Genomic DNA, 67757 nt, shown 5'->3' with positions numbered 1-67757 from the left:
CCCTCCTATGCATCCCATCCATCACATCCATCCTATCCATCAACCCCCTTCCCATCCCACCCGTCCTATGCATCCCATGCGTTCCATCCATCCCATCCCATCCCATCCATCCTATGCATCCTATGCATTCCATCCATCCCATCCCATCCCATCCCATCCCATCCCATCCCATCCCATCCCATCCATCCTATGCATCCTATGCATTCCATCCATCCCATTCCATCCCATCCCATCCCATCCCATCCATCCCATCCAATTCACCATCCAATTCACCATCCATCCCATCCCATCCCATCCATCCCATCCCACCCATCCCATCCACCATCCACCCCACCCCATCCCATCCCATCCCATCCCATCCCATCCCATTCCATCCACCCTATGCATCTTATGCATCCCACCCATCCCATCCCATCCCATCCCATCCCATCCCATCCATCCTATGCATTCCATGCATTCCATCCATTCCATCCCATCCCACCCCATCCCATCCCATTCCATCCCACTCACTATCCATCCCATCCCATCCATCCTATGCATTCCATGCATTCCATCCATCCCATCCCATCCCATCCCATCCCATCCCATCCCATCCCATCCATCCCACCCCACCACATCCCATCCCATCCCACCCCACCCCACCCCACCCCACCCCATCCCATGCCATCCATCCCATCCCATCTATCCCACCCCACCCCAAGCCCCTCCCCGCCCTGGTCTGACACAGGTCCCTCATTCCCAGCCCAGCCCCAGAGGCACTCGCTGTCTCCCAACCACCAGCCGCCGTCCCGCCGGGACAGCCGCCTTCCACAAACAGCCTTTCAGAGGACGGAAAATGGAGATTAATCAAGCACCTCAATTAGCCACAACGAGCCGCGGCTCGTCACCACGCCAGAGACTCGCAGCAGAAAGCACATTAGCAGCATGGCCACTGAGAGGCTGAGAATTAATTAAAACGGAGCAAAACCCCCTAAAAAACTCCTGAGAAAATGGGGAATAGCTCGGACTGGGGGGATTTCTCCCTGCGAATCTGGGGACGCCGAGTGGAGCCACATCCCAGGTCCTGGAAGAGCATCTCCAGCACCCAGACCGGCCAGCGTGTCCGCCAGTGCTGGCTTGCCCAGGGGACGCAGTGACGCAGGGGACATCCCCCACCGCCCATGGAGACCCCATCGCCCACCCACCCCTTGTCCCGGCCTTGCAGGCACTTGCCGCTCAGTAACGATGGAGCCATCAACACACCGTAAGGGAGGACCGAGCTCCAGCTTGGGGGGAGCTGGGGCTTAAATCTGGGGGAACTTGGGCATAAATTTGGGGGATCTTGGATTTAAATTTGGGAGACCTTGGGCTTAAATCTGGAGGGGTTTGGGCTTAAATTTAAGGGATCCTGGGCTTAGATCTGGGGGATCTCGGGCTTAAGTCTGGGTATCTTTGGCTTAAATCTAAGGGATCTTGAGCTTAAATCTGGAGGGTTTGGGGCTTCAATTTGGGGCTTAAATTTGGTGGATCTTGGGCTTAGATCTGGGAGATCTTGGGCTTAAATTTGGGGGCACACAGGGACAGCAAACAAGATGGGGAACCAGGAGAGATACGGGGAACCTGACCTCCTAAATAACAAATTCTGGGGGTAAGACACAGACAAACTCTGGGGATGGACAAGGATGGGGAGCGAGCAGGAGCCGGCCGCCCCAGGAAAAGCAGTTTGGCGTTTTGGAAAGCAGAGGAGCTGAACAGCTCGGTCTCCAAAAATTTGCAAAACCCCTCCAGGTGCTGGGTGGGATGGGACGGATCCTGGCTGAGATGTTCCCTCCAGCCCGCGGTGGCCGAGCCCATTTGGACAAGGATTAAGCCCCAGGCAATTTCGATGCTAATTCTCCCCGTTAAGTTCTTTAGCTCGACATCTGTGAGAAGCAAGAGGTAATTTCCCCTGGATCTCAAATGGTGCCTCAAAGATGCTGTTAATATAATCCGATCGAGGGGAGGAAAGAAATTTTTTATATATATATATAAAGAAAAAATATCCCATTTACTGACTTATTTAGTGACACCTTTCGTAATCAATTCTCCCAGGAAAGAAATACTGATTAAAGCCAAGCGCATTGCTATGGAAACCGGCAGTCCCTCCTCCCACGACCCGCAGGCTGGGAAGGAGAAAATCGGGTGAGGAAATCTGCCTGGTAACAACCCTGTTAATGAGCCGGGGAGCAAAAATAATCCCTCGGAGCGATGCCGCCGCGAAAGGAGCAGCCGGTGGCAGCCGGTGGGGAGGCGAAACAGCACACGGCTCCCCAAATATTTATTTTTATGGGTGGGTAGAGCTGTTTTGGAGGAGGAGGGGGTGCTCCTGCATCCTGGAGGGATAAAGGGGGCATCTGGAGGTGGTACCCAGGGGTGACTGGGCGTGCACCCACTGAGCTCCGGGTGTTTTTCCAGCACTCATCCAATTTTTTAGCCTTAAAATACAGGATAAAACCACCCTGAGATGCAGGTTTAAGAGATTCAGCCGCCCAGCAGCCCGTGAGGAGGCAGCTGCCAGCACAAAAGGGATTTATACGATAAACCCCGGGGGTTTCCCTCTCCTCAGGGTGATTCCCCAACCCACGGGCAGTCCTGGTGAGGGGCATCGCTGCCCGCTGCAGGCAGGGCTGTCATGCCAGCGCTCATTCCCGGGGGAGCAAAACCCTCATGGGCCGGAGTTTCTTGGAGAATTGGGGATTTATTCTTACTTCTACATTGAATAACGGCCCCAAGCTCCTGGAGGAGATCGGAGGTCTCCTCCTGGCTGGATGCATCCCTCACCCCAGCACCCCGCAAGGACAAGATGCTTGAGGCACCCATGGGTGCTGGCAAGGATAAATCTTCCCGTGGGCTGAATATAAAAGCACCTGGGTGATGGGAAGCAGCCGGGCCAGCAATGAGAGGCCCAGAAGGGTCACCTGGCTGTTTCCCCAAGCACCCGTGACGCTTTTTGGGGTGCAAAGTCCTGCACAAGACATCATTAGTGCCGCTCACTATCTATTGAGGGATTTAGTAACATTCCCATCCGGCGTTTTCCTCAAATTTCCCTCATCACCATCCCCGTCGCCGCAACCAGGGCTGGGAGGGGAGCAATGGGACCAGGGCTGGGACCCCGCAGGCCCAGAGCACCCAACCGCTGCCATCACCCCCTCCACCCGCATCCCAGGGCAACTGGGAGAGGCATCCGACGGGACGCGCCGCCCTAATAAAACCAGAAACCTGAAAACGTCGAGCAACGCCTTTAGCGGAAGGGCTGGTGCCGCGAAACCCGCCGCTGCCGTCCCCGCTCCTCGCCGAGAGGATTTAACAAGGTGCCTTAGCGGAGCGCGCCGTGACCACCGGCGCATTATTAAACGCAGCGATTAGCGGCTGCCGCAGATGGGAGCTCATTAGAGGCTTCTTAAACATCCATAAAAATTGCTTTTATTAATTGGTTCATCCTCTTTTTAGACCCACCATGTTCGGGAGAGCTTTTTTTGGGGTTGCTTTTTACGACCCCCTTTGTGGCACGGTGGTGGATGGGGAGCTCCCGGGGCCGGATCGGGCCCGGCGCCCGCCCTGGGGCCTTCCCGCTCCGCTCGGCCGCGTCCTTTAATGACAAGGCGGGACACTGGGATGTCGCGACGGGTGACAACGCCACGGCTGAGCTGGGGGGACGATGCCACCCCAAGCATCTCAACCCTGCAGCGGGGCCGGCACAGCCGTCGGTCCCCGGCATCCAACAGGGATGTGAGCCCATCCCCCTGCCATCGGGATCAACCCCACACCGGGGAAACCAGGATTTTCCCTAAAACCCTGTTTCTTCCCCCATCACCATGCGGGATGGCTTTGCCAGCTGGGTGATGGGTGCTGCCCCAAGCCATCCTCCCTTTTTGGGTGCACACACAGGAGGGATGAGGGTTTCCACATCAAAATATTTGGGGAAAGCCCAATCCAGCAGCACCCGTGACCTGGACACAGGACATGGGGGGGACTCCTGGGGTCCCCACCTGGGTCTCCCCATGGCCTGGACACAGGACTGATGCTCCCACCACCTCCTGGGGTGCCCCCGTGCGTCCATCCATGTGGGCTCCGGGGCTCTCCCTGTGTCCTCCTGCTCCATCCCCTCCTCTGCTGGGTGGGGGACACCAACCCCACCATCGCCCCTGCTAACGAGGGCGCCGCTAATTGCCAGGCAGGCCGCTAGCCCCCGCCCCATGTATAATTCAAGCCCCTTTGTTAGGGCTGGGTTGGCTTTGTCTGGCCAGTGCTGCCTCCCCACGGGATGCCCCCAGACCCGGCCACCACACAGCTCTTTCTGGGGCGGGGGGGCTTGACTCAAAATAATTAGGGCCTGAGGCTGCTGCGAGGCAGGAGGTGGTGTCATTAGGGGGGGCTGGAGTCGTTAGTGGGGTCAGCATCCCCCCCCCCCCCAGCAGAGAAGATGGAGCAGGGGGACACAGGGAGGACCCCAGAGCCTCATTTCCCATGGGGGCACCCACGGGGGGACCCCAGGAGGTGGTGGGAGCACCAGTCCTGTGCCCAGGCTATGGGTGCTGCTGAGCTGGGTCTGCCCCCCAAATTCTGAGGTGGACACCCACACCCCTCCTTGCGGGTGCACACAAAGCAGGGGGTGGTTTGCAGCAGCAGCACCCTGTGGGTGCCAAAGCTGGGGGCAGCACCCATCTCCTGGGCGCTAGGGTGGGAGTGCTCATGGGATGATGGGGAGGACCTGCACCCGATGGGGCATAAACCAGACCCAAATGGGTGAGGGTGTCCCTAAATTGTGTCCCTGACACCCACAGGAGCCCCAGGCAGACACTCCAGCACCGCTCACCCGCGCGTCCCCAACCAGCCGTCCCCAGCACCCTGCCCCTCGCCGGTCCTGAGCTCAGCCCTGCAGCCCAGGGCCAAATCCAGGCTGGGCTTAAGGGGCAGCAGCCCTGGGAGGAGCTGCCTTAAAATCCGGTGAGACGCAGGTCGAGGAAGGTTGGTGGCCCCAGGCACGGGACAGGGATGTCCTCCCCGCAACGCTGCAAGGGACCATGAGCACCTGCCCCAGCCTCCACTCACCGTCACCCGCACAACTGCTGAGCTTCAGGGGGGAAAAAAAAAATTAAAAATACATAAATAAATCCTTTAATAATCTGTTGGTGTTTGTGGAGTGGGTCATAACAATACCAGCCTGCTGCTGCCAAATTAAATCCTCGTTTAGAGCCACCGAGTCAGAGACATGATGCGAATCCCCAGGAGGGAATGAAACAGGTCTTGGCACTGATCCTGTATGTGCTTCCCTGTCCCTCTGGGCTCTGCCCCGTGTCCCTCCCAGGGGAAAGGGGGGTGATATCCTGGGTGTCCCCCAGGAGCACAGGGTGAGGGGACATGACCCTGGCTGCAGTGGCAGAGCCAGGAGCCCGAGGGGACAGAGGCACAGCCAGGCTGGGCACGGGGACCCGCAGCCCCTGGGAACCAGCCCCACTCCCTGCGAGCTCCACGCCCAGTCCCAACCCCCCCAGCATCATCCCCACGATGTCCCCACCAATGCCTGGCTGTGGTACCCACGGTCACAAGGCTCCCAATGGCCACGCTGCCATGCCAGGGGGATGCCACCACCGATACACACGTGCCACCCTCCAGCAAGCCTCCAAGGCCATCTCCAGCCCAGGCACCCTCAGAACCCCCCCAAACCTCGCTGCGCTCTGACCACGCCACCACGCCAGTGGTCCCCACACCACCACAGCGCCCCAGTGCCAGCCCTGTGCCACCCCAGTGCCCGCTCCTGCTGTGTCCCCTCCTCCCCGAGCTGAGGGAAAACGGCGCCAGATGCTACAAAAAGGGGCCAGGAAAGGATGGTTTCGCCTGAGAGTCCCGGCAGCTGCCAAGGGGAATTGGCAACTGGCTGGTGACGGGCTGGAAGTGATGGCGGAGGAGGGGACAGCAGCTGGGGGGGGGGTGTCTGGGTGGCACAAATGGGGCTGCCATGCCCCAGGGGCACATCGGGGTTTTGAGGCGGATAAGGGGGACAGGGCTGGTTCCTCAGCCAAAATCGGGGGAATAAAAAGAGCAAATACAAATCGGAGCCTGCAAAGGGTTTGTGCAAAGCTGCCCGCCCCGTGCCTGGGTGCTGCACCCGCAGGGTGGGCGCTGGGTGCCTTCCCGGGGCTGGGGGATGCAGTTCAAGGCAGCGGGGACCCCGGCTGAACCCCACAGCCACAGCTGGCACCGCCACGCTGGCCTCCCACCGCTCCTGGCCAGTTGGTGGAGTGGAGGAGGAGGAGGGGGAGGGTGTGCGGGCGGGAGAGAGCCCAGAGGGGGACGGGACAAGGACTCTCAGCTTGACATTTCCAGGCAATAGCCGAGGACCACCATTAATCTGAGCCATTACTGCACAGAAGGAGAAAGCAGACAGGTTTTCCCGTGGGCCCCCGTTAGCCTCGGCATCCCTCGCTGTGCTGCCTGCACATCCTCCACTCCCACTCTTCAGCATCCTCCGCTCCCACCCCAAGCATCCCCCGTGATCACCTCAAGCACCCTCCACCGTCCAAGCACCCTCTGTGATCAGCCTGAGCATCCTCCACGGTGACCCCAAACATCCTCCACTCCAACCAGAGTGTCCTCCACTCTCACCCCAAGCACTCTCCTCTCCCCCGGGGACATTTCCCAGTTGGGGCTTTGTCCCTGGGTGTCCCTGTGGGATGGCACAAGCGTGCCCAGGGGATGAGGGGCCAAGCAGAGATGAACTACTGCAGTGACCTGCCCATGGCTCCCTGCAACCCTCAAGCCCCAAACTGGGACAGCCTCCAAGGCAGAGCCAGGCGAGCCCCAGCCCTTTGGCTTCCCAAATCCCTCCCACCAAAATTCTTCACGTCTTCCTTCCCTGACATGAGCCCAGGGGAAGCAAAGCTGCTCTGCACCGGCTCCCCAGTGCCCGCAGTTTCCCCAGGACACAGGCTCTGCCCCATGCACGTGTGGTGGGAAAGGGCTTCGCTATTGATCCGGTTATGGGAAGAGACCAGACTGACCCAGAGCACTAATTAGCCTTAATCAAGGTAATTAGCCTGACAGGCAAGCACCGGGCCAGCTCTCAGAGCTTGCTCCCTACCCTGCCTTTGGTTGCGTCCCCTGCATGGCAGCGACCCTGGGCCAGGCAGGGTGGCTGTGTCCCCTGCTTAGATGACACCCAGACTGGGCAGTGAGGATGAGGAGGGTACCGGGACACAGCCAGGCTGGGAGGCCAACAGCTCAGCCACCACCGGTGGCTTTGCAGCGCCACTGTTGTCACCGCCAGCCCCCAGGGTACCCAAGGGATGCTCAGGGTGATCACCTCCCACAATGTCCCCCCCAAGGGGACAGGTCCCCACTGCCGGGTCGGAGCCCGGATGCGGCACCGCTCGTGCGCGGTGACCAACTGGCACACGTGCGTGTGACCAAGGGCTGCGTGGGAAGTCCCCTGTTTTCGGCCATGTCCCTGCCACAGGCTGCAAACAGCCCCCAGCTCAGCTCGGGGGTCCCGCTGGCCCTGGGGGGAGGCAGCCAGATTCACCGCAGCCCCCCCCCCCCAAAGACTGGTGTACCCCTCCAAACCCACCTCCTGCATCCCTCCCTCGAAGCTCCTGCTTCCTAAAATCGCCCAGCATCGCCGGGACGGGCCGAGCCCCCCAACACCCGTGCTGAGCCCCCCGACTCCCCACAGGCTCCCAGCAACCGATCCTTGACGGGGAAGGAGGAAACATGCAGCACCTCCTGCCCCGGCACAGGGACTGTAAAAATCAGTATTAAACACTGAGGCAAAACAGGGTGTACGACCCCCACCGGGGTGGGTGGGAGGGATGGCTGGGGGGGCCGCATCCTGCCCCACCGCTCCCATCGGGGTGCAGGCGAAGCAGCACTTGGGCGATTGGGTTTTTTCCTCCCCCAAATCTCCTTCTGCCGCAGAGCAAAAACCAGACTGGTGAAATTTCCCAGCCAAGCACATGGGAACCGTTATTAATACTATTAATAAACGACTTGGGGTTTAATGTCCTGTTTAAATACGACCGGGGCTGCTCGCTGCCAACTTTGCCTTTCCAGTTTTCCAGGCCGTTACATACGTATTTTGAAAATTGAAATAAATAGCTGCTTTCGATTGGGGAAAAAAAAAGAGAAAAAAAAAAAAGACACCAAGGGGCCCATCCTGAGCCCCCTCCGAGCATCCCCCAGGATTCAGGCAGAATATTTTCTCCCCTCTCAACCCCCAACGCTCCACAACTTCCAGCCGAAAACTGGCCCCAGCTCCACGCTGCCATGGGGACAAGGACATCCCTGAGCATCCCAGGAGGATGAGGGATGGGGAGACAGCCTGGAGCACCGGGGACGAGAGGGGTCTGAAGCCGCCCACCCGCCCGCAGCTCGGCTCGGCTCGGCCAGGCGCCGCAGCGATCGATACGCAACAACCTGCCTCTCGCCGCCGGGCGCTGGAGGAGCTGTTACGACGTGCGGCCGCCGTGGACGGGAACATTCAGGTTTTGTGGGTCTTTCATCCCTGCCGTGGGCTCCTGGCTATTTTCTCCCCTTTCCATAAGGAGATCCCCAAGCCTCGGTACCCGGCGACGGCTGCAGCACCCCGAGGGGTCCCCAGCCCTGCAGCGGGAGGCGATGTCGGCAGGACCCCGCTCCCCGGGGCGTTGTGCAAGAGCTGCCGGGCTACAAAGCCCTTTTCCAGCCCCAGAGCATCGGCACAAGGGTTGGGAGGACGCCGGTACCCCCGTGCCCGCACCCAGCATCCTCCCAACAGCCGTAACCCACCGCTGTATCCACATTTGTGGGTGAAGCAGGATGAGGGCAGGGCTGGCAGCGCCGCGGGCTCAGCCCCGACTCCGAGTCCCAGGAAGGGATGTGGGTTTCCCAACAGAAATTGAATTGAATTTTGAACCGTTTGAGCCCTGAATCCTTCTCTCTGCTCAATTGTTCAGCCCCTCCAGGTCCTCCCTTGTGCTCTCTCTCCAGAGAAACCAGAGGAAGAGGAGCCGACGGCTCCATTGCAGGGGGAAAAAGGGGTGGGAGCCATCGGTGGCTCCGGGCAGCGGGAGAGCATCCCTCGGGGCTCCCAGTCTGCAAACAACTAAAGCCGCGAGGAGCACGGCCGAGATGTTCATCGATCCACGAGCAGCAAGTTCCCCGGGCAAAAGCCACCGCACCCAGAGGTCATTTCTTGCTGCCGTTAATCACCTAAAAAGATGCTTTTCACCCCCAAACCCACTCTGCCTTATTTCTCCTGCGTTAAGGACCGCCGGCGCTGGGAATCTCCTCCACCTCCCCATCTTCCCTCGGAGCAGCCACAGAAACAGCTTCTCAGGAGGCTGCTTTGTCGCATCTTCCAACCTGGGATCTCTCTTCTTGATCCCCTCTCAATGGCTTGGCGATGTATTTTGGGCTGGGAGACCCGGCTGCCCCACGGGCTGGCAGGGATGCAGTACTGGGGCGCCTGTCCCCGACTCACCCCGCGCCAGGCGATGCTTGCCGCCATCCCATCGGTCTGCACGTTTTCTCCGGTGATGATTTTATTCCTTCTTTCCTTCTATTACCGAAACGAGCATCATTGATTTTTTATAGCACTAATTTTTTCCTAACAGAAAGCCACCTGGGATCAAATCAAATTGCTTATCGGCATCTAAACACTATTACGGCAGCTCAGTCCCTTTCAGCAGCCAAACTTGTGAGCTCAATAAGAAACAAGATCAAGTTTGGCTGGACAAGACTCATTTTCCCAGACATCAATTAGGCCACCGGCTTTTAGGCTTTGCTGATCGCATCGTGCATCAGCCTTTCCTTCCTGCGCTCTCACGGCTTCAGTGTCAGTCCAGGCTGTTTTCTGGCTCATCCTCTTTATTTTCTCTACCACCCAACCCTCTGAGACACTTATTTTCCAGTCCCCGTCGCTCCCAGCTCTGTTGCGAACTGGCATGAATGATTTAGAGAGTTCTTCAACCAGTCTCGTTAATACTCTTGGGTGCACATTAGCCGCTCCTGCAAATTTAGACGTACTGCACTTTAATCGTGGTTTTAATTGCGAGCTGTAACGCTCTGCCTCCCCAAACGCGTGCCAATAAACCTTTACAGCAGCCTGTCAAGCAAAGCTCTGCCTGTGAATCATGCGGATGTGCCAGAGGACGCGCGGCCACGCGGAGACCTCGCCAGGCTGGGCTGCTGCCACCACGGCCACCCGCGCCCGCGGTCCCTCCTGCGGCTCTCGGGGTGATCCCCCGGGGCGGCGACAAGGTGGGCGACGAGGCGGGTTGGGGGTTTTTCGCGCCTCTAACATACACGATTCCCACCGTGGGGCTGGCTCGGGATCCTCAGCGCTGCCCATCCCTGGAGCATCCCCATCCCTCCGCGCCAGCACCCACCACCCCGCAGCATCCCCAGGCACGGAGGCATCACCGCACCCGCCGTGTCCCATCCTGCGCGGGGGAACGAGGGGCTCGCCAGCCCCGGTGCCTCCGTCAGCCCCCCATTTCCATGGCAACCATGCAAATGTGAAAGCTTTCCATAATCATTAGGGAGCGGAGCTGAGCAGTATAAACAGTGACTGCAGTAGATTACATGCCTATTATGAACAGTCGCACCTTCTGAGCACTGGTAATTACACCTAATTGTGCATTTAATTGTGTAATTGAAAACCCCCATCCAGAGTTCAGCCCGGGCTCCTTTCCCCCTTCCCCAGGCGGGTGGGAAGGCGGCCGGGGGCAGCTCCGGCCCCGCCGTCCTCGTGCCACCCCTACGCCAGGGATCGGGCACGACGGGAACCACGCGAGGACAAAAGATGCGTCCGAGGCGGCCGACTCTCACCGGTGCCAGAGCTGGAGGGTTGGTGGCCAAAACTGGGCAAACGAGGGCAGGAGGGGTCATGGGGCTGGCAGGGGACAGCAGGGCCACGAAGCCCCTCGAGGGTGCAGCGGGGTCCCGCTGGGGAAGGGGGTGTCACACGGGGCTGGTGGGTGGTGGAGGGTGCAGGGGATGGGACCATCCTCTCCCTCGGCCCAGCCGTCGTGAAGCCGACCCCGTCAGCTCCTTGGCTCGGTGGGGGGAGGTCACAGCTCGGAGGGTCTCGGTGCCCCGGGAGACCCCCATGGCTCGGGCAGGCAGGATGGGCTGGACCCGCAGCAGCCCCTCTCCCTGCACCCCGACCCTGGGAGGGAGGATGCCAGTGCCGGCACGACATGGCACGGCACGGCACCGCACGGCGTGGCACTGCACGGCGTGGCACCGCATGGCGTGGCACCGCGCGGCGTGGCACCGCGCGGCGTGGCACGGCACCGCACGCCGCCAGCCCGGCAGGCTCCGGCAGGCTCCGGCGGGCGGGAGGTGCCAACGGAGCTTTGCTTTTCCAGCCAATTAAAGGAGAAGGAGAGAAACAAAGAAGGAAACGAAACCCCCGTTTGGAGCGACGCCGAGCTCTGCCAGGCGGAGGTGGGAGCGCTGAGCATCTCTGTCCCCACCCAGCTCCAGGGCCGGAGCTGCATCCCACCCCCCCGATGAGCCCCTCGCTGCAGCAGGAGGCAACGGGGTCGCCAGTTTGGGGTGGAGAAGGAGCCCCCTCGAGCAAGGCCACCCTGCAGCAGCGCCTGAGCACGGCCCCAGGGCACAGAGCGGAGTGGCCAAGGGGGGCACGGCAGCAGCCGGCCGGATCCAGCCAGACCTCAGCTTCCAGCAGTCCACATCCCGATAGCCCGTATCCCTGCCTCCGAGGCTGGGTACACCCCTGACCCCGCAGCAGCGTGGCTGTCCTGATCTGCAACTGACACCACTAGGCTTCAGAGTTAACAAGAGTCATGGCTTGCGGCTCTCACACCCCCGTGCCCGCGCTGGCAGTGGCGAGCAGGGCGGTATCGCCTCCGGGTTCATTTTCCATCCAACCACCTCAGCAGCTCTCATCTTCGCACAAAGAAGAGACAAATCCTCCTGACAAAAACAGGCACTCCAGAGAAAGGTTCACTAAGCCACCACAACCCCCCCAGCCAGTTATTCGGTCTCCCAGATGATGGGGACGACCAGCAAAAACCCAAGAATTTTGATTTCATCCCGCCTTATCAGCATAAATACCTCCCAGCTGCCCCTCTCGAGGTGGGGCAGGGCCAGGAGGTGTCTGGCAAGTGGATCCCTGGGGCTTTTCCAGTGAAAAAAACATAAATGGAGGCAAAATCTAGCAGGTGCTGCTTGTCCCCCGGGAACAGAGACACCCAGCGCTTGCAGTGGTGGAGAAGGAGCATGCAGGGTATTGGGATGCTCCGAAGCAGCTGCCCAGGCTCCCCACTGTGCCACAGCCTGAAAACCAGTTTCTGAAACTGGTTCAGGCGTGACCACTGCCCCGAGGTCTGGGCTGCTCGGGGTGGAGCAGGCAGGGCTCTGCCTGCACCGGGCAGGGCGTGTTGCCTGTCCTTCTCCCACCCCAGCATGGGGATCCTTGTGCCCAGTGGGTGCCAGCAGCACCCCAGCACCCTGCGGCCGTGGAGCATCCTCTGCCACCATGAGCATCCTTGTCCAGGGGGGACAAGGGACCAGGGGCGCATCCCCTGGCGACCAGGCTGTTGGAGAAACAACAGGGACGGGAGAAGGTGCCCGCGGGGTCACGGTGGCGCCCGGGGAGCCGTGGGGAGGTGCCTGCGGGACGGTGGCCTGGCAGCCAGGGCTAGCTGGGGGTGGCAGCAGGCTGCACGTCCCCCATGCTGCTTCGTTTAAGGGAAACTGAGGCACAGGCTAGCCGGTGAGGTTTAGCAAGCCAGTGTGCCTGCCGGGTAGCCCCACTGTTGGCACAAGCTGACCCCGCAGCAATGGGGCACAGCTTCCTGGGCAGCCCCAGCACACACCAGTTCAACCCCAGCCCCAGCGGCTGGGGGCACTGGGAGCACGGCTGCCTCTCTGCCATAGTACAGAGGGCCCAGGACAGGCGTCAGGGCTACCTAGATGGGGGGACACGAGCCTCACGGTGCTGTCCCCATGGTGGGGGGTGGCCCAGAGCAGCTGAAGCAGAGGAGAGGAGCAGAGCCGTCATCAGGTGTCATCCCTGCTCCCCGTCATCCCCTCCCAAACCTCGGCACCGTCTGGTCCACACGCCCCAGAGATGAATATTGGCCTTGGTCACCCGTGGGGACACCCTGATGGCACCCATCACCTCCGCCACCCCGGGGCTGGCTCAGCCCAGGGCTGTGGGTGGGCACCCAGATGCCCCCACCCTGGGCAGGGCACCCAGCAGCACCTTTTCCCCGTGGGGCGGGTGGGTGTCACCGCTGCAGGATGGGGTGCTGGGGGCAGGGAGCGTGTCCCCACGGCCGGTGGGATGCAAGGTGATGTCTCCAGAGCCAGAAGGAGCTTGGGAGAGCATCCCGCAGGCTGGGAGGGGATGAGCTGGGGTCTGGGGTGAGCCTGGGGTGGAAAGGTCACCGGCAAGGGACAAATTCAGAGCCAAGCCTTTGGGGCCGCCAGCGGCACCAGGGCACACAGGGCGAGCGGTGGAGAGGAAAGCCTGACCCCAATCTGCAGCACAAAGTTTCTCCGGGTGCGAGGAGGAGCTGCTCTCCCAGCCCGGGAGCTCAAGCGGATTCAGTTCTTCCCCTAAAATAAGACTAAAATCTCTCAGATCTGGGATATCTCAGGGAATAAACGCCAACAAACCTGTTTGGGAGCTGAACGGTAAAAAAAGTGACCGAAAGCCAGGAAACTCCTGCACAGCCAGAAGACACCCGTGGAATTAATCCTGACTAAGGGGGAAGGTGAGCAAAGCACAAAGCAAGACTTTACGGACCAAACCAGGGGGACAGTTGGGGACACGAGAGGCCGTTCCCACTGGGAATGGCGAGACTTCAGCCTGGGGATGAGCCCACCGCGGCTCCACTCCCCAGGGTCCAGAACTGGCTTCAGAGCTTCCCATGTCCCCCCTCAGGGAAGCCGGGTATCCCCCCACTATTCCAAAGTGGGGACCCCTCCCCGCTCGCTGCCTGCCAGAGAACGAACAAGAGCAATGCCGGGAAGAAAGCGCCCGTCAGCAGGATGCCACCATCGTCTCCAGAGCGGATCCGGAGCTCATTTCCACCGCTGCCTCCATCCACGCCATCATCCCCCTCCGATCCCCGGGGACATCACGAGCTGACCGCCACGCGTTTCGGCAATCCCCCCCCCCCCCCCCATTTTCCTTGCCACGACGAGCTCCAGCATAGCCACGGGGGCAAGTTGTAGGATGGTGATTCTCTATTAACGAGCCACACGGCTGGGATAATTAATTGCAACCTCGTCGGTGCTGGTTTTAGCAGAAAACCCCCTGAATACCCCACGCACTCCCTTCGCCTGCCTGATGAAGATTGATTCGCGGGCGGCGGCAAGCACGGCACCTAATTATTACGAAGACCGACAATCCTATTAAAATTAAACCTCTCCCTTCTCTCTGCCCCAAACATCCCGGCGTCCCCCGGCCACAGGCAGACGGGTCCCACTCGAAAGCAGGAGAGTTTACAAAGTGCTGGCAGCGGCTCCAAGTTTCCCTCTTGCCCTGACTCGGGGGACCAGCACCCCGAGAAACATCCTTGGAGTCGCCAGGATGGGAAACCGCCGGCGGGAGCAAACTCGGAGGGAAGAGATTGCAGTTGGGAACAAAGCTCACACCTGCTGGAGACGCATCCCCAGGCGCCGGCGGCACAGGGAACTGGTTCGCATCCATCTCCCCAGCCGCAACTCCAGCCAGCGCTGGGCTGAGGCAGGGGACGAGGGTGGCGTTTCATTCCTCCTTGATTATGAACATGTTTTTCTATTTTGGGTTTTTTTTTTTTTTTTTTGGGTGGCAGTGAAGCATCCCCGAGCTGGTCCCACAGCAAGGTCACCGCCGAGACGGAGCGGGCAGCGGTGACAGCCAACATTTCGCACAAAGCACAACCCGGCATGCTGATGAGCGCAGACGGCCCCTCGCCTTACCAGCTGCAGGCAGCAGAATCCGACCAGCGTACATCTCCCATTGCATCTCCCCATGGTTTCCCAGCCGGAGCCTCGGATTTCCCCCACCGTGGCCTCGCGTCGCCGTCCTCCAGCTCCTCACCAGCCTCCCCTTCGCCACCCGGGGAGCATCAGGGGGCCACCAGCAACATGTCCCGCTCTCCAGCCTCCGGCCAGCCCCGGTACTTTCTTCACAGCAGCCCTGCCGCCTCCCGCATCCTGCCAGGTTAGCACAGAGGCGGGCTGGGCTCAGAAAGGGGCATCGCCTCCCTTCTCCGCCTTTCCCCCCCCCCGCCTCCCCCCCCCCCCCCCCCCAAGCCCCGCTCCCCCCCGAGCCCGCTACAGCCCCATCCCCCGGTGCAGGGACCCCGCGGCCGCGCACACCTCGCCATCCATCCCCGGGGCGCGCAGGTTTGCGCGGAGCCCGCCCGGCCCCTCTATTGTCTCTCCCGCACAGCCGCGCTCCGCGCCCCGGGGGCGGGCGGGGAGGAGGCGGCGGGTGGGGTCGGGGGCGCGCCGGGCAAGGGCGGGCCGCGGCCGCCGGAACAAGGCGAGACCGCGCTGCCGGCGGGGCCCGGCGGGCGGCGCGGCCGGGCGGGGGGGAGGCGAGGCCGGGCACGCTGCGCCGCGCCGAGCCCTTGGCGGCTTCCGGGGGCGCCGGGCAGCGCGGCCCCTTCGCCGCAGCCGGCGGCAGGCGCGGCTGCTGGTCGCGCCCGCCCTTCCTTATCGCCAGTGTTTGTCTTTTTAATCGCAGATTTTAATTTTTTTAATTTTTTTTTTTTTTTTTTTTTTTTTTTTTCCCCCTCCGGAGCCAGGTGCGTCTGGGTTAAATCCCGGCGATCTGCGAATGCAAAGGGCTGGTGAGTTCCCGCCCTCCCCCTTCCCTCGGCCCTGCAGCCCTTGGGTGGTGCCCGAACCCGCAGCACAGGGGACCCCCCGCAGCCACCTCCCCTGGGAGCCTCCCTGGGGTGGCCCTGCCAGGGCAGCAGCAGCAGCTGGGCTTGCAGGGAGGACAGATGGCCCAGCCCTGGGAGGCAAGTCCCCAAGGTCCTCCTGCAGGGCCACAGCCCAGCCACCGCGGCTCCAGCCAGCCGGCTTCGGGGCTCCGCTCCCGGAGGGCTCGCAGGCTCAAATCCAGCAGGTTTGGGCAAGGAGGGGGGGGGGGGGGGGTGGCAGACAGAGCTTGCGGGGTACGGCCCCCTAACCGCCACCCACCTGGCTTGCCTTTGTTCTTTTTTCCACAGCACACCTTCCGGGGGATCGGAGAGTGCACATCTGCCAAGGAATAACTGGGATGCTGCTTTTCCAGTGCTTCGGAAACCTTCTGAAGCGCCACTCGGCAGAAGGACTTGGGAACGGTTCACTGCTTTTCCGTCCCACGATTTCGTAATCCTCAACCCTGATTTTTATAAGGAAGCATCGCCTAAACCAGCCCCACGCACTCTTGCATGTCAGAGGAGCTCTGCACGGGATCCGAGGGGCTGCAGCCTTACAGATGCATTCGTGTGCGAGTGTCAGTCTGGCCATGGACTGACCTGGCCCATCCAAACCATGCCAGACCCACATCCCCATGCACTGCTGGGACCAGCCTACAGCACTTAAAACACCTGGACCTTTTCCTTCATCCTCCATGGTGGGAATTTCTCTCCCTCCCAGTTGTTCTGAGCTCCCAGGAGTGTTCTGGGAGGCCCACGCGTGGCTGAAGGACGGGGCCTTGCAGGAAACACTTGGCTTCCATGTATGCAAAAACCATGCTGCAAAAATGCAGCGGGTTCACCAAGCGGTGCTCTTAACCAGGGGTCCTGGGAGAGGTGCTTGAACCCAGGCTGAGCCAGGGGGTGTTTGGAACACAGAGACATTTATTCCACGCCGTCTCAGGCTGGTTAAGTGAGCGCACGGTGAGCTGCAGTCTCCACCAGCCCCGAGTACACCCACGCCTCGCCGTGCAGGCTGCTGAGGAGCCCACCCACGGACCTGGCCCCCCTGTGACACCCCCACTGCAGGCCTGACTCCATCACCCCCCAGCATTCCTGGTTCCATCATCTGCAGGTCCTCACCAAGAGCCTGAGAGAGGTCCCATCACCCCCAGCCCATGGGGAGAGGCGTCCCAGGCTCCTAGGGGTTCTCTGGGTGCATAAGGCGGGGGAGGCAGACCCCTCTCCAGAATCGAGCTTGTAATCTGGGATGTAAGCACAACAGAAACCTCGAGCAGAGGGACCAGTTTCACCCCATGGGTCAAAAAAAGATGAGGACCCAACCACCCCATAGCATCTCCTTGGCGATGGCCGGGCAAACCCGCTCAGCTCAACCCTCCCCGTCAGCTCCAGAAAATACCAGAGAAAGGCAAAACTCCCTGATGTAAAACCGTGAAAACCGATGCAATGGCGCCGAGATCCTGCCTGGCTCTCGACCAGGTGCAGTTCTGCGAGGAATCAATTTTAGATTAAAAAAGGTCAATATAGCATGTCAAGGCGCTTCCCTAGAAGGCGAGGAGATGACTTCATTTGCGAGTGGGTGGGAAATAAGCCCAACATTTTGTCTTTTGCTCCACTCTTAACCCACCAGAACCTTCCAGAAACCCCCGACCTTTGGCTTTTCATTTTTCTTTTGCAAGAAAAAAAAACCCCAATGACCAAAATGACGGGGGAAATATTAGGAGGAAATTAAATCAAGGTCATGTTATTCATTCATGGGGGTGGGAGGGAGCCGTGAAAGTACGTGCTTCAATGGGCACCCAGAGCTGCTGCCAAGCCCTGGTGGGCCTCAGTTTCCCCAACACCTGTTGCGATGGCGATGCCAGCGCCTCATCCCGAATTCTGCACCCCTGCCCTCCAGAAACTTGGGAATGGCTTCAGCCCCCCCCATCCCAACGCTTTGGGATGGAGAAGGGAGAGGAGCCGTCTCCCTCCAGGGCTGAGCCTCCGCTTCGCTGCCACCCCACATCCCATGGAGGGGGCGACAGGAGTTGTCCCCCGTGGCCACCGTGGAGGTCACCAGCCACGGGGACATCCTCACGCCCGGCTTCTGCCTGGTGGCAGATGAACCTCTCAGCTCACCCAGGGGCTCTGGCAGCCCCCCGGGACCAGCAGTGGGGCTGAATGTGGCCTGGCCAAGCCCCGCACCCCCAGGGCAGGAGCAGCCAGGTGGGATCGCTTCGCCGGCTGCACAAAACCACCTCCTTCCACCAAAAAAGGAGTGTTTTGAGTAAAAAACCACCTGGATCCATATGCCAGAGAGAGATGTCTCCGCTAGGTGTATAAACAGAACACACAGAAATAGGGTGTTTTCACTAAACTGATATTTTTACCCAAAAATGGCTATTTTGGGTTCAAGAAAACCAACACGGGGATTGGGGTTTTTAGTTGCTTTTTTTCCCCCTTTTGTTCCCTTTAAAAACTTCTGGAGCAGAAAGAAATCACACCACCAGCAGCTCTTGCTCCCTTTCCTCAGCTGAAGGCAGGGATGTGCCACGGAAAGCTGGGCCCCTGCCAGGACACCAGGACTTGGGGCACTTGTATCCATCACCAGAATCATTCAATATTTCCAAACGAAGCCAAAAAATAAAATAGAACTCCCCAGGGTGAGCATCGGCAACGCTCCCAATGCAGCCAGCAAACGCTTACTTGGGGGGAGAAGGAGGCGCAAAGCTGCTGCAGGGCATGCCAGGCTGGGGATGCTGTTTGCTGCCTTAAAAAAGGCAAAACTGGGGAAAAAAAGGGGGGTTTAGGTTAACAGACAACTCCCAGGGGATATCACAGTTTTGCAGCCCCTGGCCCTGGCGTTGGAGTTGGCTTTTTTTTCCTCCTTCTTTTCCTCGTGGGCTTTTGGGGTTGATTCTTTTTTTTTTTTCCTTCTTTTGGGCTGAAACCCTTATCCAAGCTTGGTGATGATTCCCAATGTGAATTTTGGGGGCAAATTTACATGATCTGGGGGCAAATTTACACTGAATCTCTGCTCAGGGATGTCCCTGGGAGAGGCCGTCGGGGATGTGCCAGCCCACGGGAGCTGCTGCGGAGACAAAGCCAAGGGGGCTGGTGAGCATCTTTCACCCGCTCAGGCAGTAATTAACGGTACTACGTCATCAGAACGAGACAAAACGATGATTTTTTGGCACGTTTATTGGCAAAGAAACCTTCGAAGGGGCCCCATCGATCTGGGTTATGGTGACAGGGAAAAGATCTTTATTCCGATGCGTTATGTAAATCAGTGCGGGGTAAACACATGCAAATCACCGGCACAGGTCGTGTGTAATTAAGCCAGTTGGGGGGTAATTCCCCTTAATGGGGAGTGGGGATGGGGTTTGTGCTTAGCTCAGGTTCAATCCCTCCAGAGGCTGACGGGTGGCTGGATTTGGCTGACGAGCCGTGCTACGCACACCTTGGCTACTCAAGGGATGAAGGTCTCTGGGATTCATGCTAATAAGCCCCTAATTAACGAGCAGCCGGAGGGGCAGAGCTGTGGCGGTGCGAGCGAGAAGGTGCTGAGGTGCAGCCCAGCACCTTGCGATGGGGCAGCCGGGCTGGAGGAGGTGGTGGGGATGGACACGGCTCCTCTGGGCTGGGCTGGAGCAGAGCAGCCTGGGGACAGGGACATCCCTGTCCCAGGGTCAGGGATGCTCCAGCCCTGGGGGTCAGGGATATCCCAGCCCTGGGGTCAAGAATACTCTGCCCAGGGATGCTCCAGCCCTGGGGTCAGGGATATCCCAGCCCTGGGGTCAAGAATACTCTGCCCAGGGATGCTCCAGCCCTGGGGTCAGGGATATCCCAGCCCTGGGGTCAAGGATATCCCAGCCCTGGGGTCAAGGATATGCTGCCCAGGGATGCCCTAGCCCTGGGATCAGGGATGCTCCAGCCCTGGGGTCAAGGATATGCTGCCCAGGGGTGCTCTAGTCCTGGGGTCAAGGATATCCCAGTCCCGGGATCAGGGATGCTCCAGCCCTGGGGTCAGGGATATCCTGGCCCTGGGGTCAAGGATATGCTGCCCAGGGGTGCTCTAGTCCTGGGGTCAGGGATATCCCAGTCCTGGGATCAGGGATATCCCAGCCCTGGGGTCAGGGATGCTCCAGCCCTGGGGTCAAAGATACGCTGCCCAGGGGTGCTCTAGCTCTGGGGTCAGGGATTCTCCAGCCCTGGGGTCAGGGATATCCCAGCCCTGAGGTCAAGGATACTCTGCCCAGGGATGCCCTGGCCCTGGGTCAGGGATGCTCCAGCCCTGGGGTCAGGGACACCCCAGCTGGGGGTCAGGAGTGCCCTAGTCCTGGGATCAGGGATGCTCCAGCCCTGGGGTCGAGGATGCTTCATCCCCAGCGTCAGGGACACCCCGGCCCTGGATTCAGGGATGCTCCAGCCCTGGGATGAGGGATCCTCTCCGTGATGGGGAACCCAAATCCGGGCATCAGGCTCGTGCCAGGGGTGCCGGACACCAGCCCGCACCCAGCCCCTTTGCTGCTGGCCTTGACCCTGAGCCCACCCCTCCTCACTTCACCCGAGAGCAGCCCCAAACCCCAGCGACTCAGAGCCCCGAGGGACACCTCGTGTCACCCCACGCAGGGCATCCTCCAGCCACCCAGCCCCGCAGGGACCACGGGAGGGGCCACGACGGAGCAAACCAAACCAAGGCGACTTCCCCAACCGCCTCCAGCAATAAACACACATCAATTTAACCAACCTTTCCCTGATTTTAACATAATTAGCCCTCAGCCTGCCAATCAACGTCAGCTCCCGCGGATCACCGTTAATGGATCGCTGTTCAGCCGGCTGTTATTGAATCGATATAGAAATTAAAATGAATTCACGCCATTCTTCCTCAGCTGTCATCTTATCTCGGCGTCTAGCAAAAAAGCGCGGCAGATTACAGAATCCATCATCATTTAGCCTTTGTAGCTTGCAAAATTCATAATTAACAACAAATTTCTATTCACTTGCTCATGTAATTTAATTAGTTTTCCATTAAATAGAGACTAAATATCATCTAATCCCCCAACAGAGCAAATAATTGTTTTCCATTCTTTTAGAAATTATCACTTGCTTATTGTAACTATCAAAATTCATTAGAAGCTGCCGAGCAGCGGTGGGAAAAAGCAGGAGAAGCGCTGGAGGAAGGACAGGGAGGTAATTAGAGGGGGCAGGAGGGCCAGGGCTGCCCTCGCCTGAGCAGGGACCTCCATGATGCCCCCATTGTGCCCAGCATGGGGATCACCAGCACCCGGCACAGGGTCTGGCCCGCCGGGGTGCTCTGGGTACCGCATCCGCCGCCGGCCGGGATCGCTTGCTGATGCCGCCGTCGCCGAAGGGTCAAGGATTGGGATGGGGACGAGGATGGGGACAGGGATGGGGACAGCCACACGTGGCCACGCCAGGGGGTCGCTGCCAGCCCCCCGCCAGTCCCCACCAAAAGGCTGGGAAGCAGCCAGCAGCCCCCCCACCAGAGCAGCTCCATTGCACAGAGGCTGTTTATCTGGATCCCGGGAAAGATTTAATTTATAGCGGAAATCTCTCAAGCAAATACCTCCCTTGGAGGAATAAACCTGTTTAAGAAAACAATTTTCTCTGCGCTCGGATTATGCCTCCAACGGTTTGCCGCCACGATACCCGGGAGCTGGCACGGCTCCGCCATGGGACGGGAGCCAAGAGGGGCCCGTGCTTGCCCGGGCGCAGCCGGCAGCAGCCGGGACCCGGGGGGCAAATGGGCCTCTGGGGCTGCCGGCCCCCAATCCCCCCCGGGCTGCTCTGCTGCCCTGTCCCCGAGGTCTGGTGGCGGTGCTGGCCCCGGCGGCGTCCGTGGGGACCTGTGGGCGCGTGTGTGCCTGTGCACATGCATGTGAGCGTGCGTGTGTGCGTGTGTGCATGCAGCTGCGTGCAGGTGCACGGGCTTGTGTGTGCACACGCGTGTCCACGTATGTACATGCACGCAGCCTTGCACAGCAAGGGTTTGCCACGGCCCCGTGCCAGCCAGCCCTGCCGTGGGTGCCAGCCCTGCCGTGGGTGCCAGCCCCTCGCAGTGGGTGCCAGCCCCTCCACGGTGGGTTCCCGGCTCTCCCGGCAGCCCCCACGGCCCAGGGGAAGGCTGAGCCCAGGGGAAGGCGGCGCGGGGCCGGCTGTGCTCCCCGACGCCCAGCGGATCCCTGCAGAGCACCAAAGCCGCTGAGCTCCAAGTCCCACTCCCGGAGCAAACAGCATTAAATCCACAAATGGTCCCGACGACGCCGCAGTTACGATCCCCCGAGCACGTGTCCCGCTAGGAGCAGGTAGGGGCTTCTCCTAAATCAACTTCCAGCTCTCCCCAGGGGCTGGGGCATCGCTGGGTGGTCCCTGGGGCATCGCCACGTGGTCCCATCCCTCACCAACGCAGGCGGGCGGGCATCGATCCAGCCCTGACTGCCAAACCGGCAGCGGTAGCTCAGAGCTGCCCCCATCCCCGTCTCCCTCCTTCACCCTCCGTTGGTATCGAACCCTTATCTGCTCCCCAAGTTCCCCGGTGCTGGGGAGCTGAGATTCCTCTCGCAGCGCTGGGCCGGGCACAAGGACCCGCCTGGGGAGCTGGGCTGGGTGCCCACTGCTGCGGTGAGCTGGCTGGTGCTCGGGTGGCAGCAGGGTGATGCCCTCAAAGCAAACCGGCCGCCTGCCCCAGCGCCTGGCTCGATCTGCCCGGCTGCTCCCTCAGGGCCCGGGGATTGAGCGTTAATCCGGATCATTTCCCCGATCTGGGTCACGGCTCCATGGACGTCCACGCTGACGCGCTGGAGGGGTGTCCGGGGGCAGAGGGGGTGACACCAAGCGCTTGCCCCTGGGTGGGATGCGGATCCATCCGGCCCCCCCTGCCCCGATGCTGGGAGCTGCTGGCTGCCGAGCATCCCGCATGGGACCCCCAGGCTCTGCGGGACCCCCGGGCGCAGCAACCGCTGCCCAACAAAACCCTCCAGGACTCAGGGCAGGGTGGAGAGGGACGCTGCTCCCTCGCTTCCCTGCAGGTTCCTGGGTTGGGAATCGGGGAAAAAAACACCCTTTTTTTCTTCTTTTAAGCAAGCAAGATTCAGTAAACCGTGGGTTATCCTCCTGGCACTGCTGGCTCAGCCCCAAGAGTCTCTCTTCCCTCTCACACTTGGGCGTGCATTCAAATAAAACCACAAACTCTCGAGGATTATAACAGGGTCTAACTAAGCACTAAACCCCCGGGCAGGCACCTTCCTTGCCCCACAGCCCTCCGAGAGGGGACAGAGGCGTGCTGTGGGTCCCCGGGCACAGGGCTCCTGCTCCGGTGGGGCCGGGGAGGTGGGTCCTGAATCGCGGCGCTCCTGGCTGGGCTCCCAGCTCTCGTCTACAGCGTTTCAGGGCACGCTATTTAATACTCTGCACGGTTAAAAATCAACCTTCCCCCTGCCTCCAGCTCTCTCCACCCGCCTCTTCAGCTGAAGGGGGGATTGTTTGCGTTCAGGTACGTTCATTCACCGCGACCTGGCGATGGGTCAGCCCGTGGCTGCACCGTTGTCACCTCCCCGACGCCCGGCTCCGGCCGTGCACGCTTCCCCACCGAGGGCAGCGGCACAGGGACACCCGCAGGGTCCCGGGGCTGCAGCAGCCGTGCCTGCGGGCTCCAGCCGGCCGTTCCTGCTGGGAGAATGACGGGAGGTGGATGTCGGCAGCCGACAGGGACCCGACCTGCTGATTTTCCCTGGATTTGAACCCGGAGCTGTGCTGAGACTCGACATTCAGACCATCCATCAGCCCACGGATGAAGGGGGTCAGTGAAGGAGGTGCCGTTGGGGTCGATGGTTTCCCGATATTTAGACCCATCCCCAGCCCACCCCTGCCTGCGCCCAACCTCACTCGGCCTGCGATGATTTAGGAACCAGGCGCAGAGACCAGCTCTGCTCCAGCCCGAAGAGCTTCCAGAGAAACACCGCGGCGCGTGAGGTCCCGTGTCCCCGAGGGATGAGGCAGCCTGCAGCCCTCTGCTGACAGAAGGACATGGCTCTGGGACAGGAACCGTCCCAGGGGACAGGAACTGGGGACAGTGCCACACACCCCACGCCCAGGAGACATCATCTCGCCTCCCGGGGGGACAATGCAGCCGCATTTCCCTGCCTCCTTTAAAGCTGATGGATCTGTTTTGGCCCCAAGCTTGCCATCCTCCAGCTTTTCTCTTCTGCCCACAGCGGGGAAAGCAGGGACGAGAAACCCCCTCAAGGGGACCCTGCGCTTCTTCCCTTTCCACTGCACAAACTGCACCAGTTTCCCAGCTCTTCAAGGCCTGGCGGCGGCAGGAGATTCGTCCCGGTCAACCGCTGGCCAAGACGGCGCGAAGGCACGGCCTGTCCACGCTCCGTCGTCCCAGCTGAACTGCAGCCCCTCGAGAAGTCCCCACTGGGATGGGGCAGAAAGGCAGAAACGCCCCACCTGAGCCAAGGCAGCGAACGGGGAGAAAAAAATGGGGGGGGAGGGGGGTAAGGGATGAAAGCTGAGGTGGGGACACTCAGAAGATAAATGCAGCGTGTACCCTTCACGGCAAGTTAATTAACGGCAGACAACGACCCACCAGCATGGGGGAACCCTGCCCTGAGTCTTCTCACAAAGACCAGCTGAGGCACAGCCCCCAGTCAAGGGCTGGGTGCTAGTTGGCCAAAAAAAGCCCGTGGAGACCATCCCCTTTTGGCCCAAACGCCGGGGCTGGGGTGCAGCAGAATCAGCCAGGCAGGGGGTCTGCGGCCGTAGGGTGAGATCTGGCAGGAGCTGAGGTCGCCACGCCGAAGCTGAGGCAGGGCCCAGGCACCCTTGTGTAGTCAGCCACAGGTGTATGACGGGTCCAACCTGCTCCAGGACCTGCCACCACCTCGTACCACCCTCCTGCCAGTCAGGGCTGGGAGAGGGGACATGCAGCCAGTCCCGTCCCCCCGCTGCTGCGCACCGAGTGCAGTGCCTGCTGCAGAAAACTCACTCTTTCTACATTTATTTATAGCAGAAGGCTGGGTTTTGCTCAAAACATGAAAACAGGATTCAGCAGCAGCCCAGTAATTATTTCAAGTGTGGTAATTTTTATTGCCATGAATAAAAAATAAAGCTGCTCTTCTGAAGACGAGTGGGGCTCCTCAGGGGTCGGGATTGGGACTGGTGTTGTTTAACATCTTTGTTGGCGACACGGACAGTGGGATTGAGCAAGTTGGCTGAGGACAGCCGGCAGGGTGGGGTGGTTGTTCAGCCTGGAGGAGAGAAGGCTCCGGGGGGACCTTAGAGCGGCTTCCAGTGCTGAAAGGGGCTGCAGGAGAGGTGGGGAGGGACTCTTGATCAGGGAGGGTAGCGACAGGGCGAGGGGTGACGGTTTCAGACTGAAAGAGGGGAGATTGAGATGAGACATTAGGAAGAAATTCTTCCCTGTGAGGGCGGTGAGACCCTGGCACAGGCTGCCCAGAGGAGCTGTGGCTGCCCCCTCCCTGGCAGGGCTCAAGGCCAGGCTGGATGGGGCTGGGAGCGACCTGCTCTGGTGGGAGGTGTCCCTGCCCAGGGCAGGGGTTGGGACTGGATGGTCTTTAAGGTCCTTTCCAGCCCAAACCGTTCTGTGATTCTCTGAAGTCCCCGCCTACGGTTTCCCCGGGTTATACACGAGCGAGGGCCTTGACTTAGTATCGTACAGTACAAAAGCAAAACAGAACAATAAATCCCATCCACGCATTTCTTGTAAAAAGCCATCTATTTCGGTTTTGACCATATAAAAAAAGACAAGGGAAACCGGACAGGGAACATACCAGCCACCTACGGACTTTAACCAAACGTTACCAATTTCACGCGCTCTGGGTGCAGGTTTAACAGTCGGCGGTACAGCCAAAACCAAATTCCTTCCAATTCCAATTTTTCCTTCCTCCCCAAAGTAGGCCGGGGGGTGGGTGGGGTGTAGAAAAAAGCTGTACAGCGAGACCACGCAGGCGCTGCAGCCTGCGAGAGGGCGGCTCGTCCCATCAAGCTGCTCCAACGTTTTCCCACTGCCACAAGCGCGAGGGGGGCTGGCACCGGTGAGGAGTGAGTCAATCCAACTCCTGTAAACCCAGGACTGTGAGGGCCCGAATCCCACCATCTCCTCGTCACCTTCACTGGATCTCCCCCATGTACAGCCTTTTGTCGCTGGATGCGGAGAGTACTGAGGGAGAGAGAGGGAGGGTGAGGGGAGGAAGACGAAAATTACACACAGCAGCTTGAGACCCCCGCTAACGACACACCGCTTGACTCGAACTGCTCATCTCGCTGGCTGTGAGCGAGCTAGAAAGCCAAATCCCCTTTGCTGCCCCAAACCACTCCATGCAACGACCGCTCCGACACCTCCTCAGGCGCTGTGCGTCGCGGCCGCCGCTCCCCTGCCCCATGGCAGGCGCTAACGGCGGAGAGAGGCGTGGGAACGCGCCGGTAACGCTCTCGAGCATCCTGAAGAGTTATGTTCATGGCCAGGAGCGTTCAGATCGCCCAGCAGGCGCCGCCGGCGGGACGGCGTGCCGCTAGAGGGCACAGGCTGGCCGGGGAAGCCTCGCCGGGACCTTTTGGTTTCATCGGAACAGGCAAAACGCGACGGCAACGCGCCCCTGAGCCGCCTCAGCTCGGGAAAGGCTCTTCAGATTCAGGCCACCAAGCGCCAAAAGAATGACCCAGAAGCGCTGCTCTTGACACGGACAACGGTTTCGTTCGGGGCCAGGAGAGATTTGGGGGGGTTTCTACGTGAAATTTCTGCTGGGGTCTGTCACCCCGCTGCGCTTCGGCTCCCGTGCAGACGAGTGCCGTGGAGCGGGCGCAGCGGCCGACGGGATGAGCGGTCCCAGCCGTGAACACAAACCCACGGCGTAACTCCCGTGCAGCGCCCCGAGAGGTTTCTCATTTTTATTTTCAGCCGAGTGCTGGACTCGCACAGAGGGGCTCAGCAGAACACCACCGCCACCAACCCGCCCCAAACCGGAGAGAGCGCCCGGCTCGCCCAGCGCAGCCTCCCGCCTGCAGACTGGGCAGCGAATAACCAGGGAACAAAGCCCTCACTCACGGCCCTGCCGCAGGGACCGTCCTCCTCAGCACAACTGAGCTCTCGGGGTGGACTCCTGTCAATTTTCGGCTGGAGCGATGCGGTGACCCCGCCGAGGGTGCCCGGGTTTCCACAGAAACAAGCAGCACCCTGCAGTCCTGCCGGGGCCGCCCGCTCTGCGCCCAGGACCCGATAGGAAATCGGGTCTGGGCTGACGCAGGTGGTTAAAACGGTGCTCGAAAAGCCACCAGGAGCAGTGTGTCACCTCGCACCGATACGCGGTGCCACGGGCCGGACGCCTCTAGAACGGGGACAAACCCCAGGGCACAAAGAGCCGCCTTTGCTTCCTGCAGCTTTTGGGTAAGTGAAGAGACCCCAGGCTGGAGACGTGCTCCCAGTCCTCATGGGATCACCAAACGTGGGGTTATATCCCTGGTGTCCAAAGCCAGGTACCCCAAAACCTTTTTTGCACGGCCCTTGGGAAGTCTGGAGCAGCCCTAGGCAGCGGAAGCCGAGCCACGGCTCACGGCCACCCACAGGTGACCACCAGCCACCCTGCTGCTGTACAGGTGCCCCCACCCAGGTCTCTCTTCGGGCAGGACACAGAAGCAGAGCCCCCACGCTCAGCCAGGACCCCAGGGCACACCCAGAGAGGAGCAAGCAGGAGTCTGCTGCCCCTACATTTGTCTGATACTGGGGGCTCTGGGCCAAGGGCGGTTTTGGGGCCGTTTTCCAGAGGATCAGCCGCTCAGCCAGCCCTGAAACGATTTCCCCAGGTGACTCGAGGCGGGGATGACTTACTGATGGGTTCCTCCGGATGGAAAGCCAGCTCGTTCACCGACCCAGCGTGGCCTGGCAGCTTGTACAAAATCCTCCTGGATGTGGTGTCCCACACGTAGACAAACCTACCAGAGAGTCTTGATGAGCGCAGGCATTTGGAGAAGGGAAACCAGTTGCCCCCCACCCCCCTCCAACCGCATATTCCTGCAGCACTTCACCACCCGGACTGAAACTGATGCAGCTCTTCGTGCGGATAAACAAGGAGCTTCTTGGAAACAAAACGCTGCGCTGCCAAATCCAGAAGAGCCGAGGTCTGAGCAGGGAGGAGCTCGCCGGTCAGCACGGTGTCAAAAGCCACCACAGCACAGCAGCCCCACGTCACCCCTCGGGGCACCGAGACGGATTTGAAAGCGCGAGGCCGTGGAGACCCTCGATATAGCGGCACCGCCGCGGGCTGAGGGGGAAAACCAGCGTTGGGAGCAGGGAGGAGAGGACAGCTGCCTGCGGGCGCGGCGGTCACCCTTGGTTTGGGCTGGCAAGGCGCGAGGAGGAGCCCGGGTGCTCCCCCAGCCCCTGCTCCAGCGTGATCCCTCACAGCCAACAGCTCTACCTATGGCTTTCCCCCCCGCTGTGCCGTTAGAGCCACGACCCCCTCCCCAGCGTTTACCAGGGGGTCGATCAGGTTGGGCCGAGCCCTTTGATGAACCTCCCGCGGGCTCCCAGCGCTGCCGGGTCCTGCCCCAGCCCCGCATCTCGGCCCAAGGGCCCCGCAGGAGCCACCGGTGTCCTTCAGGCAGGAGGTCAGAAAGAAACTGCTGGCCCCAGGCAGGGAGCAGCTTTCAGATTACTCTCAGGAACGGTGTGAGAGAGGCAGGGCGCCTCGCTGCAAATCACACCGCGCCCAAGGTCACCGCTTGTCCCTCGCAGGTGTCCCCCGCTGCCTGCACGGCGCGGCGGCTGCGCACAAGCTCCACCGGGAAGCAGAGCGGTGCTCCCACCCTGGTTACGGGGAGCATCCGCAGGAGGGAGGGGGATGTTTCAACACATCAAAACAAGAAGAGCCCTGAGCAACACCCAGGCAGGGCGATGCTGCCCCCCCGCCCGCACGGGAACGCTGCCTCCCTGCCTTCCACACACAACGCAACGGCGTTTGTCACCGCGTTCACAGCTCTGCAAAAAGAAAAAAAATGGGTGGCCGAGGAAAGCCGCCCGTTCTGGATGACGCTCACTCTGCCTTCTCATTTGGCTCTTTAGGGGAGGCGACTGGCAGCTAAAACAAAATCTGGTGGGGCAGAAAAGGGAAGGGGCAGGGCAGGAACTGGCTGGTTTTGGCGCGAAGGGCAGCTCTGCTGCCTGCACGCCCCAGGGGCATCGCTACGGCTGTTTACAGGGGCCTGCAGAGGGCGAGGGCACAGGCGACAGCCCATAAAACACATACAGCCCATAAAACACATACGTCAGCCCCACGGGCAGCCCCAGCTCTGAGCACCAAGGCCAGACCGTTCCAGGCTCAGGCAATGCTACCAGCAAGGGGTTCCTCTGCTTCACCTGCTCCTTTCCATGTCAGGGCTTTGCAGTCCGGATGAAGAACACGATTCGCTTGTACAATTACCCTGGTTTATAGAACTGAGCTTCTTTTGCCCTCCAAAATGCACCGAATCATTTCTGACACTTGCTGGCTAGAGAGAGAGGACACTGGATACCAGCACAGGGCAGACCTGCTTTGTTGGGAGCACTCATCTTCAGGCTGCTGTTCTCTACTTGTGTTCTTGAAACACAGAAAAGGGAAACATTCAAGCCTGCCACTTAAGCCCTGTATGTCAAGTAAAGCAGCGTTTCTTCTGGCACAACTACCGAGCAGGCAGGAACCGAATGCCTCCTCAAAGCACTCTGCTGCTGTGTGTTTCACTGGGCACTGCAAAGCAGGCAAGTGCTTTACGGGGCTGATTTTACTGTAAGCCTTCTGAAGGGCTCAGCAGCAAAGCAATGGCCAGGTAATTCTCCCTCCCACAGACACACACTCCACATAAAGCAGAATCCCAGAATCGTTTAGGTCGGAAAAGACCTTTAAGACCATCGAGTCCAACCGTTAACCCGGCACGGCCAAGCCCAGCACTGCACCACGTCCCTCAGCACCACATCTATAGTCTTTTAAACACCTCCAGGGACGGTGACTCCGCCACTGCCCTGGGCAGCCTGTTCCAGGGCTTGACAGCCCTTTTGGTGAAGAAATTTTTCCTGGTGCAACTTGAGGCCGTTCCCTCTCGTCCTTGTTACTTGGGAGAAGAGACCGACCCCCACCTTGCTACAACCTCCTTTTGGAAGGAAAGAGTAATCACTGGGGAACTATTTTTGTACTCAGGCAAATGAAATGGTCGTTTAATCTCGCTTTGCTTTCCCAGCAGATACTCCTTCTCAAAAAAAAAAAAAAAAAAGAAAAAGAAATGAACAGCTCAGACAGCAGAAAGACTCGAGCAGCTTTGTCTAACCTGGCCCGGGAGCCGGCTGCGTGCTCGTCCCCACGCCTGTCAGCACAAAGCTGCTGTCAGACCACAGAGCCTCATCAGCCCCTGCAGGGCTGCCCTGCTGGCCCAAGCCTCCCCGCCACGCTTCACCCGAGGGATCAGCCCCGGGCTGGCTCCGCCGGCTCACACGCCGGCGTTGCTCCGCCACGGGCCCCGCCGCTGCTGCCCAGCAGGACGGGGACGGAGAGTCACGTCTCAGGCACTTGCTGTGACAGCTGGCCCCACTCTATCTGGACAGGGAGAGCTAAAGTTCTCCCTATCCTCTATCAGAAACTCATTAATTTGCTGATTACTACTGCCCCATGCCCTGGACTCCGGCCTGCAGGAATTCCTGTCTCGATGTCACCACGAGCGCGTCTGGATTCGCTCCAGCGGAGGCCGGTATCCTTCACAGTGACCTTCAGCGTCTGGCACGGACCCTCTGCTGGCTTCCTCCCTCTACCTGCTTTACTCCTCAGTTGCTCTGGTTTACAGGATATCTCATTTAAAAGTCCAATATGTGCTAATTTAGTCAGATCTTTATTTCTTCTTACTCATGAATTAAAGTAAGGATCATTCTTGATCCTTGGAACACCCTTGGCGCCTCCTGCAAGCCGCCACACGGCAACCTCACTGGTATTTGTGGTCTTACCAGCGTCACCCCCACACTACACACACGTCCCCACACCCCCTGCGTCTCGAGGGCTCCCACAAGCACCTGCCAGTACGACCACAGAGGACCCAGTTCACCGACAACCACGCTCCTGTCATCTGCCGCTCCTCCTGCTGGACCCTGCGGCTGAACACGAGCAGCAGCGCAGATCGCTCGCCAGCTTTTGACAATAATAATGAGATTTTACAACCACACGGTGCTCCTCCGCTGACCCAAAGGCAAGATAAACACAAACCCACGGCCATCAAGGGCAGGCAAAGCTCACAGAAGACCACAGAGGGTTGTTTGGGTCTTCGCGCCTCTACGCACGACTCTGAGCCCTCAGATGACGATCCACCTCACCCCTGGAGCGCCCGCAAAGCCAGTACGGATTCAGGGTAACAGAGGCAGCGCGGTGGCAACTCACCTGTCGGCCGATCCTCCCGCAATTTTACTCCCATCTGGGGACCAGGAGCACCTCAGAAGGTTCTAAAACAAAAGAACGCGCACAGATGTGTTTCCGAAGGAAGATTTGGTTTTCCCCTTCCACTTGAATTAAAACCACCACGAGACTTTAACTATCACGAGCACCGCTCTAATGATCTCCCTTCGGAAGATGAGCTGGTAATTACAGATTTTATTTTATCGCTGGAAACATCCAGTGCCTTGTTATTTTACACAAAGCAGATAGTAAATGTAGAAAATACTTAATTTACAGCTAATTAGAGCTGAACCGAGCAAAGAAATCTTGTTACTGCGGCTTTAATTGGAATCCCACTTTGTGCATCAATCTTTGAGTTCGTATTAAAGCCTTCCTGATTTAAACCTGAATTTAAAAAACACTTTATGGAAAAGTGAACAGCGGCAGCATTTTACAACCAGCCACGTTTCGGTCCGCAGCACACCCACCTTTTCAAAATTATGTACGTTCCCCTGGAATATCTTCACACATCTCTCCTTGGGGGCAAAGGGCCGCACGTCCCAGATGCGAACTGCAACAGAGAGCTCACCGTCATCGCCCGGCGACGGCAGCGGCACGGGGGCAAGGGCAGCTCCTGGAAACATCCCTTTTTCCCCAAGACACGCTGCCAACCAGCCGAGACCTGGTCAGGCTCCTTCACGCCTCGGTCTCCCCAGCAGCAAGAGGCAACCAGCGGCTTTCCCCCGCGGAAAGCTTTGACGGGAAAGGTCAAACGCAGGAATTTATAATGACACCGAGCCCGCTGCCAACAGGAGGGGGAAAACCCAAACCAGCCATCGCACACACGGGCCACCACCTCCTTCCAGCAGCATTCGCTTTGCTCTAACACGCCCCACGGTCACGCTTCTCACCCCACCAGCCCCGCTGAGCGCCCCCACCCCGGAGACGGGCAGTTTGGAACCTGGGCTGGCACCCCCCGCCGCGGGGAAACAGCCAAACCGCCCTGACAGGAGCCAGACGGAGGCCACCTCCAACTGCCTGTCCACCGCGCGCCCTCGCTGCCCTTCGGGAGCGGCGACAAACCCTCCTGGCGCAGAGGACGCGGCCGTCACCGGCGTGCCAAGCGTTCCCGCTCTACCTCAGGAGCCAGCCTCCCCATCCCCGCGCCCGGGCCGCGTTTCCCCGCGCGGAACCACCCGAGCTGCTCCTTCCCCCGCGCCGGCGGCGGAGCGCGGTGCGCGGGCGGGACGTACCCGTGTTGTCCATGGCGTTGGAGAGCAGGTAGGAGCCTTCCGAGCTCAGGCTGAGGCCCGTCACCGAGTCCGCGTGGCCCCTCATGGTGTAGGTGAGCTTGTTCTGGCGCAGGTCCCACACCTTTCAGACACAACACCGCTGCGGTTTAACGAGACAGCCGAGGCCGCTGGAAGCGCCGTGTCCAAACTGGCTCACACGGGTACCGACCGGTCAGCTGATGACATCAGGACATCAGCTCTCGCCTCCACGGCTAAAACATGAGGCTAGAATTTCGTGTGTTGCAGGAAAACCAGAATTTGGCCCTTGGAAGACTTCTAACCAGATACGTTAAGGCACCAAGGACTCAAATGTCAGCATCCCCACGCACGCAGGAATCCCTCTCCGTCTGGCTACAGCTCCCCCAGCCCCCAAATTCCACTGACTGGTGGCACAGAGAGCAGCAGTTGTCCGATCCCCAAAATTTCACGCTGTTCTCTCCCGCGGAGAGGCAGCTGGCACAGATCTCCTGTCAGTGCCACGCTGAGCGATGGCTCTCTGGCAAGCACGTGCTCCCCACGCCCCAGTCAGGCTGGGCCCCGAGGCTAAGAGGACGGCAAGGCAGGCCGAACCGTACAGCTATCGGAGGAATCTCCGTTACCAGCTCAATGAAAACATTCAGCTCGCTCTTAAATAAGAACTTTCCACACCAGCAGGTGACAAAGTGAGCTGCAAACTCGAGCAGAGAGCAGAGAGTGTGGATGTGTCACCACATTCCCTTCAGTTGACCTCACCCACGGCTCTAGAGCCTCTGGGGGGGGGCACAGCCTGCCAGAAGAGCCAGCAGACCGGATCGGCTCCAGCGGGTGACAGCAGCGCTGGGACACCTGGCCAGGAATGCCAGGGCTGCCCAAGCTGTCCCATGGCAAACAGCCCTGGAGCGACTCCCGCAGAGTTGATCGGCCCTGGATCAACAGCGAGGCTGGACACAGCGGGTCTGTGAGGTTCTTGGGACTGTGAAATTAACCCCCGGGCTCCCAGGTTTGTCCTCGACCAACGCAAGATGTGAGGGGGTGGGAAAGGCGCGAGGGGGTGGGGAGGCACACGAGGACAAAGGTGTCCTACCTTAATATCGTTGTCGATGCCTCCGGATATGATCTGGTCGCTGGTGTCGTTGAAAGTGACGGCCAAGACCTGGTACGTGTTCTGGAACGTCTGGACAGCAGCTTTCTTCCGGATGTCCCAGAGCTGAGCAGCCACGGCGGGGGTAAAGGTTGCACAGGGATACGGAATGGTAAAATTAGAGGAGGTTGTGCAGAGATACTTGGCAGAGACTCAGAACGCCCTCCTGAAATCCCCCCTTTTAGATCGCAGATCTCACTACGAAACACAACGAGCACCTGGGGTGGCTGGAGCACAGGAGCGCAGGGGAGGGCAGGAGCGGCGACGTCTCGGTGCCGGTTTGCCTTTCCCATGCTTTGCTAATGCAGTTCGGTGGAAAAAGTACAACTGAGCAGGTGATTCCTCTCCACCCCCACCCCCCAAAGAATTGCAGGAAAAAAGGAACAGTCAAATTTTTACTGCCAATTTTTCACGGCTGAAATCAGAGTTACTGGATAATGAAATTACAACCGTAACGACAGGCTGAATTTAGCCCACTGAAACGGGGCGCCCCCCCAATCCTCCCCAACATCCTATCCTACTTTCATCCCAGACTATCTGCTGTCAATGTACCCACCTTCACGGTCCCATCGTCACTGCCTGTGCAGACCAGCTGGGGTCCTCGCCTCGCTGGGTAACAGGAGTTCACGAAGGAGGTGTGGCCCTTCAGCCTCTTCACTCTCTCTCCAGTCTCGCTGTCCCACACGGCCACGGTCTTGTCCGTGGAGGCCGAGAAGAGCATGCTGCGGGCAAGAGCCGCCGTCAGGCGCTCAAGGGCGGGAACGTTTCTCCCCTCCCACCTTTTTGATCTCAAGTCGTGCGACAGAGCTGGAAATATTCCGTGGGAACAGGCCACGGGCAAGGATCTGCCCCCTGTGCCAAGACCACGGCGGTGTTTCGGAGGAGGCTGCCGGGCAGCAGAGCAGGGGGCAGCCCCATTAGCGCCCGTCTCTAGATGCACAGAGGCTGGTTTTCCATCTCCTCAAACGCTATTTGGGATGAACGCACGAAGCAAAGCCCAGTGGCAACAGTGTAATAAAGAATGGCTGAGCGGCTTTTAGAAAACTGGCTTTTAGAAAACTGGCTTTAAGAAAAGAGCTGCTGCCCAGCCTTTAGAGATAGGGAGGAAGGGTGATTTGTACCGACCTTATGCATATCTCCATTGCTGACTGACTAACACTTTAAAGGTAAGAATGAAGCAGAATCCACCAAGCCAAGGACACCCGGTGGAATCCTCCACTCAGACTGTGGGGCTCAAGGAACACAAAGGACTGAGCAGGAGACACAGGGAGGGCAGCGAGCAAGAGCTGGTTCTGTGAACCGGGAAAGCCCCAGGATGGTGCAGGGCATGAGCCACAGGACGAGTTCAACAGTTCAACCATGAGGAAGGCTCGGACCTTCATCCCCAACGACCACCAAGGACCCCCGATGGGGTTGGAACTTGGGCGGACTGAGGCGGGACTGTGGGAGGAACTTCTGTTAATGAATTCCCGGAAATAATGAGAATAACCCAACCTTTTCTTGGAAATGTAATGAATAACCATGAAAGCTGTAAGTATAAGGCAAGAACCCTAACGCTTGGGCGGCACGTACGGAAGGAGCCATCCCCCGTGCTGCCCGGCGCCGCGATAAGGAATCCCTGCTGGATAACACTGGGTTGTGAGTGAGTTTTCTGGGATTCAATAGCTCACACCTAACAGCCGTTTAAATTAACAAACACCTCGTTTTCTTTCCCTCCCCAGCGCCTCCCAGACCGCCATTACCTCCCCTCTGCTCCTCAAGACCGAAACCACGGCCACTGGTGGGTCACTCCAGCTCCTTTTCCCTCACCTCGGGCACAACCTCACTCCTTCTCTGGGAAAGCCGCACCCACCGTGGGCTGAGCAGGGACAACGAGGCGCCCCGGGGGAAGCGGGAAGCCCCTCCCTGCCGGGCCGAGGCCACTCACCTGCCGTCGGTGTTGTAGTGCAGCTCCATCACCGCCCCGCTGTGGCCCTTCAGGGTGGCGTAGTTGTCGCAGTCCCCGTAGACGTTCCACAGCACTGGGGGAAAGGAAGGGAGAGGGAAATTCTCTGGGAATTCAGGAAAACGCGCTATGTGCTGTCAGCGCGGTCGGCTCCCGTCTCGGGTGACGTGGAGCCGCAGCGTGGGAGCCCCGGGAGGACAGACAGCTGGTGGGAGCTGATTGATGGGTTCAGATCAAGTTGAACTGGTTAACAAGAATCACGTTTGTTATAATCAAGTTTGGGTTTTGAATAGATAATGACTTTTCATTGACAATTGCTTTTAATGAACGACCTAATTCCTTCAAGGAATAACTAACGCTTTGGATTAATGCAATCAGTTCACTTTATAGTAAGAAATATCCAAAACCTCACTGATGCTCAGAGACAGCAGCTGCAGGCCTTGTGAAGAAGGACAAAGCTAAAGCTGCTGCTAATCGTGAAATTGTGCAGAACCCAGAAGAGGGAGGCAGGTGGACAGGGAGTGAAGGTGCCCATTCTTGGCGTGTCTTGTTATCTTATGTGATGAAACCAGAGAAACTAAGGAATGTTAAGGTGAAGACCCTCACATCCTCCCCATCCTAATCTGTATATCAGAGATTTTGATCAGTAAAATAACCAATGATTATATTAGTATAGGAATATTAACGAAATTATTTAATAGGGTGGACCAATCAGGGTAAATGTCAACATTAACAGCAGGCATAACATGCAAGCTTATGATAAAATATGTTAAAGACCACGACTTTGCAAGGAAAGGATACAAAATGCTGAATTTTTTTAATGTCACTTTGAAGCACGTCGGGTGGAGCCACCCCCCGTGCTCCCCAGCGCTGGCACACAGCAGTGCCGGCTGCTCTGCCGCTGCGTAGGTAAGTTTGTCGTGGTGGCGACCTTTCGTCCACACCTTCACCTCAGCAACCCAAAGCATTAAAAATCGCATTTCTGCAGACTGCCGGGTCCAACACGGACCGACAGCAGCCTGCCTGAGCGACCTGTGACCAGCCAGGCAGGCTACCAGCCCCATCTGAGGGGCTGCGGGGCAGTGACCTGCCAGAGGAGCGAGAAGACGTTTCTTGCTCCTTTCCTGGCGAACTGAGGTGGGGGCCGGTCTCTTCTCCCAAGAAACAAGCGACAAGACAAGAGGAAATTGCCTCCAGTCGCACCAGGGGAGGCTCAGATTGGGCACGAAGGAAAAATTTTGTTACCAACAGAGTAGCCAAACCTGGCCACAGGCTGCCCAGGGACGTGGTGGAGTCCCCATCCCTGGAGGTGTTCAAAGAACCTGTTGATGGAACGCTTTGGGACATGCTTGACTGGGCACGGGGGTGTTACATCGACAGCCGGACTCAACGATCTTAGAGATCTCTTCCAACCCAACGATCCTACAACTCCATGAAGCGCTTCACGCTCAGGACCCCGTCACGGCACGACAGCCTGAAACTGTGTGAGCCCGAGCCCCAGCCCCAGCCCCGCGGCGCCCGGTACTCACGGATGAGCCTGTCAAAGCCGGCGGAGGCGAGGGTGTTGCCGTTGGGGTGGAACTTGCAGCAGTACACCTCGCCTTCGTGCCCCGAGAGCAGCATGATGGGGGCCTGCAGGGAGGAGCAGCGCGGCGGGCCCTGCGCGGGGGGGGGGGGTGGGGAAGCCGGGTGAGGGGATGCCGTGGAGGGCAACAAGGCCTCCCCCCGCCATCGCCCCACGGGCCTTCCCCCACCCCCGCCAGCCCCCGTATCCCCTCACGGGCCCTCTCTCCCCCCCGTCATCACCCCACGGGCCTTCCCCCACCCCCGCCAGCCCCCGTATCCCCTCATGGGCTCTCCCTCCCCCCCCGCCATCGCCCCACGGGCCTTCCCCCACCCCCGCCAGCCCCCGTATCCCCTCACGGGCCCTCTCTCCCCCCCGCCATCGCCCCACGGGCCTTCCCCCACCCCCGCCAGCCCCCGTATCCCCTCACGGGCCCTCTCCCCCCTCCGCCATCCCCTCACGGGCCTTCCCCCCTCCCCCAAACCCGCCTTCCCCTCACGGGCTTTCCCCCCCACCGCCGTACCGCCTGCAGCAGGGTCCCGGGGGGGGGCTGCCCGGCGCCGCCGCCGCCGCCGCCACCCCCGCCCGCGCCGCCGCCGCCGCCGCCGCCCGGCGCTGCCGGCAGCTCATGGCGGGGCCGCTTAGCCGCCACAGGCACAAGCGGGAGGTCGGGGCCGGGGGCGGCGCCGGGGGCGGGAGCGGGAGCGGGGCCGGGAGCGGGAGCGGGGCCGGGGCCGGGGCCGGGGCCGGGGCCGCCGCCCGGGACCTTCCGCTTGTGCTGCTCGATCATCGCCGCCGGACGCGCGCTCCCGCCCGCTCCGCCCCGCCCTCCCGCACCCCCATTGGTCGGTCACGCCGCTTCCTGCCGCGCCGACTGGCGGAGCGCGGCCGGATGACCCGCCCACCCCCGTTATACATCCGGCGCGCGGGTGATGGAAGAGAGGCGCCGGCTCCCGGCGGGCGCTCCCGGCGCGGATTGGCGAACGGCGCCGGAGGGCGCGCAAGGCATAACACGCGTAACGCTGATTGGCTAGAGGCTGCCACTCGCCATCGTTGCGCGCGGCGATTGGCGGAGTGAAGAGGCGCCGCGAGGTGAGGCGGGAGCAAAATGGCGGCGGCCGGAGGGGGCGAGTGATGGTGGCGGTTGCGCGGTGCCGCGCCCGGCGCTGACAGGCCCCGCTTTCCCCGCGGCCTCCGGGCAGGGCCCGTCCCGCCTCACCGCGGCCTCCGGCCCGGGCCCAGCCCAGCCGACCCCCCTCCCCGGGCCGCCGAGAGCCGCCGACCCCCCGCGGTGCGAGGGCAGAGCCCGGCGGGGCGCGCTGTGAGGGGCCCCGCGGGGGCCGGTGCCGGCTTGCGGCCGAGGCCCCGATCCACTGGCGGGCGGTGTTGGCCGCGGAGGGGGCTGGCGCAGGCGGGTCGGGCGTTAATTGAGTGTTTCTTGTCTATTAATTATTTCTCTTCAAGTTAATTGAGTGTTTCTTTTCCAGGCGCCTCTCCGGCCGCGGGCGGGGAGCTGAGCCGGCGCTGGCGGGGCGGCTGGAGCGGCTCTCGGCGATGGAGGCGCTGCCCGAGCTCTACGCTATCTTCCAGGGAGAGGTGGGCGGCCGCGGCCCGCTGGGGACGGGGGGGGTCGCTATCGCGACAGACTTCTCTCCACAGCGGCAGAGAAGCCGGCACTGCTGTGTGGCAGCGCGGGGAAGCACGGGGGGTGGCTCCTCCTAACGTGCCTCAAAACTACATTAAAAAATCCAGTTTTATATCCTTTTTCTGCCAACCCGTCATCTTTAACGTATTTTAACATAAGCGTGCATGTTAGGCCTGCTGTTAATGTTGACACTTACACTGATTGGTCCACCCTGTTAAATAACTTAATTAATACTCCTATACTAATATAATCATTGGTTATTTTACTGATCAAAATCTCTGAAATACAAATCAGGGTGGGGAGGATGGGAGAGTTCACAGCAACATTCCTTTGTTTCTATGGTTTCATCCCATAAGAGAACGAGCTGAGAATGTACAATTTCACCCCCTGTACCCATCTCCCTGCCTCCCTGCTCTGTTGTGCCCAGTTTCACCCCCGCAGCAGCTCTGGCTCTGGCCATCTCTGTAAGGCAGCAGCTGCTGTCTCTGAGCATCAGGGAGGGTTTGGGTATTTCTTACCATTATGTAAACTGATCAAATCAGGAAGTTAATGCAAAACGTTAGCCATTCATTAAAGCAATTAAGCTGTTCATTAAAAGCAATTAGTTATCAATGAAAAGTAATTATCTATTCAAAATCCAAACCTGATGATAACACCGTGGGAGCAGTTGGCTGACTGTCCCTGCTCCAGAGTGACCGAGCGTGGCAGTGTCCAACCTGCCCTGAAACCTCAAGCTGCAGGAAGGCAGGAGAGCTACGGAGAGGTTTTGGGCACATTCTGACCTGTGGGTTGAAAGTGGGTGTTTTGGGAAGGGTTTTCCTTGAGGTGTTGTGTTGGTTTTCTCCGCAGGTTGCTACAGTGACAGAATATGGGGCGTTTATAAAAATCCCAGGCTGCAGGAAACAAGGTTTGTTTCTCTTCAGACATAGTGTCGTGTTGGTGCTTTTGAGCCAAGCAGTTGTCCTTGGAATTCAAGGCTTGCTAGCTTTGAGAAAAAGCTCAGGAAAGGGTTTTTTTTTTCCTAAATTAGGAAAAAATTGGGATTCTCAGAAATTATTTAGAATATAATGGTTATGTTTGCATGAATACCAGAAAGACTCAAGGATTTTTGGGAAATTCAGGATATTTTGGTGTGGTGTTTTGGTATCTTCAGGATGTTTTAGGGACTCATTTTAAGGTATTGGACAAACTATAGAAACTTGCTGCAATTAAACAGTTTCCCAACGTATTTTGTGGGCACTATGAATGAGTGAAAGACTGAAATGAGGCTCAAATCAAAAACAAGCTGGAAAAGCTGACTTCAAGCTCTGTCTACATTGGTGGGAAACCCGCCAAGTCAAACAAACTCATTTTACCAAAGCAGCAGCTTATGGTGGGTGCTCTGGCAGGTGCTGGGGAGCCCACAAGTGACCCCTTCTCCGCTCCCCTCCTCAAGTGCCAGTTCTGACAAAAGTTTTTGGGCAGAAGAAGTGTGGTGGCTGCTGGAGGGCAGTGGCTTTGAGACCCAAACGGGCCCTGAAACGGGAGCAGGAGCAGCAGGGTGTGTCTCCCTGTTTGCCCTCCCTTGTGCAGCCCTGCAGCCCACAGGTTCAGTTCAAAGTTGTGCAGGATTTGGCTGTAAATGCTTTTCTTTATTTTTTTTTTGTTTTGAAAGAAGGTGATTAGTCAAACTACGAAACAAGGGCTTAATTTTGTGTGAGATAAGGGAAATGGGTTGAGAAACCTGGTCTTATTTGCATGGTGTAGAAAAACCATGAAAGACTTCACAGACTCTCTTTAGCCGTCTGTGACGTGCTTTTTTATTGTTAGTTTTTGAAGTTTGTTTGTAGAAGTTCCTGCTAATGTCACTCCTGCAGGTTACAAACACAGCTCGGGGGCTGCGTGACCCTGCAGGCGCAGGGGGTCAGGGCAGCCTCGGTGGTTCATGTTTTGGGCTTTGCCAGCAGAGTGTGGTGTGGCTGATGCGTGAAATGGGCTCTTTGGGTGGCCTCAGAGGCCAGGCAGGGAGGATATTCTGAGCACAAAGGCGTTGCTTTGGGGGCCTGCGTCTCCCAGTTCGTTCGGGGCAGATCTCGATGAGCTTTTGCAGGTTTGACTGGTGCAACTGGTTGATTCTCACCTAGTGGTGCTCTGGGAGGAAGGAGGTGGCTCGTTTTGCTTGGGGCAACCACGGAATAGGTGCCCTGGCTCCCAGAGGGGTGGTCTGCCGACGTTTGGGTTGTGCACCGTCAGTTGGGATGAGTTACCCCCATCAGTTAAAAAAATTCTTGAGCACACCCTTCCCAGTATATGTGTATTTATTTATAAATTCTGTGCATGTTGTCAATTCTACTGCTGTTATGTACGTTATAAAACATACTCAGAAAGAGAAATGAACAAAGAATGAGCTAAAGATAAAGTAAGACATACTCAGAAAGAGAAATGAACAAAGAATGAGCTAAAGATAAAGTAAGAACTATTTTTTTTTTTAATTTTATTCATTAATAGTACAAAAAACCTTTCTTCCCACACCCCAAAGGATTGTCTGGCATCCACCCCGTGCTGGAAACCGCTGTCCTAGAGGGCAAAACTGACATTTAGTGTCTAGTGTCCTTATTTTCTCCCTTTCTTCTCTTCCAAACCCACAACCAGGCCTCGTCCACAAGACTCACATGTCCTCCTGCCGCGTGGATAAACCCTCAGAGATAGTGGACGTTGGGGACAAAGTCTGGGTGAAGCTTATTGGCAAAGAGGTAACGTTCATTCTCACTTCTTGAGTGCTGTGGAGATAAAACACCCTGCCAAGCCACCGAGAGCTGCTGTGCACCGAGGCTGTGCCCTCCTGTTGGGGTCTGACGGGCTGTGTTACAGACAGCTGGAGTCTCTTTGCCTCCAGATGTGAGTCTGGGCACGTTGCTTCTGTGTCGTGCACCAGTGCAGCTCAGAAAAGGGGACTTTGGAAAAGCTTTTGGCTTGAAAGGGACAAAACGCTTCCCTTCCTTCCCCTGCGCAGCCCTTGGCAGCTCGTGTCCCCGTGAGGGGGTGATTTGGTGGCTAAACGAGCGATTTCAGAGCATCCCGAGACACGAGCTGACACAGACGCGGCTCACTAACTGCTTTGAGAGATGGGCACGTTCTTGGAAGAAGCTGAGGGTTTTGTTTGCTTGTTTTCAGGAAAGTATCAGTGGCAGTGAACTATGCCCGAGAGAAAGTACAGAGACTTTTTTGCTTGGTGGTTGTTAAGCAAGAGCATTGTACACTCTTTTTTTTCTCCCCTCACAGTCTGCGTTGCTCTGACTTCTGCACAACAGGCATGTTGCTGGTGTTTAAAGATTACTTGGGGGGAAAAAAAACCCTCCAGAGCCTTGCTTTGGTGAGCCATGGCAACAAAGCAAGCTGACTGCATTTTGTGGGGCTGGAGATGGAAGCATTCAGTCCAGAGTTGTGCAGGATTTGGCTGTAAATGCTTTGCTTTATTTTTTTTTTGAAAGAAGGTGATTAGTCAACCTATAAAACAAGGACTTAATTTTGTGTGAGATAAGGGAAATGGGTTGGGAAACCTGATCTTATTTACACGGTGTAGAAAAACTATATGAAAGACTTCACGGGCTCATTTTAGCTGTCTGTGACGTGCTTTTTTTATTGTTATTTTTTGAAATTTGTTTGTGAAAGTCCCTGCTAAGCCACTTTCTTCATCTGGAATGCAGTTGTGGGGCTCCTGGCTTCTCTGCTGTAGAGGCAAGGGGCAGAAGCACTTGGGAGCTGGACAGTGGGAGAGCTCCGTGTTAGATTGCTGCAAATAACTGCGTGGATGGCCTGAACAGCCAAACCAGAAATACCTTCAATAGCAGCGTTGGTGAAAACGCAGGAAGCTGCAAGAAAGACTTAACACCCCCCCCCAAACAGAAAACTTCTGCTTCTAAAGTCATAATGTGGCAATCAAGGACTTGCAGGATTCAGAAAAAGAGCAGGCCCCTGGTAGAGATACTGAACATATTTTTAGTCTCATGAGGGGATGAAAGTAGGAAAAAGGACGTAAGGTTTTGTTTTTGAGGATGCACGTGGGACAAAGTACTGCCCCAGGGGGAGCTGTCTTGGGGGGGGTGGGGTGATTTGGGGGTTACAGCCGAGCTTCCGAACACGCGCTTCCTTCTGCAGCGCCGGGGGTGGGTGGCATCGAGAGCAGGGCCTGAACCTGGACAGAGCTGTGGTTTGAGCCTGTCTGGTGGCCGAGAGCTGCTGGGCAGGAGCTGGGTTGTTACTGAGGCTGCTCGGCAGGGGAGCAGGCCCCCAGCGCGCTCCTGTCCTGCCTTTCTGGCGCTGCTCTCTGCCCCCCCGACCTCTCCCTCCCGCCCCTGCAGGCCTCCGGGCCCGGCGTCCGCGCGAGCGGCCATGTCGGTGCTTCTTCTCCTCCTCCATGTCTTCCCCTTGCAGGTGAAGGACGACAAGCTGAAGCTTTCCCTCTCCATGAAGGTTGTGAACCAAGGCACGGGCAAAGACCTCGACCCCAACAATGTTTCCCTTGAGTAGGTAAATCTCCTGAGCGGGCTAGAACAGAGCAGGCGGGTGGCTGCTGCCTGCTGCTTCTCCTGCCTTGCTTTCCTGCCGGGGTCCCCCCTCCTTTGGGGGCTCAGGCTCTTCCTGACCCCCCCAGCGACGCAGGGCCCGGCTGGGGGGTTGGCTGCAGGGAGCTCCAGCCGTCAAGTTCCTTCCAGGGCTGTTCCTTCCCCTCCGGGGGTTTGTCTCGCTGTCACATCCTGCGAAATCCAACCTGAACTGCTCGGATGTGTGGGAGCTTCCTTTTTTTTTTGGGATGTTTCTTGCAGGTTGAATCAAATTGCCTGGTTTTCATACTGCGCCTGTGTGTGTGTGTATGCACAGACATAACGCAGGTGTTGGTGTCGAGGACGTTCCTGCAGTTTGTCTGTTTTGTGTGGAGAGAGCTCAGTTAATCGCAGAAGTAGATGGTGACAGGTAATATGCTGTTCGCTCTGGTTTAGCCCAGTGAGCAGTTGGTCAGCTCTGTTCTTTGTTCAGCCGATTAAGTGGTGCTTTTAGAGCAACATTCAAAAAAACTTGGGTTTAGATCGTGTCCTTATAAATATAACAGGTTAAAGATGAAAGAGGCTTAAAAATGGAACTGTCCTCCTCCTCTTTCCAGCCAGGATGAGAGGAAAAAACGCACGTTCAGGGACTACACTAGTCAGAAGATCACGCTTGAAGCTGTCTTGAACACCGTGTGCAAGAAATGCGGTTGCAAAGGTACGTTCCTGCAGCGTGGTCTTGTTCAAACCAGGGAGTGACCTGTGGATGGGATTGTGTCGAAAGCTGTCTCGTGGTTGTGTGTAAGGGCTGAGTTTTGCTTCCACGTGCCTCTAAAAGAGGAGAGCTACATTTTTCTGTCACTTTTTACAGAAAGACCTAGATGAATTCCTCTTGTGAAGGTTTGTTTCTTAAAATCGCATCCTTTGAGCTTCCTTGAAAGAACCTTCCCGCTGAGTACAGGTTCAGTACAGGCTCCCCTCACAGCTGAGGCCTTGCTCTGGGTTTGCACTTTAAGAAACACGAGCCTTCCCCGGCTCGCTCCGTGGTGAAGATCCAGCGGTGGAAGCTGCTGCTCGGGCGTCGGGAGCGCGGCGTTAGCTTGTGAGCAGCGCCTTAGAGCGGGAAACGAGCACGTGGGGCTTTGAACCTGGTGAAATTCTTGTGGTTTGCCTCGCTCGGGAATAGGAAGGTGGCTTATACGGTGCCTTTTCAGTGGCTTTTTGCGAGCTGCTGAGGTGTCTTTTTTTTTTTGTACGTGGGGTTTTTGCTGCACCCTGCTTGTCTTACTGTATTTAGCTGTAGAGTGAATAGTTAAGCTGGAGTTAATGCTGTTCTGGAGAGGGTTAATAACAAATAGGTTCTCTGCAGTGAACTATCTTTAAGCACTATTTTAAAGAACCCCCAAAAACTTTAAACTGAGTATTTCAAGTCTGCTTTTTAATGATGGAGTCTACTCTTAACAGGCAGGCACGTGCTCTCTGCCTGCAGTTCCCTCTCCAACTGTTAGTAGGTCAGCTTTGATGTCTCCAGAGTAGAAAGGGTAGAACCAGAATGAGCCGATTTCCTCTCTATTTGTGGCTTTAGTCCCATTTCCCCAGTGCCTATCAAACCCATTTACTCCCTTAAGCCCTTGCACAGGCACGTTTCTACCGGTTGCCCTGTTCAGACAAGAGTGTCTCAGGTTTTGCCTGACTAATCTTTCCCCAGTGACCCGGGTTGTGTTTGCTCCCTGGCTTGTTTAATCAGGGCATGCTAAACTAGCCGAAACGCTGGGACAAAAACCGTGCAGCGTAGATTCTATCAGTGTGACTAATAATAAAAAGATCATTGGCAGCACCTCAGGTGTCTGAAATGTAGTTGTTAAAAAAGAAAAGGGGGGTGGGTTGCTCCTTCAAACACTATTTTACAGGTCACTTTGCCAAGGAGTGTTTCGTGCAGCCTGGAGGTACCAAATATAGCCTCATCCCAGAAGAGGAGGAAGAGGAGGTGGCAGCAGCAGGATATGAGAGAGAGAAAAAGACCAGCACGGCTGATGAGTCCTCAAAAAAGAGAAAAAAGGTACGGGGTGCCCTGCTGCTGGCCTGGAGGAGCGAGCCAGATGGTCTGTTCTGCACAGTTACACTGGGGTTTACGATAGCAACGTGGCTCCGAGTAGCCCGTTCTGGGCTGAGAACGTGGCTCGGGTTTGTGCAGGTTCTGTAGCAAACCAGGAATCTCCTCTGCAGACTTTTTACTCATTCTTACGCTTTCTGCCTTTATTCTGTCTTCAAGATGGTTCTGTGCTGTAATGCACAGTCCTCGAAGCAGACTTCTTACCGTGAGAAAAGGATCTTTATTTCTTGGACTTTCTAGGGCTCTATACAAATCACTTCAGCTTCCTGAATTTCTGTGCTTCTTGCCAATAACCCCGTTTCCCCTCCCTCCCCGCTGCTCTTGCCCCAACGCCTGCCTTTCATCTCCGCTGGCCGCCCTGCTGCAGCGGGCAGCCTGACCCGGGCAGCGCGGCAGGAGCTGGGCTTATCTGCGCTGGCTGGGTTTGCCCCGGGCGCGGATGTCAGAGACCTTTTGTGGCCAGTGTTTGCCTTCTGGCTTCAGAGCGCATTGGTGTGAAACCAAGGGGAGACCTGAACCCAAACCAGGAGCGTTTGGGGGTCGGTCTGGGCGTCCACCACTGAATATTCCCGTTCCAGCCTTCAGCAAATAAACTTTCATCACCCCCTTCACAGCTGGCGTCCAGTTCCCTTGTGCTTCCAAAGCCCTTTTTGCTTTTTCTTTTCTTTTTTTCTTCTTTCTCTTTCCAGCCCTGTGGCCTGCCTATCCCTGGAGAGGGCCAACAGGCAGGAAAGGTGGTAGGTTTCCTTTTTACAGGAGAGGGACAAGGACATTAGCAATTGCCTAGTGAGAATGGATTTCTGAGGGCTTAGTTCTCCCAGGCTCATGCTGAAGTTAAACCAGCACTGGTGCTAGTAGGAGAGAGACTGGAGGTGCTGGTCCCAGGGACCGGAGGAGTCAGTTTTGATGGCAACACTCAGACCACTCCAGTGGTAGCTGAAGTCTCACTTCCAGTCACGTTTTCCACTGGTATTGTGGTTACTGGCGCTTTGGTGCACTCCTGCTGGAGAGAGGAGTGGTTTGGGCTCTTTGTGGGGTTGCAGGTGGTGGCTGCACCAGAGGAGAAGAGGCAGGAGTGGTGACTTTCCTTGTCACCTCAGCCCCTGCCCTGTGGCCTGTCCGTTTCTGCCCTACAGTTGGTACAAAACGAAGGCAGCGTTAATTTGAGGCCTGATTTGCAGTTCTTGGTTGCTCAGTAGTGCCCTGGACAGCCGATCCGGTGGCGGGAACAGCATCTCTCTTGCCTGTGGATCCTGTTGCCTGGTTCCCTCCTGAGATGGGCTTTGCTTTTCCACGACAGGCTCGGTGCACTTCTCCCCGGGGTGGTTTTGCGATGGTCGTTGGGGTTGCATCGGAGCTGTGACCCGGGGCGGCCTCTCGGCAGGCCCTGCTGCCCCTTCCCCGACCTTGGAAAAGATTTCCAGGCAATCTGCTTGGAGATGGTGATGCCTCGTCATGTAAAAACCACACCTTTGTGATTGTTCGGTGTGCAGTGACTTGTACTTCATCAAGCCTTAGTCCCTTCTCGCTTGCAGCTGGTACTTGTTTTACGAGTTCTTGAACTCCTCTGCGGAGCGGTGTTACGCTGCGGTGGAAAACACACAGCGTCTGCGTTCTCGTCTGATGGCGGGACCCCGTGGCTGGAGCGGGTCGTGCCTCGGATCCCCGGGTAGCTGCGGCCCTGACCTCTCTGGGCTCCTGACATGGGGCTCCTCCTGCCTCGGGTTCTCTTCCCTCTAGCAGCGATGGTGGTTTGTCTGGTAAAGGCTCGTGTAGCTGTTCTGGAAATGCTGTGGGGAAAAATTACACCGAGGTGCAAGAAAAATCACATCAATTATCAGTGCCTGCCCACCAGGAGGGGGATTCCCTGTGGAGTCTTGCCCTGCTGGGACGACAGGATATGTGGGTCACTGTCCTGAATTTGTTGCTAATATTTTTGGGGGTCTGTGGATGAACAGCCTTCCTTTAAATCTTGTTCCTTTGATCTTCCTCCCTTCTCAAGGAGAGGAGATCAAAAGTTTTCAGATGTTTCCCAGTGCTGGAAAATAAAAACTTTGAGCTTTTTGGAGGCAGGATGTGGGATCCTCGATGAATAGCTCCCTTGTTATCTCGAGTGCCTGCTGTGATCTTGTCTGGGAGCCACCGTGTGCTTGCCTGGAGCCCCAGGGGGATTTACAAGAAGCGGAACTAGCTCAGTCTACCTCCTAACAACTGCCTTGCTGACCCCGTCCCATCCGATGCTTGTGACAGAAATGTCGAGCTTAGGTTTTTAAACGAGTAGAGAGGGGACTTCTCCCTGCCAAGCTTCCTTTTAGTGTCACAGCAATGGTATTAACGTGTGGTGGTTGCTCGTGATCAAGGTTTTCTGTTCCCTCGATCCGATGTTCCTTGCAGTTTCTGGGTGCTCTTTCCTCTCCTTGCAGAGATGCTCTGGGGTCCTCACCCCCTTTTTTTTTTTTCCCTCACCTTGCCTTCCCAGCGGTTCCTCGCTTTCTCCCACCCGCGCCCCACAGCATTTGCAGGACTTAGACAGCTGTAGGCCTGGGGTCTGGTGTGACCGTGGGCACAAGTCTTCCTGGTGACAGATCCCCCTGTTAGAGCTCTGCCCCGTCACCCCTGAGCAAACCAGCCCTGGGGGGGGGTGGGAAGCAGAGATGCCCCCCGTGCGCTGGGGCGTGGGGTGAGGGAGCTCCTGTGGGAACTGCCTGCGCTCGGCTGGCGTGGGAGGGAGGCGTGCTGAGCAGAGACGAACCCTTCTCAGCCGCCTTCCTCCTCTGCCTTTCCTGGAAAGGTCTGCAGTTTGGACAGCAGGAGTAACCCCTTTGATTTAAACTCTACCAATCCGTCTTCTGCTCGGTGCACTTCTCCCCGGGGTGGTTTTGCGATGGTCGTTGGGGTTGCATCGGAGCTGTGACCCGGGGCGGCCTCTCGGCAGGCCCTGCTGCCCCTTCCCCGACCTTGGAAAAGATTTCCAGGCAATCTGCTTGGAGATGGTGATGTCTCGTCATGTTAAAACCACACCTTTGTGATTGTTCGGTGTGCAGTGACCTGTACTTCATCAAGCCTTAGTCCCTTCTCGCTTGCAGCTGGTACTTGTTTTACGAGTTCTTAAACGGCATTAGCTTAGGGCACAGCTCCTCACACGCTGGGCTGTTCTCTTGCTGTCCCTCTCTGTGCTTTTCTGAACACCACGGTATTTATTTAATGGCCATGGGCTGGATTCTTCTCATCGGGTTAATTCTGACTGGTCCTCAAGGGGCTGCGATAATGCCTTTAGATTTATGTCATAAATCTTGTTCGGAATTAAACTGGGTGCTGGGGTTTAAGTTTTAGTGGGTTGTTTTTTTCTTTTTAAGAAAGCCCCTGGAGGGATTACTGGCACCTCTCTGGAGGTGCAGAAGGACACGTATCTGAAAATCCATTCTAATTTTTCACAAGGACATAAAATCTACAAATGAGACCAGAACTCCGCAAAAGGGTCTGGTGAAACTTCTTGGGAAGTTCTGGACACTCCCCTCTTATCTCAAAATCAAATACTTTTAGAGGGAATGAACTGTTGTAACACTCTTAAAGCATAGCCCGGAGCAACTTTCCTTACAAAGGACGGGGGGAGCCTGAAGTGTTCCCTCCTAGTGCCAGCTTTTTAAAAAGGACTAGAGCAGGAAACCCAGCGCTATCAGGCTCTAGCCCAGCCTGTTGCTCTTCTGCACGCCAGCTCCCAAGGCGGGTTCTGTAGAGGGGAGGTTTTGAAGGAAGTTTTTGTTCTGGTTTTGGTAGAATTGTAATCGTTGCATAAATGGGACAGGACACGCAGTGAGCCGTAGGGTGCAGCTCTGGGTACCTGCTGGCGCGCTCCGCAGCTTCACGCTGCGACTCTGCTTGGGCAAAACCCACTCAAAATGTTGACACGAACGCGGCGTTCGCAGCTCTGGGGGGTGCCTGGGGGTGCCCCAGAGCGGAGCTGGGCTTCGTCCAGCAGTAGCCATCGGTGCTGGAGCCCAGTTTGCAGCTCAGGCGGCAGCAGGGCTTTGCTGGTGTTGCTGGAGGCAGAAGCCTTTGCTTTGGCACTGCCCTCTCCCCGCCCTGTAAACGGGAGAAACGCTCCCGCGAGTCAACTGGTAACCAGCGGGGTGCTCGTCTCCCAGTATTGGGATGCTGGAGTTGAAAGGAATCGGTGGTCTGGTGGGAGGATGGTGCTTGTGCAGGATGGCTGCACAGCAGCACGGCCTCCTGCCACAGCAGGCCTGGAGCTCTTCTCTCGCTGGCCTGCTCCCTGCGGTGGTGGCAGCCCAGCGTGTGCTTCGGTGGTGCTTCCACTGCTGCCCTGGAACTGCCTTTTCTGTGGTGGTGCGAGCGGGTCGTTGTTAGAAGCCCCCCAAAAATGGGACGCTGAGGTTTCTCCTCAGGCAGCCCGATGTTCTCATGTGTGCTTTTCTTTCCCCTGTAATCCTGAAGGAACGTGTGCGACATCCTGTCCTGTCCCCAGCCTTCACGCGCTGAGGAAGTTTCCCAAGCTCTGGAATGAAACTCGGTTCGTCGTTAAGGTCTTGTCAAACTTTCTCACCATGTGCAGAGGCTGGAAAAGCTTGAGAAAATTCTCCTTGCTGCAGCCCTTTCTCTAGAAGATTTAACTCTTTACCATCCTCCTCTTCTAAAGACTGTTACGGTTTGCTTCTGCCCTTCATCTGTGAGCTTTGTAGTGCGTCTGGTAGCGTCCCCCAGAAAAATTCTGGGTGACATCAATGATCGTAGCGCTGCTGTGGAGCTACAAGAAACTGATACCTGCCAAGGGTCTGCTGGGTGTGAACTCCGACCTCTGCTCTCTTCCCTGGAGTCCTGGAGGACTCTGCTCAATGTTCAGCTCCAAGCCATGCGTTGTCTTTGCTCTTCCACCTCCCTACATGAGTTGTTCTGTTGGAGTACGCTACTCGCTGCCTTCCTGGGTGTCCCTAATCGACAGCCTGTACCTGGCACTATGACACAGCCTGTGCTGAACCGGTGTCTGTAGCTGGGCCTCGTGTTTCACCCCTGCTGATGGGAGGATGTGGTGGTGTTCAGTGAAGTGTAGGCCGACTCAGCTTGTCTTCCTGTGAGCCGGTGTGTTAATCCTCATACGGCAACCGCGCTCGTCTGGAAGAAGTGGCTGGAGCTAATGGGAGAAACCCCTTGTGGGGAGGAGAGGGGAGCCCAGCCTTCCCTGTGCTCTCTGCATCAGGACCCCTCTTTCTCCCCAAGCAGTCTGAAAACGAGTTGCCCCTCAGGGGAAGGTTGGAGGGGGGGCACTGGGTGGCTACCAGCGCCCCCCCGCCCTCGCTGTTGGTGCCTGCCTCAATGCAGCACATCAAAGGGCTTGGCTCTAACGGGCTTGCCTGCCTTGCTGAGACACCCGAGCACTTCCCAGCCTGCAGCAGACGATGCAGAGTCGGGAGGTAAAAGCCAGTTACTGCAGGGGACTTGTTTTTCCACCCCCTCTTTTTACCTCGTTCTTCATGCTGTGCTTAGCAGCTGCTTCTGGCTTTTGTTTCGAACAGATGAGGGCTGGTTTTCTCAGCTTGGAGTCCTCTGGGTGGATATGCCCCTGCTGCTGGGTCTCGGGCTTCCTTCTGTGAAGCGAGTTCTCTTTACGTGGCTGCTTTCCAGTCCCTTTCCAGTCAGGGTGGTTCTCTTCCCCTGGGTGGGGTGGGTGCGTAGCAGGCCGAAGGCAGCACCTGCGGGTGCCTGAGGGAGGAGGGAGTTTCTCACGCTGGACCCACAAAACCAGGCTGGACCCACGAAACCAGTGCCAGCGCTGGGTTCAGCCCTTTAGCCCCCGTGGCCAGCCCTGTGCTGTGCCTGGTGGTGCTGGAGCAGGTGGAAATACGTGCCCCCACCAGTCATTCTGATGTGGTACCGGTATCTCCCGTGTGGCTGATGGCTGCTGTTCCCTTCAGCCGCTCCTGTGTCCCTTTTCTCTCCTTGGCCGAGCCCCTAGGGCGGCTGTGGCTGTCTGGGGCAGCTGGCCAAGGAGGGCGACCTCCCCGAGGACTCGTCCTGCCTGTCATCCTGTGACTGGCCTGACTGTGCCCTTGGCCTTGCTGCTGCCTCCCGAAGTGAGCGCGTGGCCCCGAGGGCCCTGCCAGGGCAGGGGTGACTTACAGCCAACCTCTTCGTGAGCCCGAGGGTGGCCTTGAGGTCTTTGGGGACGCTCTTGGCAAAGAAAAGAAGCGGAGTTGTTGGCTTGGGGGCTCCAGGCTTCTCCCGTTACGCTCCCTTCAGTAGTGGAACGTCAAACACGTTTGTGTGTGAGGTTTGGGGCTGTCACTTGACGGCTGTCCGTCTCCCACGGGGCTGCTCCCCAAAGCCTGGGCACAGCCACGCTCTGGACAAGCCGTCATTCACCCTCTTTAAATTAGAGAGGGCAGGAGGGGGGAACACGGCTTTTTAGCTTACCAGGACTCCTCTTCCTGGGCTAGCAACGCCTTGAAGTGGATGCCCAGGGCTTCTCCCACCCGTGGGCATCGGCTCAGCAGACTCCTTACCGCTGCTAAGGGAGAGCTCAGCCCTCCGGAGGTGCTGGTGGGGCATGCAGGAAGGTGCAGCTCATTTTAAGCAAAAATGCTGGTGGTGTGGCTCGGTGGAAGCAGCAGGCTTTGCTTGCTGGGCTGCATTCCTCACTGGAGTGTTGGAAGCCTGTTGCAGGCGCTGGCCTGGGCTGGGGTTGCCTCGCTGGGCCATCTCTGCTTCGTGAAACCCTCCTTTGCGTCTTTCCTTACGTCCTCTTTGTGTCCTTGAATAGAGTGAAAATTCACAGCAGCCATTTTCACAGGAAAGTCTCTCTTTGATGTTGATGTGACCATGGATGAGATCAGTGGATCCTCCTTGGAGGCCAGCGTTGCTGGGTTTGGGTGGAAGGCTGGAGCCCTCACTGATCGTGGCAGGCTTGAAGGGTTTGGGTGGAAGGCTGGAGCCCTCACTGATCATGGCAGGCTTGAAGTGCTTTATATTAACTGGGTGCAAAATACCAAAACTATTTTTTTTATGGGCCCTGTCACTCGTGTCCTTTACTTCCCAGAACCAAGGGACATTAGAGAAAATACCTCATTTTTGCAGGACAATCACTTCTTTTTCAAAGCATCTTCCTAAAAAATAGCTGAAAACCCCGTTCTGTCTTGTTCTGTGAGTCGGCCCACGCCGTGGTTTTGTGGGCATTCAGAGAATTAGGAAGGTGAGTTGGGCTGGGATCAGGGCTGGGGGTTTGTTGATTTAGGTACAAAAGGCGACCACGCCGGCTCTGAGCCACTCGTGCTCCTGGCGCTGGGAAGCGCTGGGGCTGGCGCTGGGAAGCGCTGGGGCTGGCGCTGGGAAGCGCTGGGGCTGGCGCTGGGAAGCGCTGGGGCTGGCGCTGGGAAGCGCTGGGGCTGGCGCTGGGAAGCGCTGGGGCTGGCGCTGGCCGCCCAGCCTGCCGCCACCGCTGGCCGGCGGGAGGGCGGTGCCTTCCTGGGGGCACGGCCGGCTCCCCAGAGCTGTGGTCAGCGTTTCTCCTCCCGCTCCCTGCTGGAAGGGGGTGAAGCAAGGGCAGAGCGGGGCCAGCAGCGGGGCTGTGTGTGCTGCCAGCGCAGGCAGAGCAGACCCTCTCCCCAGGACCGTTTTCGAACTGACCATACACAAATCGCTGCCCCGCGTCACTGAACAGCGTTGAGCTGCTTGAGGATGCTCTGCCTGATGTTACTCCAGTGGAAGGTGTTACCTCGGTGCTGATCTCGGAGTAATCTCTGCTGGGCAGTTAGTCAGGTGCCTCAAAACCCAGGGTTTAGATCCCTTTCAAAGTTCCTTCTGAGCTTGGTTCCAGCACCGGCTGTTCTTGTTCTGTGTCTAAATGTCACGGCTGGAGCTCTGTGTAGCGGTTGCTTCAGGACTTTACAGCAACACGGCCCCGGGGGACTCGGTGCTGTCCCCGGGCTCTGCCTCTGTTGGGGGGGGGGGGGGAGAGGGTGGGAAGCTGGAAGAGCCGGAGGGGGTGGGCTCTGCCTGGCGGCGGTGCCAAGAGGTGCTGCTTGCCAAAGGGCGCTTTCCTCATGCCGGCTCCCCTCCGGGGAGGGCTGCAAGCAACCCTGACCGGCGTTTCTCGGCCCTGGGCTTTGCTGCCAGCAGAAGGGCGGGTTGTCAGCAGCGCGTGGGCGCTCCTTTCCTGGCCCTCTGGGGGCTGGCAGTGGCGTGGGGCAGCGGGAACGGCGCTCACGTCCAGCTGGCTGGTCTAGAAACCTGTTCTGTCGGCAAACGGGCTTCATCCTGCCAACCTCTGTGCGTAAAGCGTACCCTTAAATAACGGCGTAAGCTCTGACCGTGGGGTGGGGGCAAGGGGACCCTTCTTGTGATGGGATGGGTTTCCAGGTCTGGATTTAGGTGTGGAGCTGCTGTATCCTGCCCGGGGATTGGTAGCAGTGGTTAAACCCTGCCGGGCCGGGGCAGAAGCTGGGTGCCCTTCCTATCACTGCTGGTAAGGTACTCAGTGCCCCCGTGAGCCTGAGGGACAGCTTTCCCGCCCGCAAGGCTTTTGATTTGTTTTCCTCCCTTCGCTAGGAGAAAAAGAAGAAGAAGAAGCACAAGACTAAGCAGTCCTCCGAGTCGGACTCGGACAGCTCGGACTCGGACAGCGACGGGGCTCAGCCAGGCAGCAAGAGGACCAAACGTTCGGGGAAGCCCAGCAAGGCTGAGAAGAAGAAGAAGAAAAAGAAGCATAAGAAGAAGCCCCGGGATTGAGCGGGCAGGCAGGTGGGGGTAGGGGCGTTGTGAGTCCCTGGCGCACCCTGGGAGGAGCTGGTGGGGCTGCCTCGGCGGGCCCCTCGCTCCAGGGACAAGGAGTTTCCTAAAGGCAACGCTGGGTGTGTGGTGTTCCGGGTGGTGCCGTTGATGCAAGCTGTCCTCTGCTACCTTAGGGCACTCCTGCCCAAAAAACTGGCCTCACGACACCCCTTTGGCGGCACCTCTCCTCCCATCCTGTAGCCTCGCGTTTCGCTGGGGACAGCGTGGCCGCCGGCTGCTCCGCGCCCCCGTGACATCAGCCCGTTGCCGCCCCGCCGTGCTCTCCCTGCCCTTCCCCGCACCCCGCTGGGGGACACGGGGGGGGTGGCTGTCACTGGGCCCTGCGCTGGGGCCACATCCTCCCGGCCAGTAACGGTGCGGAGCCGCTTGGCTTTGGTCTGCCAACCTTCCCCCCTCCCTGCCTCCCTCATTCTGTCTGCAAACATTGGGGGGTGGAAGAGTAAGGAGCAAACGGGGGAGTGGAGATATTTTAAGTAAACATTAACTGTGGTGTGTTTGCCGCCTTGGTAAGTGATGGAAAATAAATCTCCCCAATCTCCAGTTGCACTTTGTACCGGGTCTTGTCTTTTGAACGCTCCACGCTGCATCTTGGGCAGTGGGGGGAAGAAAAAATAACAAGGCTGGCTGTGTGGGAGGGGATGTGAGCTGCATCCCAGGGGTGTTTTGTGAAGGTGCTAGCTCCCCACCGGGATGGGGAGGGGGTATGGGATGAGGTGAGCCCTGCGCGAAGGCCGGTGCCTTCTGGTAAGGAGCAACTGGAGCATAAATCTTGTAACTGGAGCTGAAGGTCAGGGGGGCAGGGATGGCAGAGGGCTGGGCTGGGCTGCGGTGACCACAGAGGAAGTCTCGGGGGGGGCAGCTTGCCCCCAGATGTGCCAAGCAGGGGGAGCTGAGTCACCCCCGGTGCCTCTGGCTCCACGGGGAAGCGAGAGTGGGGCTGGCGACGGCGCCGGGGCGTAGCAGGAGGAGCACTCGGGGCTGCTGGAGGCAGCCTGCCCCTTCTCCCTGGGCTTTGCTCTTTCCAGTGCTTCTTGCCCCAGTTCCCCATGGCCGAGTCCCCCCTTTCTGTGGCTGGTTCCCATCCCAAACCCAGCCACAAAGGGCTCGTGACCTTGGTTCCTGGCTCTGCTGCTCGCTGGTGAGCACCGTCAGCTGATGCTTTGGCCCCGAGCACCCTGTGCGGGTGGCAGAGGGGTGGCTCTCGCTGGGGTGGAGGGGGCCTGGACCCTGCACGACGGCACAGCTGCCGGGGGACTAAACTCCTATTCCCCCGGGAAAAGCATATTTTTATTTTTTTTTTTAACCAGAATGACCTCTCTTATTTCTGCAGCTCAGGGAACTGGCTGAGACAGGCTACTGGGATCACTGGTCATTTAACCCCCTAACCCCCTTGCTGCCAGGGTGTCCAGGGTAGGTTTAACCCCCCAGCCTGGCTGAGACCGGTGTGGCCCGACGCTATGGGTGAGCACGTGCCAGAAAAAGTCTTTTTTTTTCCAAGTAAACTGATCGCAGAGCTGTAACAACATGGCCTTTATTATTTTTCCATGTGGGTTTTCCCATTATTAATTAAAAAAAAAAAAACCCAAATCCAAACCATAAAACCACCACCCAAGCCCCAAGCAGCCCCACGAGGTGATGGGGATGGGGGGGCGGGGGGGGGGGGCAGCAGGCTCTGAGACCACCACGAGCCGTGCCCGGCGTGGGGCGAGGCTGGAGGCGATGCGGGGGGCGAACGCAGCACCGGGGGACGGGCGGGGACGGCCTCTATGTCGCCTTCTCGTAGGTGCGGGTGGAGACGACGTTGCCCATGGTGAGAGTCTGGTGGCAGAAAGGGCAGCGGGGGGAGGTTAGCTGTGCCGAGCCGGGGCAGCTCCTGCCTTGCCCCATCCCAGGCTGAACCCCCCGATTTAAAACCGGTTCTGTTTCCTTACCAGAATTAACTTCCCATCCTTCAGCTCCCGCACCAGCGACGTCTCCTTCCCCTCCCACTTCTGCACGTGGGTGAGTTTGCCTCCATCCAGCGTGACCACGGACTGCGGGGAGAGAGCAAGACCCGCCGTTACCCTCCTCCCCGGGAGGTTGCTCAGCTCCGGGGGGTGGGGGGCTTTGCCCCTTGGAGGGGCCACTGCTGGGTGTCCTTGTGCCCTCCCCGGAGCCCCGCGGGGCTCAGGGACGGGCTGTGGGTGCCCCCAGCGGGATGCCCATCCGGCAGCATCCCCCCTGACGTGGTCAGCCCGGTTCGGCGCAGGTGGGGTCCTGCTCGGCCCGCTGGCTGGCTCACGGCCTCATCTGCCCCCCCATAGCCCCACGGTGGGCACGGTCACCCTGCCCCGGGGCCGCAGCCTGCTCTGGGGCCCGATCCCAGCCGCTCCCCAGTGTGGCTGGCTGGCTCCGAGGCTGGAGGGGATCAAAGAGGGGGGGGCAGGTATCGGGGCAGGTGTCGGTGCTTTGAACCGCAGCCCCCCCCTTGCACCCCAGGGCCTGGCAAGGGGTTTCGGAGGGGCCGATCCAGCAAACACGCCTCTGCTCGCCGGGGCCGCTGTTTGCACAGCCGCCGCTGTTGATCCGGCCCCGAAAGCTGCTGCCAAGGTTGGTGACAACCAGCTGGGCACGGCCCTGGGGCAGCACCGGGTGGGGCTGTACCGGGACAGGCCCCGGCACCCGCTGCCGGAGGCTGCCCCTCAGGTGCCCCCATGGCTCGGGGTCTCGGGTCTCCCCAGCGCTGGGTTGTCCCCCACCGCTCAGGTGCCCTGGGGGTGCCCCACAGCCAGGGTCAGCACCCACCTTGGGTCTCCCCACAGCCCTGGAGCCCCCCCCCACAGGTTGGGACTCAGCACACCCCACGGGGTGGCAGACCCCATCCTGCGCAGCCCCGTGACTCAGGTGGCCCCCCCCGCTGCCCTGTCGTGTGCCCTCTGACCACCGGCCCCAAGGGCACATCCCGGGGCTGTGGGCAGGAGCTCCCGGCAGGTCACACGTCTCCGCTGCTTGGCACAGAGTTTCCACCAGCTCCGGTGGGTCCGAGCGGCGGCAGCGCTGCAGGCAGGGACGTGCTGCCTGGTGTCCGCCCGGCACTGCCGCCTTGCTCGCGCTCGTCCCCTTTCAGCCCACCCTCGCTTTGTGCCCAGCTTTGAGGCTGGGGGAAGAGGGTTTGTCTCCAGTGAGCCCCAAGGTCCCCCAGGGGCTGGGTGGGGGGCACAGGGCTGTTCCATGCATGGTGTGTTTTATGGTACGTGGCAGCTGGGAGACAAGAAAAACGCAGGGGCTGGATCAGTCCTGGGAGTGAATGTGGCTCTGCGGGGTACGAGAGGCCACGAGAGAAGCTCGGACTCTTCTCAAAACCTTTTTTTCCTTGCTCTCACGGGGAGGAACAGCCTGACCTGGGAGGTGTTGGCCTCCCTGGGGTTGCCCGGCTGCTCCATCCCTGCCCGCAGAGCTGCCTGCTTCGTCGGGCAAGCAAAGAGGGGGCTCAAAAGTCCTGCGTCCCTCTGTTTCCCACCCCCCCGGTGTGGAAACACCGCTTGTTGCCACCCAGCCCCACCACGTCCCCTCGCCTGCTCTTGAGCAAGCCCCGGGGCGGGAAGCTGGTTCTTGCACAACCTTCCCGGCAGCTCCAGGGCCCCGGGGCTGCTCCCTGGGGGAAAACCCTGCTGCAAAATGGGGGGGTGGGGGGTGGGGGGGGGTGTGTGTTGGCTGGGGGAGACGGGGCTTGAGGACCAACCCCAGTGGGCAAAGAGGTTTTACCCTTCCGAAGGCAAAGAGGATGGAGCCCCAGAGCCAAGAGCCGATGGCTGGATTGGGCTAGACCCTTTTTGGGGGGGTGGGAAGGGGGGGGGGGTGGCCGGGTTTGGGGGGGGCTCACCTTGACGTGCCTGTCGTCCGCCGTGGTCTCGTCAAACTCCTCGCCCAGCTTGAAGCTGATCTCGGTGCTCTTGAAAGTGCTTTGGGTCTTCACCGTGATCTTGTCGCCGTCCACCTCGATGATGGTGGTGGGTTTGGTGAGACCGGCCATCTGCCGGGTGGCGAAGCCCACGCCTGCGGGGAGGGGGGCAAGGGTCGGGGGGGGGCTGAGGGTGCGTGGCGGGGGCAGGATGCGGCCGTCAGCCTCCAGTCCCTGCTGGCATCACCTCAGAGCTCTTCCTCCCCATGGGGGGGGGGGGGGTGTGGGGGGTGTGTGTGAACCCCAAAACTGCTCCCCACTCGCAGTCCTGGGGGGGGCCCCGTGTGTGTCCGCAGCGCTTGGGAGGGGGGCTCCGCGGCAGGGAGGGGAGGGGGCCTGGGAACGCTGCCATTGCTCAGGGACGGATCCTGCACCAGCAGCCACCAGCTCCGGCGCTGAGCTGGGTGGGGTTGGGGGGTGGGGGGGGGGGCCATTGGTGTCCCCCACACACCCCCCCCCCCCTTCCCGGTCTGCTCTTGGGTGGGGGATGCACCACCCCCCCCCCAGGAGCCGCACAGGGGTGGGGGGAGAGAGGCTGGAGGGGTCCCGGGCGGCTCCCAGCACCTCGCGGGGGGGGGGGGGGGGCATCCCCTTCCTCCACCAAAGGCTGTCCCCAGAGGGGGGGGGCACGCAGGGGAAGGACGAGACACCCCCCCCCCTCTATACCCACCCCAAACCCGCGGGCACAAAGCCCCAACCCACCCCGCCCAGACAACAGCGACCCCCACCCCCTAAGCAAGAAACCCCCCTGTGCGCAGCGGGGGGGGGGGGCGTTAAATAAAAAGGGGGGGTGATGTTCTGCCTCCAGACCCTCCCCCCCCCCCCCCCCAAGACCCTCCCCACTCACCCAACGCCTTCATGTACTCATCGAAATTGGCCGTGTCCACCAGCTTCCAGGTGCCCACGAAGGCGTCGACCATGGCGAGGGGAGGGGGGGGGGGACACACACACAGACACGACACCCACAGAGGGACACGCGTGTGTGAGGAAGAGGGGTTGGGGGCAGGGAGAGGGGGGGGGGGGGTGTCCGGCGGGGCTGTGAGCGTGGCACTGCGCCGCCCAGCTCGCAGCTGCCTCCCTCGGCCTCGCAGCCGCCTTAAATAATGTCCTCATCACATGATTGGAAAGAGCACCGCCGCGCTCCCGAAATACTCCTCGGCAGCGCTGCCAGCGGCCACCACGCTCTGGCCACCCCTGTCACCCGCCCCCCGGTCACCAACCTCTACCCGGACCCCTCGGTCACGAAGGGTTCGGGTCGGGGGAAAGATGGGGAGAGCGGAGTTGGGCTCAACCGTGCCATGAGTTGCTGTGCGGTCTCTGCGCCGCCGCGGCGGGGTGGGCAAAGGACAAATGGGGAGGGGGTATGGGGAAACTGAGGCAGGGCACGGTGGGTGTGCGCCCACCCCATGGGAACCCCAGGGGGTGGAGGGGTGGGGTGGGTGGGGTGGGGCAGGTGCTGGCCGTGGTTTGGGGGTGGTGGGGCATGGTCAGGACACGGGGACAGCAGCGGTGGCGGTGTCTCCTTCAGGGTGACGTGTCCTGGGGACGGGGAAGGTGAGCTGGGGAAACTGAGGCACGGGGAGCAACCGGTACCGGTGAGTGGGGGGGGGTGGGGAGGTGTGTGTCGGACACCCAGGGGGGTGTGGGGACACGTGTGACCCCACCTGTGCTCCGTGTGTGCGTGGGGACACATGTGACCCTGTCGCTGCTCTGTGTGTGTGTGTGTGTGGGCACACACGTATGACCCTGTCCCTGCCTTGTGTGGGGACACCCACACGTGTGCCCCCAGTGATGCTCTGTGTGCCGGGGGGACACTGGGGACAAGGTCGACCGTGGGACCCACAGCATGTGTCGTCCCCCCCCATCTCCCCCTGCTCCAGTGGCAGCAGGGTCAGTGCCAGTGCGTCCCCCAGTCCCTTCCCACCATGCAGGGTGTCACCTGCGGCCGTGGGATTCGGGGTCCCCTGCCCCTGGCTCCCTGGGGACACCTCTCCTCCTGCCCCCAGCCCCGGGCAGCGGAGGGTCCCAGCTGGGGGGGGGGGGGCGGGGGGGAAGGGGTGTCCTCAAGCCTTGTGGCTGCAGCGCGTCCCCCCATCTTGGGGACATCAGTGTCAAAAAGTGACCAGGTCTTGGAGGGACCCGGGGACTCTCTCCCTCTCCCTGGCCCCAAGGTGTCATCGCAGACACCCAAAAATAGCCGGGAGCTCGTGTTCGACCTCCTCCCGCCAGCACTGCCTCCAAGCTGGACCCCCTCGCCTCGCGTCCCTGGGGGGGTGACAGGCACCAGGCCCCGTGGGATGGGTGTCCCCGCACCCCAGCTGGGACACCCCGCAGGCTCCCCAGGGAAAGCCGGATGATTTCGTCCCTGGGCAAGTCCCCAGGGAGCCAGAGCCCCCCATCACCCCCGCCCACATGGCCCTGGAGGGGATGAAGAGGGCAGGGGCTGTCCCCTGTCCCCTCACCCTCCTGGGTGTCACGGTCCCAGATCTGCACCTTCCTCGTCCCCCCACGCGCTCCCAGGCTCCCCCCAAGACAGCGGGACCGTGAGATGTGGATGTTCGCAGGTACGGCTGCCCACGCACATGGACACCCACCCACGGGAGCACCCGCGCACGCGGGCACCCACGCTGACAGCCACCCACCCGTGGGCACCAACGCACACGAGCACCCACGAACACGAACACACACGCGCATGAGCTGCCCACGCACACCGACACCCGCCCACACGGACACGCCTGCACACAGACACCCACGCACACGGACACCCACCCGCAGGAGCACCCAGGCACATGGACACCCACCCACACGGACACACACCCGTCCACAGAAGCTCCCATGCATGTGGACACCCACGCTCACAGAGAGCCCCCATGCACACGGCTCCCCGTGCGCGTAGACGGCCACACGCGTGGACACCCACTCACGTGGGTGAGCACCCACGCACATGGACACCCACCCACAGGAGCACCCATCCACACGGGCACCCACGCTGACAGAAACTCAGCGTGCACGTGGGTGCCGATGCACACAAGCACCCACGCACATGAACACCCATGCCCACGCCTGCCCACGCACGTGGACACCCACCCACGGAAGCTCCCACGCATGTGGACACACCATGCTCACGGAGACCCACCATGCCCCTGGGTGTGCACGCACACGAGCACCCATGCCTGCAGACACCTGTGCACGTGAAAATGTACACACGTGGCTGCCCACACGCATAGACACGACACCCACGCGCAGGAGCACCCGTGCACACAGCCACGCACGCACAGAGACACCTCCCCACACAGAAACCCACCCACAGGAGCACCCATGCACATGGACACGCGTGTTCACAGAGGCCCACCACACGCATGAGTGCCCCTGCACACAGACACCGGTGCCTGTAAACACGCAGGCACATGGCTGCCCACGCACACGGACACCCACGCACACGGACACCCAGCCACCAGAGCACCCACCCACACGGACAGTCACGCTCACAGACTCACCACGCACATGGGTGCTCGTGCACACAAGCACTCGTGCACACAGACACCCACCCACAGGAGCACCCAAGCCCGTGAACACCCGTGTTCACAGAGACACACAGCACGCCTGAGTGCCCCTGCACACAGACACCAGTGCCTGTAAACACACAGGCACACGGACACCCACGCACACGGACACCCACGCACACGGACACCCACCCACCAGAGCACCCACCCACACGGACAGTCACACTCACAGACTCACCACGCACATGGATGCTCGTGCACATAAGCGCTTGTACACACAGACACCCACGCACACGGACACCCACCCACAGGAGCACCCATGAACACGTCCACCCACCCACCCTGACACCCACGTGCACAGCACCCACGCACCCGGATGCACACGGGTGCCCACACATGTGGGTGCCCCTTGCACAGAGGCACCCGTGCACGCAGACACCCACGCACACGGGTGCCCGTGCACACGCCCACACGTGGATGCCCACCCACACGGATGCCCACCCACCCACGACGCTGGGTCTGGCCTCCACACCGAGGGACGGGCAGCCGGTGTCCTCGCCCCAGAGCCCTGGGGGTGGCCAGGGCCACCCTGGGCTACTGGATGAGGTGACCCTGCGTGTGGCCCCGCACATCTCTCCCTGACCCTGTCACCCCCTGGGTGGTGGCCGGAGTGGACCCGGGCTTTGGGATTGATTTGCTGGTCCCACAGCGACAACTATAGGTGACCACCCGTGATGGAGCTGGGACCAGCACAACGTGCAACCACTCTGCCCAGCACCAGCCTCCAGCCAGCAACCCCCAGCCTGGCAAACCAGCCCCTGGCCTGGCCAGGATTTGGGCAACCCAAGTCCTTCCCAGCCTGTCACCTCCCCCAGCCCCTCGGTGCCTGGGCAGGAGGGTCCCCGTCCCACCCATCAGCAGCAGCAGAGGTTTCGGGGGGCACGGCCAGAGCCTGGGAAAGCCCATCTCAGTTTTGTGCACGTCCCCCAAGCACCCCAGGACCCGACTGGCCCCGTTTGCTGCAGCTTCCCCCTCTCTGGGTTTTCCCCTGGGAACACAACGTGGAGGGGGGAGATCCCAGGGCTGTGGGAGGCGAGCAGGCATGGGGACCCATGGGTGGCCCTGGTATGGGGGGGCTGGGGATGCCCAAAGCAGCATCACCCTGCTCACCCCCTCCGAAATCACTGGCATCCCCCTGTCCCTGGGCACCGAGACCCCCACACCGCCAGGGCAGGGCCCACCCTGGGGTGCTCCGCTCCTCCGTGGGCATCCTCAGCAAAGGCTGCCGGGGGTGGGGGGCTGTTGGGGCTGTGCAGCGCTTCGCCCCCCCCACCCCCCCTTGCAAAAAGCTCCTACAGCACCCCAGAAAAAAGGCCAGGAGACGGAGGTGGTACCCAAAACATCACAGTGAACACCACACTCAGCTAGAAACACCCGCCGGCTGCTCCTGCGGTGAGGAGAGAGGCCCCCCCCCCCGGGCGAACCCCCTGCACTCCGCTCTGCCAGATGCCCCAGAAGAAAAATATTTGTGTCCCCTCCCTGGGGAGGCAAAAATATTCCCCCCCCCTCCCCGGCTCCAAGGTCCTCGCCCATGGGCGTGGGTGGGAATTGCCCCTTTGTCACGGTGGGTCCCCGCCATGCGATGCTCCCCCCATGGCGGCGGGAGGATGACGCCCGACGGTCTCGCCGCGGTAGCACCGAGGAAAACCCAGCGGACTCCGGCCGTGCCAGGAAAGCTGGGCTGATGCTCCACAGCCTCCTCTTGCCTCCGCTGGTCAGCAATGTCCCCCCCTCCCAGGAGCGGGGTTAGGACGTGTCCTTCAGCTCAGGGCTGGGGGGCTGCGGAGGGGGCACCTCCGCCGAGGGCGACTGCATCTCCTGGGCGCTGCCTGCGAGGAGAGACGAAGGGATGAGCCACCGGGTTCCTGCCAGCCCTGCGTCACCCTTCGCCTTCCTCGTCGCCTACCTGCGTTCAGGGACATCTCGGCCAGCTTGAGGGGCAGGTCGGAGGGGCTGACGCCGGCCGGCGAGCCCAGGATGTCGGGCAGGGCATTGCGCCGGCCTGTTCTCCCCGAGGATGCGAAGTCCAGCACGGGTTCCACCTCGGTCATGCTAAGCCTGGAAAGACACGGTCCCCATCCCCGTCAGCACCCCTGGGCAAGGTGGCAGCCAGCCCCTGAGCGTGGAGGGTGGCTCTGGTCCGGGCAGGGTGCTCTAGGTCAGGGCAGGCAGCATCTCCTGCCTGCGGCCGCCTCGGGGAGCTTTCTACCACCCCCTCTGCCCACCCTCACCGCAGGCTCTCCAGGAGCGAAGGCAGGGGCCACCCTGCCCACGGGAATCCCTCCCATCCCCAGGGATGGCACCTTTGGGTGCTGTGGTCTCCGCTAGTCACAGCATCATGGAGGGAGGGGGTCCTTGGGGGGTCCTGCCAGTCCCCCCACCCACCCCCTGCAGCCTTACCGGGCACCCTCCAGCCTGGCCTGGCACTGCGGCTCCCCCGTGCCCAGGGTCCTGGTCCACTCCCCGGCCTGGCAGATCCCCCTCCCGGTGTCTCCCAGCCGGTGAGGGACCCCACGGGTGATGGGGACTCCCGGCTGGGTCCCCTCCGGCTCCGACCTGGGGAGGAGGCAGAGCAGGGGGGTCAGCGATGGGGCTGGTGCTAATGGGGTGTGAAGGAGGGAGTGGGGAGCAAGCCCGGGGGTGGGGAAGGCTGTGTCCCCATGCGGGGCACCCAGAGCACCCCAGCACCCTCCTCCCTTGGGTGGCTACACCAAGGCGGGCTGTGAAGGGCAGGGACCCCACATCCCTGGTGGACAGGCAGGAGGAGGGGATGGCAGCGAGGGATGGATGGATGGAGAGCAGGGATGGGGACATGGAGGTGACACCCAGCTGGGGGGTGGGACAGCAAGGGAGGCTGAGGGGGAGCAGTGGGACCAGCTGCAGTGCCAGGGAACAAGAGCACATCGTCCCCAACCAGGACACCCCACCGTGTCCCTTGGAGAGTGGCTCTGGCTGAGCCAGTGGTGACGCTGGGGACCCCTCAAGCTCTCCCAGGAAGCCCCCCAGCACCGGGCACTGTGCCCGTCCCATCGGCGTGGATCCGACCCCGGCGCACAGCGCTGCTGGCACCTTACTGGGATGTTTGCTCAGTGCTGATAAATCGTTTTCACTTTTGCAGAAGGGTTTTGAGCTCCAGGCGGGGGGTGGCACGGGACCTTGCAGGGCCAGCAGTGGCCTCCACCCTCCCCAAACCCCTTCTACCCACTCCTGGGGCGCAGGGACCCCCAAACCATCACCCCAGCAGCCCCGTCCCCTCCAGGCTGGACACTGGTGGCAATGCTGGGACTGGTGTCCCCAAGCTGGTGGCGGTGGGAGCTTCTCCTGCTGTGGGAGGGATGAACTTACCGGTGTCCCCCTGGGGATCGCTCTCTGGCAGAGGACGAGCCAAGGTCCCCGAGTCCTTGGGCGCAGGCACTGTGCCGAGCGGGACGAGTGACCCTGGCTGTGCGAGGAGGAGAAATGAATGATTAACCCAGGAGGTGATTAGTCACGGGGCGGCCGCCCTGCACGGGGCAGGACCCGGGACCCTTTCAGGTGGGGAAACTGAGGCACGGGGCGAGGCTCAGGTGTGTGACGAGGGCAGGGTCCGTGGCCCTGCAAGCGGTGGCCGTGCTGCCGCAGAGACACGGCGGAGGTGTGATGCTCCCCGTGCAGGTGTACACGCACACGTGCACCGCCTACGGCGCTCCGGGGCTGCGTGTGCCTCAGCACATGTGTGTGCATTGGCACATGTGTGTGCATGTTTGCGTGTGTCACCTCTGTCTGGGCTGTTGTGTGTGAGTGTACGTGTACAGGCAGCTGGAGCTGATCCCCGGGTGTGCATGTGTGGTGCCCTCTTGTACAGGTGTGCATGCATGGTGTCCCACGGCACACGTATGTGCATGCTTGGCATCGCTTGGCATATGCATGTGCATGCACGCTGCATTGTAGCACATGTACGTGCATGCACGGCTCCCTCTGGCACGTGAGTGTGCACGCATGGTGCATTGTAGCACATGGATATGAATGGATGGAGTCCCCTGGCACATGTGTGTGCGTGCATGATGTCCCATGGCACATGTATGTGCATGCATGGCACCCTCTGGCACATGAGAGTGCCTGAATGCTGCATTGTGGCACACGTGCGTGCATGCATGATGTCCCATGGCACGTGAGTGTGCATGCATGGCACAAGCATGTGCCTGAATGCTGCATTGTGGCACACGTGTGCATGCACGCTGTCCCATGGCACATGTACGTGCATGCACGGCACCCTCTGGCACAAGCGTGTGCCTGAATGCTGCATTGTGGCACACGCGTATGTGGGCATGCACACGCGTGCACCCCGATGTCAGCGCAAGGGCTCCTGCCAGCTCCCGCTGGTGCTGGAGCCGTGTCACCTCCTGGTCTCATCACACCCCACACGCCCACGTCCCTCAGGGGGCACCGCGCGCCCCGCAGCAGCCCCCGCCCGCCTGGCGGGAGCCCTCGGCCCCGCAGCCCCGGCTCCGGGCACCGGGACACCCGTGGCACCGTGACGGCACCGGAGCACCCGCCGTGTCACCCTGGCCATCGTTTGGGAGCAGGGGCTGCGGGGGCGAGCCCGGGCCCACACGCCTGGCGTGCACGATGGTGTGAGCGTGCACGAGCACACACACGCGTGTGCACGCGTGTTCACACACACGTGTGCGTAAAGTCAGGCACGCACGCACACACGCAGCCACGGCTGCGCGCGGCTGCTCGCGGGCACGCAGAGAGGCGTGTGTGCCCGTGTGCAGGCCTGCATGCACGGGTGTGTAGACACAGGGAGGCACGCGTGCACGCGCACACGCGCACGCACACGCAGCGCCTGGCTCTTTGCACACCCCAGCAAGCCAGGAGCCCCGCAGGGCTGGATCAGAGCTGCCTTCCCAGCAGCCCCAGCAGCTCCCGCTGGCTCCAGCACCAGAGAACCAGGCAAGAAACAGCCTCCAAGACCAGGCTGGAGCCTGCCCCTCTCCTTCCTGCAGCTCAACGTATCCAGGGACACCAGGGAACGGGGTGCCCGGGACATGGGCAGGGGTTACACCCCCTACGCTCACCCAGCGCACCGAAAAACCACGGAGAGAGATCAGGACTTTCATGCTTGCACCGACAGAAAAGCTGCTGGGACCCCGGAGGGGACTGAAACCCCTCAGGGGCTGTCACTGAGCACTCCTGGGGTGCAGCGTCACTGTCACAGGGAGCCCACTGGGTTGTCCCCCGTCCCCCCTGCATCCCTGGGCTCCCTTGGGAGTGAGCTCCAAGGTGCCGATGTCCTCCCCGTGCTGAGCGCTGCTGCGTCCCACGGGCAGCAAATCCAACCCAGCGCTGGGGAAATAGTGTTGCATAAACCCCAGGCCTCTGCCCAGCCAGCGCCGATGTCACCCCCTAAGCAGGGACCGTTTCTGGGAGGCTTAACGTGGTCTCAAGTCAAAAAAGCTCCTGGAGTCACATGGAAGGTCCTCGGGGCCGCTGGCTCCTGATTTAATGCCCCTAATGGGATATAGGAGGGTAGGGCAGAAATAAACCTTAATCCCTCCTCGAGATGGGCTGCGGTGGAAGATACTGGGCAGAGGTGGAGGGAGGGCACGGCGCTGGGACATGTCGTGTCCCTTTGGTCATGGCCCTTAGAAATCGAGCCGGGCCCCACCACGGGAAAAGCTGCCTCTTGCACAAGGGCCACCGAGAGACCAGAAAATACCCTACAAGGCCCTATCCAGGCTGGGGTGGCCCCCAACCTCGGACATCTCCATGGAACACAACATCCTCCCGACACGAGAGCTCCCCGGGTCTCCATCCCCGTGGTGCCGCTGAGCCCTGACGCTCTCGTGCCATGAGAAGCATGGGCACGTGCTCGGTCGGGGCTGGGGACCTGCAGCAGCGTAATTCGGCTGCAGTGATGACCAGTTAAAGCACAAGAGGAAGGTGATGGTCTGGCTGAAGGCCA

The 67757-nt window shown here is 59.6% G+C and overlaps 4 protein-coding genes across 6 annotated transcripts; 1 reads left to right on the top strand and 3 right to left on the bottom strand.

Annotated features, from left to right (window-relative positions):
• Nucleotides 1-25597: 25597 nt before the first annotated feature.
• Nucleotides 25598-38014, bottom strand: SNRNP40 (small nuclear ribonucleoprotein U5 subunit 40). The gene is made up of 10 exons (XM_086479096.1): nt 37748-38014; nt 37190-37319; nt 35643-35736; nt 34272-34437; nt 33659-33781; nt 32557-32677; nt 31792-31874; nt 31310-31371; nt 27748-27851; nt 25598-26082 (listed from the first exon to the last, which is right to left on the bottom strand). Exons 1-10 carry the CDS (start codon nt 38012-38014, stop codon nt 26033-26035), a joined length of 1200 nt encoding a protein of 399 aa, XP_086335222.1. The 3' UTR covers nt 25598-26032.
• Nucleotides 38015-38626: 612 nt separating this feature from the next.
• ZCCHC17 (zinc finger CCHC-type containing 17) lies at nt 38627-54851 on the top strand. Of its 2 annotated transcripts, none has more exons than XM_086479414.1 (7): nt 38627-38820; nt 39719-39776; nt 41501-41601; nt 43283-43374; nt 44010-44110; nt 45303-45451; nt 54068-54851. In XM_086479414.1, the coding sequence occupies exons 1-7, from the start codon at nt 38779-38781 to the stop codon at nt 54242-54244; spliced, it is 720 nt and encodes a 239-aa protein (XP_086335540.1). In that variant the 5' UTR covers nt 38627-38778; the 3' UTR covers nt 54245-54851. The 2 variants fall into 2 exon arrangements, with proteins under 2 accessions (XP_086335540.1, XP_086335539.1); XM_086479413.1 differs by having other exon boundaries at nt 54065-54851.
• Nucleotides 54852-56023: 1172 nt separating this feature from the next.
• Nucleotides 56024-59181, bottom strand: FABP3 (fatty acid binding protein 3). 2 transcript variants are annotated; one of them, XM_086478981.1, is made up of 4 exons: nt 59091-59181; nt 58170-58374; nt 56239-56340; nt 56024-56125 (listed from the first exon to the last, which is right to left on the bottom strand). In XM_086478981.1, the coding sequence occupies exons 1-4, from the start codon at nt 59165-59167 to the stop codon at nt 56072-56074; spliced, it is 438 nt and encodes a 145-aa protein (XP_086335107.1). In that variant the 5' UTR covers nt 59168-59181; the 3' UTR covers nt 56024-56071. The 2 variants fall into 2 exon arrangements, with proteins under 2 accessions (XP_086335107.1, XP_086335108.1); XM_086478982.1 differs by having other exon boundaries at nt 58170-58342; nt 59095-59181.
• A 4375-nt stretch (nt 59182-63556) lies between these two features.
• On the bottom strand, nt 63557-63861 carry LOC104348193 (cAMP-dependent protein kinase inhibitor alpha-like). Its single transcript, XM_009953416.1, has 2 exons — nt 63717-63861; nt 63557-63639 (listed from the first exon to the last, which is right to left on the bottom strand). Exons 1-2 carry the CDS (start codon nt 63859-63861, stop codon nt 63557-63559), a joined length of 228 nt encoding a protein of 75 aa, XP_009951718.1.
• Between the last annotated feature and the right edge of the window lie 3896 nt (nt 63862-67757).

The sequence above is a fragment of the Leptosomus discolor genome, chromosome Z (genome assembly GCF_034619465.1).
Source record: "Leptosomus discolor isolate bLepDis1 chromosome Z, bLepDis1.hap2, whole genome shotgun sequence".
Classification (NCBI taxonomy): domain Eukaryota; kingdom Metazoa; phylum Chordata; class Aves; order Leptosomiformes; family Leptosomidae; genus Leptosomus; species Leptosomus discolor.
The sequence above is the reverse complement of the archived record's forward strand: the minus strand, read 5'-3'. Positions and strand labels throughout refer to the sequence as shown.

What these genes read in the sequence shown, in the direction of transcription:
- SNRNP40 (XM_086479096.1), bottom strand. Translation starts at nt 38,014, where the DNA reads ATGATCGAGCAGCACAAGCGGAAGGTCCCGGGCGGCGGCCCCGGCCCC. An exon ending in CAACGCCATGGACAACACGG is followed by an intron (nt 31,875 to 32,556) that starts GTACGTCCCGCC and finishes TCTCTGTTGCAG; the next exon opens with TTCGCATCTGGGACGTGCGG. An exon ending in GCGGGAGGATCGGCCGACAG is followed by an intron (nt 27,852 to 31,309) that starts GTGAGTTGCCAC and finishes ACTCTCTGGTAG; the next exon opens with GTTTGTCTACGTGTGGGACA.
- ZCCHC17 (XM_086479413.1), top strand. Translation starts at nt 38,779, where the DNA reads ATGGAGGCGCTGCCCGAGCTCTACGCTATCTTCCAGGGAGAG. An exon ending in CCCAACAATGTTTCCCTTGA is followed by an intron (nt 43,375 to 44,009) that starts GTAGGTAAATCT and finishes TCCTCTTTCCAG; the next exon opens with CCAGGATGAGAGGAAAAAAC. An exon ending in CCTCAAAAAAGAGAAAAAAG is followed by an intron (nt 45,452 to 54,064) that starts GTACGGGGTGCC and finishes TCCCTTCGCTAG; the next exon opens with GAGAAAAAGAAGAAGAAGAA.
- FABP3 (XM_086478981.1), bottom strand. Translation starts at nt 59,167, where the DNA reads ATGGTCGACGCCTTCGTGGGCACCTGGAAGCTGGTGGACACGGCCAAT. An exon ending in TACATGAAGGCGTTGGGTGA is followed by an intron (nt 58,375 to 59,090) that starts GTGGGGAGGGTC and finishes ACGCACCCTCAG; the next exon opens with CCCCCCCCCGACCCTTGCCC. An exon ending in CGGACGACAGGCACGTCAAG is followed by an intron (nt 56,341 to 58,169) that starts GTGAGCCCCCCC and finishes CTCTCCCCGCAG; the next exon opens with TCCGTGGTCACGCTGGATGG.
- LOC104348193 (XM_009953416.1), bottom strand. Translation starts at nt 63,861, where the DNA reads ATGACCGAGGTGGAACCCGTGCTGGACTTCGCATCCTCGGGGAGAACA. An exon ending in CGAGATGTCCCTGAACGCAG is followed by an intron (nt 63,640 to 63,716) that starts GTAGGCGACGAG and finishes CTCTCCTCGCAG; the next exon opens with GCAGCGCCCAGGAGATGCAG.